This window comes from Pseudophryne corroboree, chromosome 10 (genome assembly GCF_028390025.1).
Source record: "Pseudophryne corroboree isolate aPseCor3 chromosome 10, aPseCor3.hap2, whole genome shotgun sequence".
NCBI classification, from domain to species: domain Eukaryota; kingdom Metazoa; phylum Chordata; class Amphibia; order Anura; family Myobatrachidae; genus Pseudophryne; species Pseudophryne corroboree.
In genome coordinates this window covers 58261421-58333509 of record NC_086453.1, presented here as the reverse complement: position 1 = coordinate 58333509, position 72089 = coordinate 58261421, and the positions used below count along the sequence as shown (strand labels likewise).

The following is a 72089-nucleotide window of genomic DNA, read 5'->3' as shown; positions in this document are numbered from 1 at the left end:
ATTCCAGCCCTGCCTAGTGGGGAGGATTAGGTTTAGGCAGTGGAAAAGGGAGGGTTAGGGTTAGGCACCCACAAGGGAGGGTTAGGGTAGGGAAAAGGTGAGGATTAGGGGGCTTAATGGGGGACTGTCGGGATTCTGAAGGATGGGATGCTGCTGTCGGTATACTGACAGCCGGCATCCCATCCATCAGCAAATCATATTGAACACACTGTACCTTACTTATATTTTGGTCGTTTTTCCAGCAACTTATTTGGTGCTAGCTTCATTGTTGTTTTAACATTTTTAACTTTAAGGGGCCTAATTGCAGAACTAAGCACTGACGTATGTATAATGGCAGAACTAAGCACTGACGTATGTATAATGGGTGCAGTGAGTGTGGTGTACATGGTCCCCCAAGGTCCAGGGAGGCCCACACCGCACACCCTGCACCCATTATTTTTAATACTTACCCCACCCCTCCAAAGTACTGCAGCACAGCTACAGCGCTGCAGAGATCACTGGTAGAATGGCGCACCAGCCATTTTCCCAGTGTTTTGCGCATGCACAGTAAGAAAATCACTGGTAAAATGGACAACGTGCAGGGCCGGATTAATAATGGGGCGGATGGTGCTGCAGCTCCAGGTCCCCCATTGAAAATAGGCCCACAGGACCCTAAGGCTGCCGGACGAAATTCCAAAAAACCCCATGGCTGTCTGTAACAACTCTGCCCAGTAGTGCCTCACCCCCGAATCCACATGAGAGTCCGCCCTCAGACCCGCCTGAAGCTCCGCCCCCTCAGCTGTCCAAAGTTACTGATTGGCTGAGTGACTGTGTGTGATGTGTGCCAAATTGTAGCACAGTAGACACTGCATGGGAGTTCCTGCCCTGAGCAGGCATCTCCTCAGCATTACAGCACAGCAGCTTCCAGTCACCTGCCGACCAGGCATTGGCCACGTCCCCCGATGATAATGGGCTTGCTGGTCTGGATGAAATTGCAGGCTGAAATTCAACATGAACACAGCAACAAATGGCAAGTGTAGTGTCAGTGTGTCACACGCTAGTATATATACAGGTACTGTGCAGGGTAGTCACTTTAATAAGTGCGACCCCCCCCCCCCCTTCTCCCCAGAGCCTACATGGTCCTTATAGCTCTATCTTCGCTATGTAGCAGCCCCTCCTGTAACCTCCTCCCTGCCAGCTGCCTTTTCTAAAGTATGTATAGGTATATATACTGTATATATGTATGTGTAGTCTATGTATATGTACAGTATGCTATAAGTGGTAGAGCACCCAGGCAATATTGAAGAGCTGTGGAATTGATCTGCATGCACACTATGTAGGTATGTATGCTCTATGTCAGGGGTGGGCGACCTGTCAAAGGCAAAGAGCCAGAAAAGATCTGTAGGCAAGGGAAAGAGTAACTAATATGTGTGCCTCGAAGGTGCGCAAGCAAAAATGTGGGCGTGGCCTAGTTATCACAAAGCCACACCCCATTTCTGTGCGCACACCTTTCGGTATGACGTTTGTAGGAGTATGACCTTGTTGTACAGTGCCACATACATACTGTATAATGCCCCGGTACAGTGTCACATACATACTGTATAATGCCCCGGTACAGTGTCACATACATACTGTATAATGCCCCAGTACAGTGTCACATACATACTGTATAATGCCCCGGTACAGTGCCACATACATACTGTATAATGCCCCGGTACAGTGCCACATACATACTGTATAATGCCCCGGTACAGTGCCACATACATACTGTATAATGCCCCGGTACAGTGCCACATACATATAAAATGCAAAATATGGGTGCCACCACAGTGCCAGATACACATGTCCCCACAGTGCCAGATACACATGTCCCCACAGTGCCAGATACACATGTCCCCACAGTGCCAGATACACATGTCCCCACAGTGCCAGATACACATGTCCCCACAGTGCCAGATACACATGTCCCCACAGTGCCAGATACATATGTCCCCACAGTGCCAGATACACATGTCCCCACAGTGCCAGATACACATGTCCCCACAGTGCCAGATACACAAATGCCCCCACAGTGCCAGATACATATATGCCCCACAATGCCAGATACATATATGCCCCACAGTGCCAGATACACAAATGCCCCCACAGTGCCAGATACATATATGCCCCACAATGCCAGATACACAAATGCCCCCACAGTGCCAGATACACAAATGCCCCCACAGTGCCAGATACATAAATGCCCCACAGTGGCAAATACATATATGCCCCCAGTGCCGAATACAGATATGCGTCACAGTGCCAGGTACACATGTCCCCACAGTGCCAGATACACATGTCCCCACAGTGCCAGATACACATGTCCCCACAGTGCCAGATACACATGTCCCCACAGTGCCAGATACACATGTCCCCACAGTGCCAGATACACATGTCCCCACAGTGCCAGATACACAAATGCCCCCACAGTGCCAGATACATATATGCCCCACAGTGCCAGATACATATATGCCCCACAGTGCCAGAGACATAAATGCCCCACAGTGGCAAATACATATATGCCCCCAGTGCCGAATACAGATATGCGTCACAGTGCCAGGTACACATGCCCCCCAGTGCCAGATGATGTCCCCACAGTGCCAGATATGCCCCCAGTGACATATACACATGTCCCCACAGTGCCAGATACATATATGTTCCACAGTGCCAGGTACACTTGCCCCACAGTGCCAGATATGCCCCCAGTGCCAGATACACATGTCCCCACAGTGCCAGATACATATATGCTCCACAGTGCCAGATACACATGTCCCCACAGTGCCAGACAGGGGCGGATTGGGAACAAAAAGCGGCCCTGGAAAAATTTGTACTAGTGGCCCCACATGGGCAGCGCCAGAGGTGTAAGGTCTAGCCATGGGCCATGGCAGCAGCACCCTCCCCCAAGACTTTCCAGATAGTGGGCATGTCCAGCATCAAGGGGGAAGTTAAAAAGAAATACAATTAAATATTATGAGCACATTATATGATACACCTTCAGAATTTAGGAAACTATATCATTCTTTAGAAAGATATATTTTCTTGCTTATTACACCAACCGTGTCCCAATCACTATTCACTCAATCTTATATGTCAGCCATGCAGGCAGACAGAGCATACACTAGATCATCTGCAATCACAGGCTAAGTGGCAAAGTCATTTTCATATATGCAAATTATTTAGCATCTTATTCATTATGTCTATAAAAAGGACCACATGTCCTCAAACAAAACAGGCCCCGCGGGTGCGTCGGCCCACCGGGAATCTTCCCTGTAAACCCTATGGCCAATCCACCTCTGGTGCCAGATATGCCCCCAGTGCCAGATACATGTCCCCACAGTGCCAGATATGCCCCCAGTGCCAGATACATGTCCCCACAGTGTCAGATATGCCCCCAGTGCCAGATACATGTCCCCACAGTGTCAGATATGCCCCCAGTGCCAGATACATGTCCCCACAGTGTCAGATATGCCCCCAGTGCCAGATACATGTCCCCACAGTGTCAGATATGCCCTCAGTGCCAGATGCACATGTCCCCACAGTGCGGCCCCCCCTTCCCCCTGCTCACCGCACTGCTGCTGCTGCTGGGAGGGGAGAAGAGCACAGCGTGCGCCTCTCCTACCCCTCAGTCTCCGGCGCCGGTGACTATCTTTAATTTCGCGCCGGCCCATGAGCCAAACAGGAGCCTTAGCTGCCGGTCCGCAAGCTCTGATTGGCTCACGGGCCAGCGCTGAATTGAAGATAGTCACCGCCGCCGAAGACGTATGTGTGTGTGGTGTGCCGGGCTGTGTCGGGCAGCTGTGGCCGGGAGCGGATCGAGCCGCATGTGGAGGATGAAAGAGCGGCATGCGGAGAACGAAAGAGCCGCATGTGGCTCGAGAGCCACGGGCTGGCCACCGCTGCTCTATGTGTATGTATGCATACTGTACTTTGTATATGTATTTTGTGTATCGGTATTTATGCTATGTAAATGTATACATATGCATTCTATGTATACTGTAAGTATGTATATGTACAGTGCATACATATGCTGGGTGTGATACGTGTTATCGGCGTTCGGGATGCCGGCGGTCTTGAGACCGACACCGGTACCCCGATGGAGAAAATCCGGACAGGTGTTCGGTAAGTATACTTACCTTACCGCAGCCTAAACCTAACTACCCTCCCCACAGCCGTCATCCCAGGGCCGGCTCCAGGCCTACTAGCACCCTGAGCTAGAGAATGTAAAAGTGCCTCCCCCCCCATGCGTGCGCCGAAGGTGTGCGCGTCCCTGGAAAAGTGGGCGTGACCTCCTGGAAAAGTAGGCGTGGCCTTGTAACTTCATATCATCAAACTATAAATAAATATATTTTCACACCCCCTGTACGCACACAATTAGCAGCCTTAAACATAACAGCCACAGTAGTGTTCCTTACACACAATGTCTCCAGTATAGTGTCAGATACACATAATGTGCAGTGCCAGCTACACATGACATGCCACACAGCCGTGCCAGCTACACATGACATGCTCCACAGCCGTGCCAGCTACACATGACATGCCCCGCAGCAGTGCCAGCTACACATGACATGCCCCACAGCAGTGCCAGCTACACATGAAAAGCCCCCCAGCAGTGCCAGATACATAAATGGCCACACAGTGCCAGATATGTCCCCACAGTTCCAGATACATAAATGCCCCCACAGTGCCAGATACATAAATGCCCCCACAGTGCAGATATGCTTCCACAGTGCCAGATACATAAATGCCCCCACAGTGCAGATATGCCCCCACAGTGCCAGATACATACATGCCCCCACAGTGCCAGATACATAAATGCCCCCACAGTGCAGATATGCCCCCACAGTGCCAGATACATAAATGCCCCCACAGTGCAGATATGCCCCCACAGTGCAGATATGCCCCCACAGTGCCAGATACATAAATGCCCCCACAGTGCCAGATACATAAATGCCCCCACAGTGCAGATATGCCCCCACAGTGCCAGATACATACATGCCCCCACAGTGCCAGATACATAAATGCCCCCACAGTACAGATATGCCCCCACAGTGCCAGATACATAAATGCCCCCACAGTGCAGATATGCCCCCACAGTGCAGATATGCCCCCACAGTGCCAGATACATAAATGCCCCCACAGTGCCAGATACATAAATGCCCCCACAGTGCAGATATGCCCCCACAGTGCCAGATACATACATGCCCCCACAGTGCCAGATACATAAATGCCCCCACAGTGCCCGATACATAAATGCCCCCACAGTGCAGATATGCCCCCACAGTGCAGATATGCCCCCACAGTGCCAGATACATAAATGCCCCCACAGTGCAGATATGCCCCCACAGTGCCAGATACATAAATGCCCCCACACAGTGCCCGATGCAGAAATGCCCCCACAATACCTGCGATGCTGGGAGGGGGGAGTCTGCTGAGGGCGCGGGCAGACTCTTCCTAAACTGTTGTGTGCGCGCTGCGCGGCGCCGGTGTCTGACGTCAGACGCCGGCGCCGCACAGCGCGCATAGTGCACACACAACGGGATTGGGCAGGTCGGGTATCGCTGCAGGCTGGCTCGGCTCCAGGCATGAATATGGCGGCGCCAGCGCGCGGCACCCATTAAGGGTGGCGCCCCGCGTGGCCACTCTATTCGAACATGCCTGGAGCCGGCCCTGCGTCATCCGCTCTTTATCTCGACAGCACTTAGGTCGACACTCATTAGATCGACCACTATTGGTCAACATGCATTATGTCAACATGCTCAATAGGCCGACATGGTCACTAGGTTGAAATGGCTAAGGTCAACACATGAAAAGGTTGGCATGCGTTTTTAATTTTTTTTCCATTTTTTAACTTTTTACACACATAACGTCCCCCTGTACCAGTGACGCTTTCACATGTAATGCCCCCTGTACCAGTGACGCTTTCACATGTAATGCCCCCTGTAGCAGTGACGCATACACATGTAATGCCCCCTGTACCAGTGATGCTTACATACGTAACGCCACCCTGTACCAGTGACGCATACACACGTAACACCCTTGTACCAGTGACGCTTAAACGCGTAACGCCCCCTGTACCAGTGACGCTTACACACATAACGCCCCCATGTACCAGTGATGCTTACACACGTAACGCCCCCCCTGTACCAGTGATGCTTACACACGTAACGCCCACTTTACCAATAACGTACCGCTTACACACGTAACGCCACCCTGTACCAGTGACGCATACACACGTAACGCCCTTGTACCAGTGACGCTTACACACGTAACGCCCCCTGTACCAGTGACGCTTACACATGTAATGCCCCCTGTAGCAGTGACGCATACACACGTAACGCCCTTGTGCCAGTGACGCTTACACACATAACGCCCCCTGTACCAGTGACGCTCATACGCGTAACGCTCCCTGTACCAGTGACGCTTACACACATAACGCCCCCTGTACCAGTGACGCTTACACGCGTAACGCCCCCTGTACCAGTGACGCTTACACATGTAACGCCACCCTGTACCAGTGACGCATACACACGTAACGCCCCCCTGTACCAGTGACGCTTACACGCGTAACGCCCCCTGTACCAGTGACGCTTACACATGTAACGCCACCCTGTACCAGTGACGCATACACACGTAACGCCCCCTGTACCAGTGACGCTTACACACATAACGCCCCCCTGTACCAGTAATGCTTACACACGTAACGCCGACTTTACCAATGACGTACCGCCTACACACGTAACGCCACCCTGTACCAGTGACGCATACACACGTAACGCCCTTGTGCCAGTGACGCTTACACATGTAATGCCCCCTGTAGCAGTGACGCATACACACGTAACGCCCTTGTGCCAGTGACGCTTACACACGTAACGCCCCCTGTACCAGTGACGCTTACACATGTAACGCCCTTGTACCAGTGACGCTTACACACGTAACGCCCCCTGTACCAGTGCCGCTTACACATGTAATGCCCCCTGTACCAGTGCCGCTTACACATGTAATGCCCCCCTGTACCAGTGTACCCCTTTTAGGTCAGCACACTGTACTGACACAGGGGAGGGGGAGAGGACTCGGAGGCTTCATGCTGCTGGCGCTTGCCCTGCTGCCTGTCATAGAGTGTGACAGGCGCAGCAGCAGGGGGACATCAGCTCAGTAAAGGGATGCAGTGCAGGGAGAGCGCCATTCCTGGCACCTCCCCAGTGGCGCACCCAGGGGGGGTTTCCGAGTACCCAGAAACCCCCCTCCACTAAAAAAAAAAAAAAAAAAAAATTTTTTTTTTTTTTTTTAGCTGCATGAGTATTATTAATGACTGTCTAGCGTCCTCTGCAGCCTGCTGTCTTCCTGGTGGCACTTGCAAGTGCAATAAAAGTTTACTTTATTTTAATTATAGTACATATATATCCATGTGCCTACATATATACACATGTACAGTATATACATACATACATACATACAAACACACACACACACACACACACACATATGATATATATATATATATACATGTGTATATATATATATATATGTGTACTGTATGTGTGTGTGTGTATATATATATATATATATATATGTATGCATGTTTAATATGCTATGTATATGTGTATATGGGTTCACTACGATCTCCCGGCGGCCGGCCTCCCGGCGACCAGCATACCGGCGCCGGGAGGCCGGCCGCCGGCTTACCAACAATGTGGCGAGCGCAAATGAGCCCCTTGCGGGCTCGCTGCGCTCGCCACGCTACGCGCGCCACACTATTCTATTCTCCCTCCAGGGGGGTCGTGGACCCCCACGAGGTAGAATAAGTGTCGGTATGCCGGCGGTCAGGCTCCCGGCGCCGGTATGCTGGTCGCCGGGAGCCCGACCACCGGCATACTGAAGACCACCCATGTATATGTATGTGTGTGTGTATGTATGTATATATATATATATATATATATATATATATGTGTGTGTAGATATATATATATATATATATATATATATATATATACACACACACACACACACACACACAGACACACTAGTTTTACGGACCCAGCATATCCTGGGTCACCTCAGTCCCCACCCCCGTGATTGGCTCCGCCCAGTTCTGGAAACCCCCCCATGCAAATCCTGCGTTTGCCACTGCACCTCCCTGCACTGCATCCCTTTGCTGAGTGGTTTGCGCCGGCTCTGTGAACATGCATACTGTGTATATGCACATATACTATAGCTATGTATACTGTATATGTACACTATGGAAGCGATTCAATTGTTCTGTGCACCTGATCTCCCATCTAAAGTGACGGGTGATTCCGGGACACAGTTCAATAGGGTCTTTTTATCGTGCTAATCACGCCCAAACAGGCCAGGTTTAGCTGCATAAAATGGCTAAACGCAACCAAAAATGCTAGGCGCGACATGAAAAGTGTTGTTTGCACGCTTAAAAGGGTAATTTTTCACACATTTCAGCTCGCCAGCGCAGGGGGCTGTAAGCTGAAATGTATCTCCCGCGTCTCAGCCCAAACGGAGCAACAATTGAATTCCCCCCTTAATTTTGGTATGTTTACTATGTTTATGTACTCCATGTATATGTATACTATGTATGTACACTATCTCTAGCTTAGGGGTCAGTCCTATTGCGGGCTAAGGGCCCGAATGCTGCTGCAGTGGCGTTGAGACGCCATTAGCGGCATGGCCCACTCCCACCATGAATTTGAGCAATTTTGTATGCAGATCCATAGGGCTGCTAACAAAATTGTACAAGTCTGAACTGCCATAAAGTACTAACTTGCGGGGGTGAGAACTTCACCTGTAATTGTTTTCTTCCTTTGAAGTGTAAACTATGGGTGGATTGTAATGCCATCCGAGTTTGCCGGACGTGTGGGTTTCCGTCTGAACTCTGAAGTCTTTTTAAAGGGACAGTGCCTTTAATGACTGCTCCTTTAAAAAACACCAGAGATCAGCTGGCAACTGTTACCCATACAAATTGTCCTGATACCGTCACCCCTACACCCTCTCCCTGCATGCCGATACCCTCACCCCTACACCTTGTCCCTGCATCCCAGTACCATCACTCTACATCCAGGTACCCTCAGCCCTACACTCTGTTCCTGCATCCGGGAACCATTAGCCTTTCACCTTGTCTATGCATCCAGGTGCCATCATCCCTACACTCTATCCTTTCATACAGGGACCCTCACCCCTTCACAGTATCCCTTCATCCAGAGACCTGCTCACACCCATAGCAACACAATCTCCTAGACTGCCTTTGCCTCAGACCTCCATTCCTATCCTCAGACTCCTGTCTCCTCTCACCCTGCACTACCCTGTGTCACACTCCCTGGCTGTGATGTCCTCTGTATTTCATGGTGGTCGTTGGAGCTCTCTGTATAATATGACATTTATTGGTCACTTGGATGCTTAGTGTATTAGATGTAAGTCACTGCGATGCTCTCTGTATTATAATTTGGACACTGTAACTGTATCTTTTTTATGTGGCAATCATTGCAATGCTCTCCATATTTGTTACGAACTGAGTACCTGGAACTCAGGGGAGTGGGTGGCAACTGGGGAGTTCCAGTCCTCACGAGTGAAGCTGGGCTAGTTATGAATGACCGCAGCAACGCCTACCCTAACCCCTGACTCCGTTACTCCCCCCAGTGATCGGTTGGCGCCTGCAGAGCTAGTCTTCTCCTATAGCAGCCACGTTTGAATGGGCGAATTAGGTCCGCCCAGACTTCGATGCCCCCAGGTCTTACGAGGTAACAAGGCACCAACTGAGACTGCGAGTGAATAAGGGGGAAGCGTGACTATCAATTGGAGAGAATACAGAAAGGACAACAAACAGATTATGTGCGGCGCGGCCGCTGAAATCCCAACATAGGAACCAAGGCACAGAGTGTTGAAAGCTAAGACACTGAATATACAGGTGATTGTGAATGCAACAATGCCTAAGATGTAATAAGCAACTTAATAAACTGTGAAAGCAACAATGCTAAAAGATGTTATAAGTGACTTAATAAACTGTGAAAGCAACAATGCTCTGAGATGTTAGAATAGAGAAATGTAAGCAAGGCAATGTCTGTGTGGAAACTTCACACACTGCTTAGCAAAACCTGAATACAAAGCTGGCTGGATCTGGTCAAGTAATCAATCGAGCAAGGTCTCCGGGTCACAGGTATAACACAGGTAGACAGGATCTCTCACGAGCTGACAGGTTCAAACTGAAGCAGGAACTATCACCAACATTCTGGGAGTGACCAGGAGGGGAACATAAATGATGCTGCCCCAAGCACCGCTCAGAACCTAAATTAAACAACTAAGGTGGTCATTCCGAGTTGTTCGCTCGCAAGCTGCTTTTAGCAGCTTTGCACACGCTAAGCCGCCGCCTACTGGGAGTGAATCTTAGCATAGTAAAATTGCGAACGAAAGATTAGCAGAATTGCGAATAGACACTTCTTAGCAGTTTTTGAGTAGCTCCAGACTTACTCGGCATCTGCGATCAGTTCAGTGCTTGTCGTTCCTGGTTTGAAGTCACAAACACACCCAGCGTTCGCCCAGACACTCCCCCGTTTCTTCAGACACTCCCGCGTTTTTCCCAGAAACGCCAGCGTTTTTTCACACACACCCATAAAACGGCCAGTTTCCGCCCAGAAACACCCACTTCCTGTCAATCACATTACGATCACCAGAACGAAGAAAAAACCTCGTAATGCCGTGAGTAAAATACCTAACTGCATAGCAAATTTACTTGGCGCAGTCGCAGTGCGAACATTGCGCATGCGCAATTAGCGGAAATCGCTGCGATGCAAAGAAAATTACCGAGCGAACAACTCGGAATGAGGGCCTAAGTGCAACTGCCCTGCTGCACGTACCAAGAACATAAGCAACGGGGAACGCCTACTGCTTCTGTGTGGTTAAGTGCCACACAAAGTCACTTAACCAGGATTATTGGTTTATTCATATAACAGAGATAACAGCTTGTAGTATATAGAAGATGTTCTGCAGCAGCAGGAACTCACAGTATACATGCGATGCAGTACAGCGGTAACACAGCGACTGAATACACACAGGGTGCGGCTGCGGGGTAGACAAGGTCGCACACTCAGGACAGCAGAAGCTGCACGTCCGTGCAGTTTGTCTCTGCCGCAAAGAACATGCGGAGGAAGCGCACAGTCCCGCCGTATACTGTACACTAAGCACCTCCTCCTGCACTGAGCAGACACTAGGGAGTGAACGCTAGAGCAGGGAAGCTGCCTCTAGCGCTGGGAACGGAGACAGACGTGGAGTGCTCTACTGTTTTAATAACAGTTTTGTCATTAGGGGAGCAAATGGATTTTTCCGACTGTGGGTCTTATTCAGGTTTGTTAGCAAACCAAGAAAGCGCACTAATGGGAAAAAGCATGTTGCGCTGCTGGTGGGGCAGATGTAACACGTGCAGAGAGAGTTAGATTTGGGTGGGGTGTGTTCATACTGAAATCTAAATTGCAGGGTAAAAATAAAGCAGCCAGTATTTACCCTGCACAGAAACAATATAACCCACCCAAATCTAACTCTCTCTGCACATGTTACATCTGCCCCACCTGCAGCGCACATGGTTTTGCCCCTTTAGTGTGCTTTTTTTGTTTGCTAATAAACCTAAATAACCACCATGAACCCAAATTTTGCAACTCCTGAATTCTATGCTAAATATTGGATGAGAGAATTATCCTCCTTAACCCAATTTAGCTACTCCCAGGTGATGACCAATGGTCAATATAAAGATTCACTGATGTGGATTTCACTGTATGAGAATAGGGTGGTGTCCTGTAATCAACATTATAAAAATAAATGATGTTATTGATCCTCTTTCTCTTTTATTGATTTGGGATTTTTAAGGGTTATTTATGATAGCGGAAGCCCAAAGCACAAATGCTTTTTCCTGATGTCACAAGCCACTGGGCTAGATGCACTAGGGTACTTAGTTGTGCACTCACATGAAATAAATAAAGAGATTTTCTAAGAGATTTTTATTTAGATTAGACCCAAGGGGCAGAGCAGGCACATTTAGGGGGCTAGTATTGCACAGGCCATAGAACTTTTCTTCCCCTGAGAAAGGACTTTACTTTTACATGAGCAAAGCAGCATCCGATGATCTCAATGGGCGGCCTCTGATTCAAATCAATGAATGGAGCTGTGGCACAGGCGCCTAGGTAATTTGGGATATGACAACGTCCAGAAACTACTCGATGGGATGGAAACTGGAATCACTGTAATACTGAGATACCTGTGTGTGAGAGTTGTATAAAAGGAAAGCAGACTCGCACCCCATTTCCTAAGTTGGTTAGTAGAGCGGAAATACCACTAGCTCTAGTGCATACTGACGTATGTGGTTCATTGAAGATGGAATAAATTAGTGGCTATAGGTACTTTATAACAATTATTGATGATGCAACAAGGATGAGACGTGTATTTTATGGAGGCTAAAAGTGAAGTTGTCAATAAAATTGTGGCATACAAGAACCTGGCGGAGACTCAGACGGGTCTGAAATTAAAAGTCTGATGCAAAACCAGTGAGCACTCCTATTGACAAAAGCATGAAGATGGTAAAGGCCATGTCACCAACCAGCCAGGAGGAGATAGAGGAAATGAGAGAGCTTCCTTATCAAAATGCTGTTGGTAGCTTACTGTATGCAAGTATTGGGACTCGCCCCGACATCTCACATGCAATGAGCCGGGCAAGCCAGTTTGCAATTAACCTTGGGAGGCAACACTGGAGAGCAGTCAAAAGAATCTTGAGATACCTGAAAGGTACAAGTTCATTAAAGTTGATGTTTACAAAGTCAAACGATACAACTTTAAAAGTTTTCTGTGATGCTGATTGGGGATCAGATGAGGATTACCGTCGTTCCTACACGGGCTACTTGTTCGTTTTAGCAGGCGCAGCTGTCAGCTGGGCGAGCAGAAAACAACCCACTGTTGCCCTATCCACCACTGAGGCGGAGTACATGGCACTTACAGAAACTGCAAAAGAAGCTTTATGGATGAAGGAGACTTTATGTGAGCTTAACCTTCTTTACCACACTGAGACTATCAACATTATTGTGATAACAAGGGAGCAATTGATTTGTCTTCCAGCACCAAGCATTATGGATGGTCCAAACACATTGCCATTAGACATCACTTTATCCATGAATTAGTGGAGAATAAGTCTGTCAATGTGGATTACATAGCAAGGGAGAGCAATACTGCTGATATGTTGACAAAGGAACTGTCATCACACTTGCTGAATATGTTCATGACAAAATGTGGACTGGAATATTTTTGAGAAATGTTAATTTGTTTTAGTGTTTGCTTACCATGCTTTATTAATGTGTTTTCGGTTACAGGAAAATTTTATTGAAAAATGTCTTGATAAAGTGTTATGCTCATGTATGTAACCGGAGACAGCCTTGAGCGAGGGGTGGTGTTAGACAGTAGAGCACTCCGCGTCTGTCTCCGTTCTCAGCGCTAGAGGCAGCTTCCCTGCTCTAGCGTTCACTCACTAGTGTCAGCTCAGTGCGGGAGGAGGTGCTTAGTGTACAGTGTTCGGCGGGACTGCGCGCTTCTTCCACATGTTCTTCCTGGGAGAAACAAACTGCATGGACGTGCAGCTTCTGCTCTCCTGAGTTTGAAACTTTGTCTACCCCGCAGCCAGCAGAAACAGATCCTGCACATGTGCAGATCACCCTAACACCGGAGATCTACGTAATCCATCAGGTTTGTGTACAGTACATGTCACAGCCAGCACTGTGTTCCCAGAATGCCGAGCACAGGCCTCGGAATTTCATGGTCAGCGCGCCTCAGCCACAGAGGGCTCCTGCTCCCCAGACACACGCGTGCACCCTCCAGCACCGGATAGTTTACACACTCCAGCAGCTGCATAAACTGCTGTCCCTCAGGCCGCCTCATTGTACTGGAGTGATGCCTAAAACACCCATCCGCAGATAGGCAGGACCTGGAAGAATTAAAAACAAAAGTCTGTTTTAAGTACCACATGAGACTGGCGGCCTCATTATTCGCCGGTCTGCTGTTCCACACTCGCCTGCGTGCCAAGTTCAATGGCCTGAAATAATGACTGGAGAAGTAGGAGGCAAACTGATAGGGAAGCTGACTGGTTCCTTTCTACTGGGACAATGAAGGGACGGGACACCATGCTAGGACTCCTGTCGCTTGCTGCTTCTCTGTCTCAAACTTCTAAACTTTCTCCTCCTACTCAATCTGTTTCTTTGCTGAACCGCATCCATCTCTTCTGCTGACAAAACAAAAAAAATAATAATCCCGCAATGCTGTTATATTACACCAGGGTCTGTCATGACACAGACATAAAAGTTGGGTACACATTATAAAGTCATTAAACACGTGAAACACTACTGTAGCCACAATACTAAACACGTTTGCTTACATTTCATAAGCAAGCAACACTAAGATTGCAACTTTCTCACCTGTTGTTATAAACGTAGCCCAGTGATGTATTCAGTTATAAACTAGCAGCTGTGACATCATCACAACCAGTGCTCATTCTTGAAACGGTATTATAAGGAAAAAAAGTCTATGGGGGTAATTCCAAGTTGATCGCAGCAGGAAATTTTTTTTTTTTTTTTTTTTTTGTTTAATCTGTTTTTATTAATGCTGTAGATGTAACAGTAGTACAACATTTTCAAACAATAGAATCCAAAGTATACAAAGGAAAACATATCTGGTCGTACCGTCTTAGTAACTTTGTTTTAAACATAATAGCACAGATGGAAAAGTTGACTGTTCTTCCATCAAAATATATATAAAGGATACAGACATTATAAAGCGTTAATTATAAGAAATGTAGGAAAGGAAAAAGAGAGTAGAAACAGAAAGAAAGTGAGAAATATGAAAAGGAAGAGAATATAAAAGTAGTCAGTTGAGATGAAGTTTTTTTTTTTTTTTTTTTTTTGTCTAAAGATTTATACGGGGATGATTAGGTTACCATATAGGACCTGTATATCGGAGACTCCATGAAGTCAAACCACGGAAACCAGGTAGCGGTAAAGTCAGTGGTTCTTCCCATCGAGAAGGATATAAGGTCTTCCATGTCTAAAAAGTATGTAATCTTGTTAAACCATTGTTTGATCGAGGGTGGGGAGGCGGATCTCCACAGAGCCGGTATCACGGCCCTTGCAGCATTGCTAAGGTGTCTCAGAAGTGAGTATTTATAAGAATGTGTACTTGCTGAGGTAAGATTAAAGAGCCAAAACTCAGGCCCCTCGGGTATCTCATCTCCCACTATCAGCTCGGAGCATCTAAAAACGTCCTTCCAGAAAGGAATTATAATAGGGCAGTCCCACCAGATGTGTAAAAAACTCCCCGGTGCTCCCTTACACCTCCAGCAGAGATTCGACAAGGTAGGAAACATTTTATTAAGGACACGGGGAGTCCTGTACCATCTATATATAAGCTTATATACCGTTTCCCTCGTTGACAAACATAGAGAGCTTGCCTGAGCATTACGAAATATAGTGTCCCAATCGGCCTGAGAGTTTATCCCTCGCATTTCCCTTTCCCAAGAAGTCATGAAGGCAGGGGGTTGGGAAAACAAGTCCTCCACAATAATCGCATAAATTTGGGAGATGGTATGTGTAGGGGAACGGGTGGAAACGCATAGTTTTTCGAAGTTAGTGAGACCTCTGGTTATGTCAGAGAGATTTTTGGAGGTCGCTAGAAAATGATGAACCTGGAGGAACTTCCAAAAATCGACGCTTGATATTTTCCAGAGGGACTGAACATCTGAGAATGAGCGCACTCTACCCGAACTCACCAGCTGACCAACCCTGAAAAGCCCCGCCTCCGCCCAAGAAGCAAATGCCAGGCTGTGGAGTCCAGGACCAAATTCGGGGTTATGAAGAAAAGAAGTCAAGGGGGACCACTTAGTGGAGATGTGTGTCTTTAACCTGAGCTTGTGCCATACTTTAAGCGTGGGGGTGACCGTAGGGTGAGCGATTTTCGGGAGGGAGGGCAGCCACGGGACTATTTCTATGTAATGTGGGAGACATCCTTCTTCCAAAAGCACCCATTGTTTACAGTCTTTAGCCCTTGTCCATTCCAAAACTCTATTTAATTGTACCGCATGGTAGTAGCTGGGAATATGAGGGAGTTGTTGTCCCCCTTGATGTCCCCTCCGGAATAGAATGTCATGTTTAAATCTGGGAGCTCTACCTCCCCAGACAAACGTGCGAATGAGGTTTTGAACGTCCCTGAACCACAGAGGGGGGATGAATATAGGGAGGGTTTGAAGAAAGAATAGAATCCTGGGGAGAGCGTTCATTTTAACCACGTTAATCCTACCAAACCAAGATAAACGCAATTTCTTCCATTTCTGGAAGTCTAAACGGAGTGTTTTCAACAAAGGGCCGAAATTTAAGGGAAATATTTTAGATAAATCGTTAGATAGCATTACCCCCAAGTACTTAACTCTGTGTTCGTGCCAGGTAAAGGGGAAAGAGCCCTTCAGGCCGGTCAGGACGCCCGGGGAAGTAGTTAGGTTCATTGCTATGGATTTAGAATAATTTATCTTAAAATTAGAAAGGGCTCCGAACCTATCAAATTCTAGCATCAAATTTGGGAGAGAAGTCACCGGGTTTGAAATTAGGGCCAGCAAATCATCAGCATACAAAGCTAATTTGTATTCGCGTCCTCTTACTAATAACCCAGAGATGTTTCGGTTAGCCCTAATGCTTCTCGCTAAAGCTTCCATGCTTAAGACAAAAAGTAAAGGGGATAACGGGCATCCCTGTCGCGTGCCATTGGAAATGGTAAAGGGGTCTGATAAGGAGCCATTAATCTTAATTTTGGCAAATGGCGTAGAGTAGAGGGATAGGATTCTATGGAGACAAGCGTTGCCAAGTCCCAGGTGCCTCAGGATGCCGGACATAAAGTCCCAATCCACCCTATCAAACGCTTTTTCAGCATCAGTTGACAATATAATTGAGGGGGATGTAGCCTGGTTGGCATAATAAATCATATTAAGCACCTTAGAGGTATTATCCCTGGCTTCCCGACCTAAGACAAACCCCGCCTGGTCTCCATGAATTAAATCTGGTAGCAGCAATTTAAGGCGATTTGCAATCAGCTTTGCGAAGAGTTTTATATCTAAATTTAGTAGTGAGATCGGCCGGTAACTGGAGCAGAGGCTGGGGTCCTTCCCCTCCTTGGGTAAAACAGTGATATGTGCCTCTAGGGATTGTGAAGCAAACTGTGATTTTTCCGACACGGTGTTAAAAGCTCTTGTGAGAATAGGGGTTAATTTCTCCTTAAAGGCCTTATAGTAAGCAATGGTGTACCCGTCGGGGCCCGGACTTTTGCCATTGGGGGAGGATTCGATGACTTTTAAAACCTCCTCAGGAGAGAAGGGTGCGTCTAAACCCTCTGCATCTTCTCTTGACAAAGTAGGGTAATCTATGCTATTTAAATAATCTGCTATGGCTGTTTGGTGTGAAATCTTGTCTGTCCTCCCAGATGGCCCAGAAAGATTGTACAGGGCGGAGTAATAAGCCTGGAAGGCTTTAGCTATGTGGGGAGTCTCGTGGAGGGGTTTCCCCCGACCATCCTTAATGCAATGAATAAAAGTAGTAGCACGTTGTTCACGAAGAGCCCTGGCTAGCAATTTCCCCGGTTTATTGCCCCATTGATAATATCTGCTTCGGCATTTCCGGTAGGAGAACTTGACTCTATCGGAAAGCAGTCTGTTCAAATCTGCCCTAGCTGTCTCGAGATCTGCATAGTGTTGAGGAGTGTGGGACTTCTTATGTAAGAGTTCTAGGGATTTTATTTTAGATAGTAGATCCTCTCTAAGCTGTTCTCTCTGCTTCTTGCGTCGAGAGCCTATCTGAATGCAAACCCCACGCAGGACACACTTATGTGCCTCCCACACCGAAAGTTTAGATATATCGTCTAGGTCATTATCGCCAATATAGGAATCTATAGCCGCTCCTATTTGAGAGCGACATATCTCATCTTGTAAAAGTGTGTCGTTGAAACGCCATGACCATTGACGCCGTGGACTTGAAGGAAGGCGTATCGTGAGATTAACAGGGGCATGATCGGACCATACTATCTGTCCTATAGAGGTGTCAGAAATTAGGTGTAGGTGTCTGTGGCTTAGAAACAGGTAGTCAATCCTAGAATATGTCTGATGGGGATGGGAAAAAAAAGAGTAGTCTACCTCTGAAGGGTGTGTCAGCCTCCATGTGTCGATCAGCTGGTGGTCAAGCAAAGCACGTCTCATCCTCCTATACTCCTTCTCCGGTTTATGAGATACCTTTTTAGATGAGTCATGGAGAGGGTCAAGAGTCCAGTTCAGGTCGCCTCCCATCACCACCACTCCCTCCAAAAGAGGCTCGGCGAGTTCCAGAACCGAGGTCAGGAAGGAAGGCTGCTTAATATTGGGAACATATACAGTCAAAAAGGAAAAGCGTTGATTATGGATATCGCACTTTACCAGCAACCCCCTGCCCTCCACTAGTCTATGAGAAGTGACATTTTGAACAGGCAAGTGACGAGCAAACAGAATAGCTACACCTAATGTCTTACCAGAGGGATTATTAGTCATGAAGACCTGGGGATAATAATGACATTTAAGTGATGGTACATGGCCAATCTTAAAATGAGTTTCCTGGATAAAGGCAACGTCCACTTTCTCATCTCTGAGCCATTTGAGAAGTTTGGACCTCTTCTCAGGGATATTTAAGCCCTTAACATTGAGGGAAGTAACATGTAAATCACCGTGACTCATTATAGCCTAAACCTGACCCGATGTATATCAATCATCTCAACCATAGTAGAAGGAGAAGAAGAAAAAAGGACAGCAAGGAAAAAAAAGAAGAAAGTCCGAATATAGCCAAGAAGAATAAAAAAGAATGTAGCATGGAAAACCACAGCACAAAGTGCTATAATATCAAACATAGCTAACCGTAGTGGTAGAATAAAGGTTGCTGCAATAGGGACAGGAGCGGGGTCCTGCCAGCTCCCAGCCCGAAGAGGTAGGGGGTGCAGCATGTAGGGGGTCCTACAGGGGGCCACCGAAGGCGACCGCCCACGGGTCTAGGAATCTATACAGTACTCAAAAAATTATTAAGGAATGAAGAAAGTATTAGCATCGTTAGCAAAAATGCAGTCTAGACATAATCAAAACGCAAGCTAACTAAAACATAACAATCATTTAGAAGAACCATTACAGAACCGATTATATATATCAATAGCGCATTGCGGCACATAGGAGCAAAAGAAACCAATTATGCGGCTGCAATGACAAAAACTTTTATGCCTCAAAAGAATAAGACAACGCCATCATGGAGGCTCGGAAGATCGTGCGCTCCCAGTCCCAGTCTCTCGCGGCCGCGGGGATCGCACTTGTTGCCATCTATCATCTGGAGGAGTCACCTCTGGTATTTCAGGTTGGTGGTGAAAAGAGTCCCAATCAGGTAACAATATTGGCTGCAAACCCACGGTCAAGAGGAAAGCTGGTAACTCTGAAGGTCTGGAGAGGATAATCGATCTGCCATTGTGGGTGACCTGGAGAGAAAAAGGGAAGCCCCATCTATATTTCACCTCTTGTTTCCGGAGGGAATCGGTAAGAGGCTTTAAGGCGCGACGTTGTTGCAATGTCGACCATGCGAGATCCGGAAATAGTTGAATCTTTTCCCCCTGGAAATCGATATCATTCAATTGACGGGCCTTCCTCATTATCTCCTCCTTTTGGGCATAATAGTGGAGCCTGCAAATCACATCCCGTGGCTTGTCTGATGGTATACCGCGAGGACGGAGGGCTCGATGTGCCCTGTCAAACATGATTGTCTCATTCGAATCCAGATCTATAAGCTCTCCAAATATTGAGGTTAGGGCAGATGTCAGATCTGCCTGTTGGACACTTTCAGGGAGGCCTCTGACCCTAATATTGTTCCGCCTCCCGCGGTTATCCATATCTTCGATACGTGACCTAAGAAAGGCAATATCATTCCTCTGATGGGTAAGCACCTCTTGAAATTTAGTTAGAGTGTCCAAGCCAGATGTCTCGTGGCGTTCCAATATATCTACCCGGGCCGCGACTTGAGATATGTCCTGTTGGAGAGTTGCCACCTCTTGTTTAATAGTAGAGCGTAAGCGTGTCTCTAGCGCGGAGAAGTCTTGTTTGGTAGGAAGCGACTTGACGTGAGACAGAATTTCACTAATTTCTGCAGATGAGGAGGAAGTCCATGGGGAATGTGCGTCTTTGGAGACCGACATGTCGCCCTTTGGTATATGAAGAATCGAGGAATCCACTGTCGCTGGGGTGGAAGTATGGCCCGCGGTTGATGGAGTGAGAAACTGACGCAGGTCCGATGAATGACGCGTCACGTATTTTGGAGTTTCGTCTGGCTTGGTTTTTGCCTTTTGTTTCTTCGTGCCTCCCACCATGAGATCGGTCTGTAATAAGGTTGGAGTAGTATTATACTTTCACATGTCCCCGGCAATATAACAAAGCGCGGGCCTTCGCCATGCAGTAGCCCCCCACGTGGCTTCAAGGCGGCATCAGTCGAGCAGACACATCTTCCAAGGAGTGTCTAGGGGTCTTCCCAAATTTGCAGGGGAATCTGCGGTCGGGTTTAGAAATTTACTGTAAATGATAGGTATGGTATATGTGTCGGTAGGGGTTAGGAATGTCAGTGACATGTGTAGATTATGGACAGCGACAGGAGCTGATCGTCACTGTGCGATATCAGGGTTTAGTCCTGCCGGTTCGTAGGTATGAGGTATGAGGCACGAGGCACCTGTGAGCTGTCGGGCACCGCGCTGTCTCAGGTGTGTACTTCGCTCCCGGGGGCCGACCAGATGTGGAAGCAGCAGGGTCTAACGACTGTGTGGCATCTCCAAGGGAGGCAGGGACCCAATATTCGCAGGGGATCAGTGCACTATAGTGTGTAATATTGAATATCAGGCCTGTATTACCTTTTTTCCGGTGAGGAGGAATGAGTAAAGGAGCCCCTTTCTCTGTGTGCTTGTGTGCACTGTGTTTTACAATCCAAAATGGCCGCCGCTGCTGGGACAGGCTGGAGGGAGCAGGTCTGTGTATGGCGTCTGTGGGCTTCTGGCAGATTTCCCCTTTATTGTGGTGGACCTGAAGGGTCTGTGACAGGTCCCCAGGTGGTCAGGGGGCTCCAGGAGTGTCTGTGGAGCGCCGTCTGGGTCCCGCTGCGGCCGTGCGCCCGTCCGGAGCTTCCCGCCGGGCCGCCGCCAAACTCCAGGCCCCGGCTTCAGTTGCTGATGTAGGCCGCGGCACTGGAGCGGCCCGCGGTATCCCGCAGCGTCCCGAGGTCTCACGGCTAGCACTCCCCGGCCTAAGTACCCCGCTTAGGGGTGATCTAGACCGGGTCTGTCTGCGGCAAAATAGTTTTTTAAGCTGTATTCCCTGGAGCCCTGGAGTAGCACGTCTGCTCAGGGATACAGCCATGCCACGCCCCCAGCAGGAAATTTTTTAGCAATTGAGCAAAACCATGTGCACTGCAGGGGGGGCAGATATAACATGTGCAGAGAGAGTTAGATTTGGGTGGGTTATTTTGTTTCTGTGCAGGGTATAAATACTGGCTGCTTTATTGTTACAATGCAAATTAGATTGCAGATTGAACACACCCCACCCAAATCTAACTCTGCACATGTTATATCTGCCTCCCCTGCAGTGCACATGGGGGGTCATTCCGAGTTGTTCGCTCGATAAATTTTTTCGCATCGCAGCGATTTTCCGCTTAGTGCGCATGCGCAATGTCCGCACTGCGACTGCGCCAAGTAAATTTGCTATGCAGTTAGGAATTTTACTCACGGTTTTTTCTTCGTTCTGGTGATCGTAATGTGATTGACAGGAAGTGGGTGTTTCTGGGCGGAAACAGGCCGTTTTATGGGTGTGTGCGAAAAAACGCTACCGTTTCTGGGAAAAACGCGGGAGTGGCTGGAGAAACGGAGGAGTGTCTGGGCGAACGCTGGGTGTGTTTGTGACGTCAAACCAGGAACGACAAGCACTGAACTGATCGCAGATGCCGAGTAAGTCTGGAGCTACTCAGAAACTGCTAAGAGGTGTGTGGTCGCAATTTTGAGAATCTTTCGTTCGCAATTTTAAGAAGCTAAGATTCACTCCCAGTAGGCGGCGGCTTAGCGTGTGTTAAGCTGCTAAAAGCAGCTTGCGAGCGAACAACTCGGAATGAGGGCCATGGTTTTGCCCACTGCTAAAAAGTTTCCTGCTGCGATCAACTTGGAATTACCCCCTATCTTCGTAATATAAATAGTAAGGATGTTGCAAGGCAGCTTTAGGGGGTCATTCAGGTTGGATTGCAGATTCTGCTAAAAAGCAGAAGCTGCAATCCTTTCTAACGCATGTTGGGTGCCGCCCTCCGCAGGGGAAGGCCAGCGTCGGACTGGGGCATGAAGGGCCACCAGGGGAATTCAGTGGTAGGGGCCCATGTTTAGGGGTGTAGCTAGTCTGCAGAGGGGGTGTGGCCTGCCACTACATTGGTTTGCCTAACCATTAGAGAGTGCATGAGTTGGGCCCCTTGGTATATACTGTATATGTATATATATATATATATATATATATATATATATATATATATATATATATAAAATACTGCTGGTGCATGCATGATAATGTACCAGGTTAAAAACTGCAATGCACTGTAGAAACAAAACACATACTACTCTGCAGTATCAGGTAACATATGTATAATGTATAATTCAAGTACACAATCTGGTATCTGATTCCTAGAGGAGGGGCCCCCAGGCAATGGGGCCCACCAGGGGGTTCCCCTGTGCCCCTATGGGCCAGTCCAACCCTGGGCAAGGCCGCCCAGCGGCTGCAACCGCAATTTAATTGCGGTCGCAGTAACTGTTTGTGGCCCCCTGGCTGCGCACCGCCACTATGTTTTCCTTTGGAGCGACTGCGTGCATACCACGCAGCCAGCCCGAAAACCCACCCCCATTTGAAGAGTCCAACCCCTGCAGCGCTGTGTTGCCGCGTTGCTAACGCCTCTGCCTGTCATTTAGGCAGAGGCTATGGCAGCCAATGCAATCCAATTGCACTGGCCAGGCAAACACGCTCAGGATGGGACCTGCACATGCGCATTGGCGCTTTCTAGGGCAAATTGCGGTCACATCGCTATAGTACTGCGACCTGAACAAGGCCCCTAGAGTGAAAGTTATATAAACATGGATCTCTATATCTCTTTTGTGAGTGCTTGTACTGTGATTTTTGCATATTGCATTGTGCTGCGCAGTATGGGGGTCATTCCGAGTTGATCGCTCGCTAGCAACTTTTTGATGTGCTGCAATCATATAGTCGCCGCCTATGCGGGAGTGTATTTTCGCTTTGCAAGTGTGCGAACGCTTTTGCAGCCGATGGCATAAGAAAGTTTGTTGCAGTTTCTGAGCAGCTCTGGACTTACTCAGCCGCTGCGATCACTTCAGTCTTTTTGGTCCCGGAATTGACGTCAGACACTCGCCCTGCAAACGCTTGGACACGCCTGCGTTTTTCCAACCACTCCCAGAAAACGGTCAGTTGACACCCAAAGACGCCCTCTTTCTGTCTTGCGATCGGCTGTGCGAATGGATTCTTCGTTAAATCCATCACCCAGCACCGATCCTCTTTGTACCCGTACGACGCGCCTGTGCATTGCGGTGCATACGAATGCGTAGTTTTGCTGAGATTTAACCTGATCGCAGCGCTGCAAAAAGTTGCTAGTGAACTCGGAATGACCCCCTATGACGGTGCTATTATAAATACCAAGGATCCTGTATAAAAGCAGTTAGCCCATATATGGTTATTGAACTCATTATAACATAACCCTGCGCAGCAGAAAGAGAACCACAAGTACCACTGAGCAGCCATAAAATTGTGATTGGCCTTTAGATTATTTTATTCTCTTTTATAAATGAACCATAATCCCTTTGGCACTTGTTTCTGATGCTTAATTTATCACTGTTTATGAAGAAATCCTTACACCATCCATAGACGGTCTTAGCGAAGTCACCAACTTGACATTAACAGTGCCGGCATCAGAACCCAAACTAGGATTTTCATCACCCGGGGCAAGGCAGTAATTTGGCGCCCCCCACCCACCAAAACAAAAACACAAAGAAAAAACCCCGTCAGACTAAAATAATCAGATTATCAAAATTTCAAAAAAAAAAAAAAAAAAAAAAGGGGATACTATTGGACAATATGTCCCAAATGCCCTAAGCATCACATGCCCCCCAGCAGCGTGTGCCACTACATTCCCCCTGTGTGTCCCCATACATTGCATTTTATCACTGCACTATGGGGGTCATTCCGAGTTGATCGCTTGCTAGCAACTTTTTGCAGCGCTGCGAACAGGTTAATTCTTGGCAAAACTGCGTATGCACCGCAATGCGCAGATGTGGCGTACGGGTACAAAGAGGATCGGTGCTGGGCGATGGATTTAATGAAGAATCCATTCGCACAGCCGATCGCAAGGTGATTGACAGGAAGAAGGCGTTTGTGGGTGTCAACTGACCGTTTTCTGGGAGTGTTTGGAAAAACGCAGGCGTGTCCAAGCGTTTGCAGGGCAGGTGTCTAACGTCAGTTCCGGGACCAAAAAGACTGAAGTGATCGCAAGCGGCTGAGTAAGTCCAGAGCTACTCAGAAACTGCAACAAACTTTTTTGTGCCGTCGGCTGCAAAAGCGTTCGCACACTTGCAAAGCTAAAATACACTCCCCCATAGGCGGGGACTATCTGATCGCAGCGCTGCAAAAAGTTGCTAGCGAGCGATCAACTCAGAATGACCCCCTATATCATAACACTTCATCACTGTACTACATTCCCCTATCCACTGCACTTCATCACTATACTATACCCCCTACACACTGAACTACATCACTACACTACATGCCCCTATGCACTGCACTGCATACCCTATATGCTTCACTATATCACTACACTACATCCCATCATATGATACACCACATCAGTGCACTACATGCCCCTATATACTGCAATACGCTACTACACTACATACCCTATATGGTACACTACATCACTACACTACATCCCCTTATAAGCTACACCAAATGCCCCCATCTGGGAGGCAAAGCGAAGATAAAATACTGCTAACTGGGATCACAGTGCCGATAATAAAGTCTGTCTTTAAACTCACCACATAGCTGCTGTAGTAATACTCGGTGAGAGTTGGAGGTTGTCCAGGCTCTTAGTTTCCACTGTCGGTTACTGCACCTGTTAACAAGCAGAAGCCTGGGGCAGCGTGTCCTCTTAATAGTCTGTCGCCGGCAGCTTGTTATTGGTTGGTGCTGGGCAGATAGCCGGGATCATAGCCTGCTGAAAAACACAGCACCAACAGCTCGCTACTATAGCTTGCACAGTGCCCCGAACGCTAGCTGCAGCACTGCATGGCAAAGAGGAGAGTTTAAGACAGTAGCCGCCATAGGAGAGATCCCAGGTACTGGAGCTCACCTGCACAACATCGGAGCCAGCTGCGTGCAGACAGGTGGGTCAGAGACACTGCCCTGGGAGCCGTCTGCTGTCTCACTGGAGCAGCACAACACTGCCGTGGGGGGGGGGGAGACTGGTCCTCTGTATCTCCTCGGCGCCCCCTCAAATCCTGCACCCGGGGCACATGCCCCCTTAGCACCCCCATAGTTGCAGCCCTGCCGGCATTCATAAGATCGTCGTCAGAAGGTCAACATTCCGAATGTTAAAATCGTTAAAATGACGATACGTGGGAAATGTTGACTTTGACAGAATGTTGATTTATGAAATGTCGACATTGTGAAAAGATTGGCGCTTACAGTAGGGTTAGGGATACAGTTAGGCTTAGGGAAAGAGGGGGAGGTTTATCAAACCTTGGAGAGAGATAAAATGGAGAGATACTGTAAGGGAAGCCAATCCCAGGCCATTTTTTCAATCCCAGGTATTGGGATTGAAAAATGGCCAATCCCGGGATTGGTTTTGAACTATGTGGCCACCCCCCCTCGCCCCGCCCCTCCCTGCCCGCCCCGCACACATAACTAACCGTATACCGTGGGCGGGCGGATGGGAAACTCCACATTCTCTCCCCCAGCAGCGGCTGACGGCACAGTGTGACCTCACGCTGTGCCAGGGGAGCCGGAAGTAGGAAGCCAGGCAGCGTCTGAGCATCTTGTGGATGCTCAACGCTGTTCCCTCGATCCCCGGGATTGGAGCTTCCAATCCCGGGATTGAATCCCGGCTGTTTTTGGCCCTAAATCCTGGGATCGGCCTCCCTAGATACTGTAAAGTACCAGCCAATCAGCTCCTAATTGCTATGTTACAGGCTGTGTTTGAAAAAATTACACTTAGGAGCGGATTGGTTGGTGCTTTAACAGTTTGGGTGGATATCTTATTAACTCCAGAAAAACACTGGGTGTGAAAAACATATTTTTTTGCGATTTTTTCCTGATGTTTCAACAATTTTTTTTACAGGCTATCCAGATTGATTGCCTATTAAAAAAATGCCCCTTCTCCCTAAAACACACAGGTTCGGTGAAACCTGTGTGTTTTCGGTAGAAACAGCCACGTTTTCGCATGAAAACAAGGCTGTTTCTGGGGATTTGGTTTCGCTTGCCTGAGGCAGGCGAAACAAAATCCCCGATGACCGGGACAACCTGCAGTGTCCCATGCCCACTGCAACTGCCCGGAAGCTGCCATTCGGCGCGGTGACCCCCCGACGGGGTAAGCCAGGGCAGTGTCGTGACCGCATCTCCCCCTCTCCCCGACCCCCGGTCACATGATGGGGTAGCGTCCATGTGACTGGGGGGAGCCGGAGGAGCAGTGCTACACCGGGAGCTGTCAGCAGCCGGCACCCGGCGCAGCATAAGGTTACCCCTGATAAGCCTCCGCTCGTGCTGGCTTATCGGAGGTAATAGGATAGCCCCCGGTGGGGCAATTAGCCCCGGTAAATTACCGGGGCTAATTGGATATTCCCCTAAATATCACTGCGAGATGCAGTAATACTTTAAAAATGATATACTGCCAGCAACTAGTATTGCTGTTAAAATGGATCCTGTCCTTGGGGGTAATTCCAAGTTGATCGTAGCAGGATTTTTGATAGCAATTGGGCAAAACCATGTGCACTGCAGGGGAGGCAGATATAACATGTGCAGAAAGAGTTAGATTTGGGTGGGTTATTTTATTTCTGTGCAGGGTAAATACTGGTTGCTTTATTTTTACACTGCAATTTAGATTGCAGATTGAACTCACCACACCCAAATCTAACTCTCTCTGCACATGTTATATCTGCCTCCCCTGCAGTGCACATGGTTTTGCCCAATTGCTAACAAAAATCCTGCTGCGATCAACTTGGAATTACCCCTCTTGTTTTAAATACAGTGAAACATGAGCCATTCAAGAGATCAGAAATACATTTATTATTGGATATGAGACATGTAACACTTCTCATATAATAAATAAATACACTTTCTTTTGCCTTTCATCCTTCCGAGAAGAAAAAGAGGGACATCGCTGGACCCCGACAGGTGATGTTTTTGTTACAGTGGGTCTTACATCTCTTACATGTATGTTAAGTCATTTATGAGAAAATATTTGGGTAACATTTGAGTTGACTTGAATGAGATTTATTTTTGCTGCTGTGTTTCACCAGAAAGAACTTTGCCCTACAAAAAGTTTTTCAGGGTCCATGTACTGCGCTCAATGCTCCTAGATAGTGCCACAGGGAACACGAGTTGTTAGATCCCCAGCATCTTGTTGGTGTTTGAGTCTGCACAGGTGCCTTCTGTGCTTTGCCAGTACTGTATACAAGATAGAGTGGTCTTCAGACACTTGTCACCTCAACAAAGGGAGTCATGTTGAAGACCGTTCCTTGGTGAAGAACTTTATGGCAACAGTGGTCAAAAAAAGCAACTTTGGGAATTTACTATGAAGTTGTTCTGTTAGGAGGTAGAAAGCACTAACTGGGGTAATATAAATAAGGTGCTGGTAGCTGGCTCTTTGGCAATCTTCCTGGCATTCAGAAGAGTCTTGATCTTGGCTATAGCTACGCTTAGCTCAGACTATCCCGAATGCCAGTGGTTGCCACCAAACATATCATCTCCCGACCATGGCTTGCTATGTGTGATTGAAATGTTACCCATTAAAGTCCAGTACTCAGCTTTATGTTCCACGGGGGATAGAAAACGGTTTCATCTTATTCAAAGATGTGGGCAACGGTTCTGTAGAGATAAAGACAAGATAATGAGACCTGTAGCATAATCAGTCCTCTCTTGCCCAAACCGACTAAGTAATGATTCCTAATAGTCTGCATCCCCACACTTAGGGGTCTCTTCATGATGCAGTGAAGAGAGTGGAGAAACAGTCCAGTGAAGAAGTTGTCCATGGCAACCAATCAGCATCTCCCTTACATTATATAGAATGTACTTGATAAAGGCTTCCTTCTAAGCTGATTGGTTGCTATGGGCATCTTCTCCACTGGTCCTTTTCTTCACTCCTTTCACTGCTTCATGAATACACCCCTTAACCTCTTTATCTAGAGACAAATGGAAATATGTATCAAACCTATAAAAGAGGGTGAGTGAAGGTGTTCCTCATACTAACCAATCAGATTCTATGTATCATTTTATAGACTGCACTATATATATTATAGCTACAATCTAATTAGTTGCTTTTGGTTTGCTACATCTCGCCTGAAGTTACACGTACCTCCAAGGACGGACTGGGCGCCGAAATCTGCCCTGGCATGTGCCAGGGATGCGCGGGCACTAAAAAAGGGGGCGTGCTGCGAGTCAGGAGGGTGTGGCCTTCCCGTCTCTCTGTGTGACAGGGACCAGCCCACCAGCCAATCGGCCAGATGGGCATTCCGGCCCTGGGGGCCTCTCAGTATCTGGAAATGGAAAGTGGAAGGAGTAGATGGTAGGTTTTGTTTGAAAAACAATATAATTGTCCATGGAATAATACTTTAATAGTAGTCTTTGATCTTTAAAATAAGTTTATCTCACTGTTCCCCTATAAAACCCCTGATTTGGAAATGGAAGCATTAAAAACTGTACTTCATTCATACATTCTTAAGGAGCCAGTCAAGTGTAACTATTTCTTACTGGCTGCAGAGCTCAGGGTCGTCATTGGTTTATATATTGGTTTAAGGCCCCCATTAATCTAAAGGATGTTTCCTCAATTTGCAAATCCAGATTCCCGTACCCGGCCGTCGGCAGATCAGGAAATTGCAGGAATCCACTGCTGATGTATGGAGGCCATTAGATGTACTTTCTGTTAGAAATGTAAAATAAGTTACATACCCCAGTGACTTCCACACATGAGCCGCACTTTGGCCAGGATGCCGGCCGAACCAGCACGTGTTTTTTTAAAGGGGCAATCATTTATAAGGCTAAACCATGCATTGTAAATGATTGCCCCTTTAAAAAAAAACGTCCAAGTTCAGCCGGCATCCCACACGGGCACCGAACTCGGACTCCATTACATCCCGGCCTTTGTGTTCCTCGTTTTATCTACCAGGCATAATTAAGTATATAACCCAAGAAGTAATAAGCCAGGAGAGAGACTTACTGGTACAGCGCTCCTGAGAGTTCATCTACGTAGCTTCCTGGAAGACACCAGAATGAGACACGTTACAGATAGGCACTGGCAGCAGGTTATGCCATGCAGGATACACGAGAACTAGACTGTGTGCAAAACCAGATTAGGGTTGGAGCCTGAGGTATGCCTACTCTGTCACCAACAACATACAATTACATTACATTTCCACTCCACAAAAAAACATTAGATGTTTGCAGCAGCTCCGAGCTGGCGTAGACCAGTCTCATCCTCTTCTATTAATGGGAGGAGACATCTTGTACCAGAGAAGTGTGTGTCTTCTGAGAGCGGAAAGCAGGTGTGCATCCTGTAAAGTGCTTAGTGGGTCATTGTCATCAGTGCGCTTCATACAGGTCCTCTGGAAGGAGATATATTGGGGCCTAAACCCATGTTCAGCCAATTCACCAGGACTTGTTAACACCACATTAGTGTTCCACCCAAACTCCACCACAAACAGTTATGTTAGTCCAATAGGGCATGGCCTGCTGGGAAAAGGGGAGATACATGGGCAATGTGGGTGTGGTCTGGGGGGATAAAGTCGGATACACACTAAACGATTTGTTTACCCAGCCGATGTAATGATACATTGGCCGTCCCATACACACTGAACAATATATGACCATACCTCCCAACATGACCCTCTCCAGGAGGGACACAATGCTCTGCTCCTGGACATTCCTCTTAATGTATGATTGCCGGCACCTGTGTTGAACAGGATAATGGATAAGAAAGGTGTTTCAGCACAGGTGATGACAATCATAAATTAAGAGGGAAGTCCAGGAGCAGAGCATTCTGTCCCTCCTGGAGAGGGTTATGTTGGGAGGTATGTATGACGCGACCGTGCGATATATCGTTCATCACTGCATTCCGCTGCATCTCGTCATTTACCGGGTTGTCCCGCCGGGCGTGCAGCACGCCCGACTGTATGACCCAGCAAACGACTCGCGGGAGCGCGCAACAGTGAGTACACACTAGACCAGGTATTCCCAACCTCAGTCCTCAAAGCACATTAACAGCGCAGGTGTTACTGATATCCAGGCTTCAACACAGATGGTTAAATCAAAATAACTGAGGAACTAATTAAGTCACATGTGCTGAAGCCTGGATATCACTAAAACCTGCAATGTTAGTGTGCCTTGAGGACTGAGGTTGGGAATGCTTGCAGTACTTAGATCTGCAATGGGCATACAACTATGAACCAGGCCCATAGTCAACACTGACTAAAAATGTAATGTTATAGTATTATTAATAATGTAATTATTTTAAGTTTTAAAGAGCACACTCCAAAGTACAACAAGTGGCATGGTAAATATCACTCCAGTCTGTTACAGTGTACTTTGCTGTTATGGGAGAATAGTATACAGTGGACATTTCCAATAGCGCCATCTATTGGACCTTATCGTCATCTCATGACACTGGCTCATGAGATTAAATCCTATTTATGAAACTGGCATAAGAATTATTCAGGAACAGGAAGGTGAAAGAGGCAATTGCTTTAATGTATTTCATTTTCATATTTCTTCTTGAACTTGACTACAGCAATTAGCGATGCCTAATTAACAGAACCTCTGTTGAACAGGAAAATGGTAATTTATACCAATTTTTAGACAGCATTTCCTAAGTAGTAATTTTCCTGTCAGGAATATTGATATTAGCAGTTCACAAAGTGTGTGAGGCCAAAGATGAAATATTATTGCAATCTGACATATCTAACTCGTTAACAGGAAACTACAATAGTTAAATGAGATTTTTGCTCATGGATGGAGGTTCAGTGTCGGACAGGGGAATACAGTTGTAGGGGCCCATTTTTAAGGATGTGGACAGGTTTCGGTGGGGGCGTGGCCAGTCATCACAGAGAGAGTATATGGTAAATAAATAATAAACCATAGTCCTGTGAAGTATAATGTAACATGTATAATGCATAATTCAAGTGCAATAGGATAGAGTCTGGAACCTGATCCCTAGAGGAGGAGGAGGGGCCAGAGGCCACAGGCAGCATGGCCCACCTGGAATTCCCCCTGTTCTCCTGTGGGCCAGTCCGGCCCTGTGGATGTTTGATCTGTTAAGACAGTTTATATTGTGGTGTTACACGTGTGCAGTTTAATGATATTATTACCTTTTTGCTGAAAAATGAAAATATTGCATCAAAATGTCACCTTCTAGTGAATGTCTTTAGTTTGGCACTTGCAGGGGTGCTGGCGGTCGATGTTCCAGGACCAAATCAAATTATTTATGTCAGAGTGATAGGCAAAGCCAGTGCTGGTGATTGCCAATCATAACATATGTGGATAAACAGAAGTGTAAAGGGCCCCATACACTACAACGATATGTCTGAGGTTGAAGTCGGAGGCGATTTCCCTTGAACTCTCCCGGGAGCTTCCCAAGAGTGGTTCCATATGATTTGGTACATTTTACATGCGATATATCGTATGCGATCCCAGCCATGCCTGCGGGAACCGACATATCATGAGTGCAGCACTAACGATCTAGGGGAGCCGATCCAACCCTCACGGGAATGCGCATCGGATCGGAAACACATCCAAAATGCCCAATTTCACCCGATATATTGGCCCGAATGCCCAAAATTGGATGAAATTGGGCATTATTGTTCTAGTGTATGGGGCCCTTAACTCTCTCTACCACCACATAACTGACCCTTAGGAACACTGGTAGGCATAATATACTTCATGGCCCTCATTCCGAGTTGTTCGCTCGGTATTTTTCATTGCATCGCAGTGAAAATCCGCTTAGTACGCATGCGCAAAGTTCGCACTGCGACTGCGCCAAGTAACTTTACTATGAAGAAAGTATTTTTACTCACGGCTTTTTCTTCGCTCCGGCGATCGTAATGTGATTGACAGGAAATGGGTGTTACTGGGCGGAAACACGGCGTTTCAGGGGCGTGTGGCTGAAAACGCTACCGTTTCCGGAAAAAACGCAGGAGTGGCTGGAGAAACGGGGGAGTGTCTGGGCGAACGCTGGGTGTGTTTGTGACGTCAACCAGGAACGACAAGCACTGAACTGATCGCACAGGCAGAGTAAGTCTGAAGCTACTCTGAAACTGCTAAGTAGTTAGTAATCGCAATATTGCGCATACATCGGTCGCAATTTTAAGAAGCTAAGATTCACTCCCAGTAGGCGGCGGCTTAGCGTGTGTAACTCTGCTAAATTCGCCTTGCGACCGATCAACTCGGAATGAGGGCCCATGTATTAATTTTTGCTGACTCTCTCAATAAGAAACTTTTGGCCTGGGGGTGACGTGGAATGATGATGCTCTAGGGCGCCATGATTCAAGAAAGTTGCTATACGGGTATGCGCACAGTTTACCACCTGGATGAAATAAGACTTGTCTATTTTCCAGATTCTTTAATGTAAGTAGCTATGAAAACTCTGTGCAAGACCATTACTTAATATCCCTTTCTATACCCTCTATTGTCATAGACAACTGCAAGGGGGATTCCAGTTGCTCGGAAACCCCCCCTTCTCCAAAGCCTGCCAGTGACCCATACATGCCGTAAAAAGGGAAGAATGAAGCTACTGCACATGCCCAGGGGGCAGCAGATTTTCCTACCAAGTTTGCTGTGTGTGTCTGTGGATCTAAGTGCTCAGTCATAGCGACGGAGAGAGAAACTGGTAAGTGGCTTACCATACCACCCAACTTTTGAGATCGTAGATCCGGGACGCCAAGCTCGACCCAAAAAATGGCGTGTGGCCTTGGATGGGAAAGGCATCTGATGAGTGGGCTTGGCCTTGTGACATGGAGCCATTTTTTGACAATGGGGGGCGTGGCCAGAGCTCCCCTAGCAGTTGGGCAGCCCCCTGCTCACCTTCCAACGCTGAATAGATGCCATGCGCACGGCATCTATTCAGAGATCACTCGCTTTGCAGGGCAGAGCAGCGAGTGATCAAAGGATCTCCTAACTCCCCCCCCCCCCCCGCGGGACACTGCTGTCCGCGGGTGGTACAGTGTCCAAATAGTGGGACCGTCCCGCTGGATTCGGGACAGTTGGAAGGTATGGGCTTACCGTGATCATTGGGCCTGCATATGTCTTAAGCGCTGTATTACATATACTGCACTGTGTGTTTGGGGCAGACTCTAGTTGGTTACATGCTAATAATGGATTCTTCATGGGCTGGCGACAATCACTCTAAAGTCAAACATTTGGAACCCCCCTCCAGAAATCCTGCATTTGCCCCTGACTGCTACATAAACAGAATGCATGCAAGCTGCTGGTGTACAGACCATGATGATAAAATATACATGTAAAGCATGTCAGGGTTAGAACATGTATGATTTTGCACAGTACATGGATGCAGGGAATAACATTTACTAAGCAGAAGTTTTAGCAAGCTGACAGATCTTGGTGCGTCCCCTCCCCCGAAATCTACAGCGTGTTTTATGAGCAAATGATAGTATTAATAATCCATTCCAGTGTACGACCTCTCAGGTTTTAATTGTACATATATGTGTTATAACAGCCAAAGGCCACTGGGGGGCATGCTTGCATCAGATGATAATGATGACACAACATAAATCTGACTCGGTTTAGATTAATCTCTTATCTCTTCATTGCCTGGGATTACTTTGTAGGCTGAGTAACAGTTTGTAGATGAAGATATTGTTACATTGTGTCGCCACTTCTGGTTAATGTTAAGCATTCCATTGCTAAAGGTATCCGATCTCTAGGTCGACAGTAACTAGGTCGACAGTGTCTAGGTTGACCACTATTGGTCGACAGTAACTAGGTCGACAGAGTTTGTAGAGCGACAGGGTCTCTAGGTTGACATGTTCTAGGTCGACAAGTCAAAAGGTCGACATGAGTTTTTCAAAATATTTTTTCTTTTTTGGACTGTTTCATAGTTAATGATCCACGCGGACTACGATTGGATATAGTAACTTTGCCCGAAGCGGAGCCATGCAAGGGGACACGGTGCACTAATTGGGGTTCCCGGTCGCTGTGCGGAGAAAACAACATCCAAAAAAAAAACATTAAAAAACTCACGTTGACCTTTTGACCTGTCGACCTAGACCATGTCAACCTAGAAACCCTGTCGACCTAGTTACTGTCGACCAATAGTGGTTGACCTAGACACTGTCAACCTAGTTACTGTCAACCCTCCGTACCACACCCAGTGCTAAACATTAGTAATACATAAGTTATGCTTCTCCTGGGAAAAGGGGTCTTGTTGCCACACAATGACACCTGTAGAGTAGGATTAGAACCTGTGGAGAGCCACCAAGCCCGCTGTGTGACGAGAGCGGAGCAAGCCCGCAAGGGGTGTTGTTGCGCTCACGCCCCCACCCCCCACCCCCCCTGTCAGCATTCTGCTGCCGGGATCCCCGGGTCGGTCTCCCAGCCCCAACTCCTTCTCAGTGACTTACCAGGCTTGCAGGCTGTCTCACATATAACTGGGCAAACGTAGCAAAACTGGCAGTACTGCAAAGAGAGAGAGAAATGGTTAAATGACTATTGGGATCTTCTTTCAGTCATGTGACAATATTTCTGTGTATACGTATGGTTGGTGAATTCCTTGCAGCAACGCTTCCTCTAAACCCGTTGACTCACCTCGCAATTCTTACAGTGTTCACTCTTATCTTTTTCTTCACAGGGGCATTTGTCGCACTCGCCACAGTGCTGGGGGAGGAGAAAGACTTGTAATCACAATACATGATGACACTTAGCCATTACCGTTCTAACAATGGTGTGTGACAATGTCTGACACTTACGGAGCAAAGGGTTACAAATAAGTGCCAAAAAGGTGTCTATATATAAGGCCTGATTCTGAGTTAAACGCAATGAAGATGACAGACGCAGGTAAGCATTTTTGTTTTATATTATGCAAGCGTCAAAGTCGCGCTTCGCATGCATCCAGATTCCTTATGCATCAGGGCCTGCTTCAGAGTTGTGGCAGCTGTGACTGAGTTTTTTATGCAGCGCTACTGTGTCTACATGGTAGTGCCGTGGCCGATGGTTGTCCTATTGAAATGACCAGCAGCTGCGACACCATCAAATATGGCACCAGCCCTTTGGCGGTACAGAGTCTCTGTCTGGACATGGCCGCCGGTGTCGATGCACCTGCATCTTTAGACGCAGCTGCTGACTAAGAAATGTCGCCTGCTTGCATCCGATGCCGTCACAGTGGTATCAGAAAGGTCTGAAAAATGTGTTGGGCCTTCCTGGGCAGTGACTGGGAGGGGCCTGTGCAGATGGGCGTGTCACTGAAGGGGCCATTGGAGGACATGCTCTGCCCTAGCATAGCACTGATGCAACTTTTGATGGTGCGACTGATGGTTGCACCAAGCGTGATTTTAGTATCTAAAGACACTCAGAGCATCTCAGTCATGCTTACCGAGTTTTAAGATCTCCTCTCTGGGATAAGAACAGAGAGGAGCTGCAGCTGGCAAGGTCAGGGTGGGGTTGGGTTCTCACTTCATAAAGCCCCACCCCCATAGTGGCAAAAATGCAGTGATTAGTGAGTCTGTGTAATGAGGGTGGGGCTAAATATCACTTTTGGCATAATTTAGCCTTGCTAACTAATCACGGCATTAGGGGGGCTACTGTTAGGAAGGTGGGCGGTATGCGGGAGATACACACAATCTTCTGGAGATGCGGGGGACTACCTGAAAAATTGTGTGGCTTCCGGGAGAGTAGGCAGGTATGAGCTCAGTCCTTGTCCATTCAGTACACTGTTGCAAACATTGTAACAGGTGACCTCATCCCCTAAACCGGATTGACTGGTGATAATATCACAATGAATGTGACATATCACATATCACGTTGGCTGTGCAGCAGATATATCGGTTGCATCTGGCTATGTGTGCGGGTGGTCCACTTTCTGCAGGGGCCTCCGACACGGGTGTAGTATGTCTGACCGGTGCTCAGAAGACCGCCAGTCAGCATACCGACGCCGGGATCCCGGCAGCATACCGACGCCGGGATCCCGGCAAGGAGGGGCGAGTGCAGCAAGCCCCTTGCGGGCTCGGTGGCGACCTGCGGTCGCCGCGGGTTCTATTCCCACTCTATGGGTGTTGTGGACACCCACGAGTGGAAATAGTCCCTGTTGGTCAGCATGCCGACCATCGGGATAGTGAGGGGGCGGGATGTCGGTGGAGGTCATGTGACCGTCGGTCTCCCGACCGCCGGTCACATGAATACCACCCCTCCGACACAGCTGGGCAGCTAAATTCAAATGCCCGCCCAGCTGCAACATCGGGACGGCATATTGAGTAGCCGACCTGATAAATGTGTATAATTACTTGAATCGCCCGCTGTCGGCACGACCTTGGGTCCGCTGACGTATCTTCCCAGTGTGTTCCCAGCTTTAGACTATCTCATCTCTATAATAACTTTCTCGTCAAATTTTAGCCATACTTTCCTCTGCTACAAAACTGCAGCACGGCAGTTATTGTATGGACTGAAGCAGTGAGAAAACCTCTTTGTTCTCCTATTTTTTGGTCTAATCAGTAAATTAGATTAGCTGGCAGGAGGGTCTTGTGTGTGTTTTATTGCAATAATCCTATGATTGTATAAATGTATTGCATTAATCACATGAATATATTGATATATGTGTAGTGTGTTTTCAGATGGAGATATTTATGTTTGCTAATATTTGTCTGAATAAATACTTTTTATTGTAACCACAGCATTTTTCTTATATAATAACGTTATTTCTATTGTTCTTATATAATAATTGATTATTTCTATAGATTGATAAATACAGCACTGTTTGTTTTCACCTATTTGTTATTAATTATATTGTTTGGCTACCATTTAACAGCAGCTTGCTTGCATACTGTATATTAGATATGTTACCTTGCAGAATGAGCAATAGTGGCACAGTGAGCCGTCTTTGTACTCTTCATCATCATCGTCATCATCGTCGTCATCATCATCATCATCTTTAAGGGTAAAAGTACAAAAAGAATTCTCAAGTGTATGGTGTTAAGTTTCTTGAAATTCTAAATAATACTGACCTGCTACGCTTACTTAGAAAATCAATCAGTAGTTACTTACTGTACATTGCCATATTTGGTGAAAGTCCTTCCCACGTCCAAACTGATTGATTTAAACCAAACAACTGCACTTGTTAGCTTATTAGTAAAATTAATGACTGTTCCAAATTGGACACATAACAGTCTATGGAGCAGGAACATTGAGAATAAGCAAATAGCTGACAATAAAACAAAGCTCGGTAAAGATAACATGATGGGGACTGCAGTCTACCTGGACGGTGCCAGACATGCATTAAAGTGGAAATTGTTTTAAAATGTCGGCAACTACACTACAGTACACATGTATACGACATTCACCGCTCTTTAATCTGCACCACACTCCTTCCAAACCGTCCCTCTGTTTCGGCTCTCATATAGATCCACATAGATAAACTCCTCCTCTGGTACTAGAGGTGACAACGTTCTGGTTTCACCGGGACAGTCTTGTTTATGAGGACCTGCCTGGGTTCAGGACTGTTCAGGAGTCAGGGGAACTGGAGATGGTATTTACAAAGCTTTTAGCAGCAAGTTCCCTGCTCCAACCTCTGCATAAAATGCGCATCTCAAGGACGTGACTAGGGTCATGCGAGGCATGCCATTGGACAGGGTGCAGGGCCCTCGGGCCAGCACAGCCAGCGTCCAGCGCACCTGCATGTAGCTTGCAGGGTTCCTACAGCCAGTATCCGGATTAAAGGTAGATAGTAAATAGAGTCAAAAGGTCGACACCAGATGGTCGATAGTCAATTGGTAGACTGGGTCAAAAAGTGTACAGGGTCAAAAATGTCGACATGCAAATGGTTGACACCGAAAAGGTTTGCACATGGATTTTCATGATTTTTAGGGTTAGGGTGAAGGTTAGAGTTAGGTACTTGAGGGATGGTTAGGGTTAGGCACTTGACTGATGGTTAGTCTGTGGATGCGTTCAGCATTCCATTTGTCAGGAAGCCGGCGGTCATGTGACCGATGCCAGAATCCCAACACCACTCAGGAGACCAGTGCCAGATCACCAACAGCCAACATCCCGAAGGTGAGTATCGGGCTTCAGGGTTAGGATCTGGGGGTTAGGGTTAGGCATCAGGGAGGAGTAGTTGGCCATAGCTGCCACCCGCCCAAGGGTTAGAGTTAGGGTAGGGGACAGGGGTGGGTAGAAATGCTTACTCCCTCTGATGTCAGGGTCTTCAGTGTTGGGATGCCGCTTTTAGTCATGTGACCGCCGGCATCCCGGCCACAAGGATTTCGGATGTATTCTATGGATGCGGATAGTTAGGGATACGCACTAGGGGGAGGGTTAGTCAACCATTCAACTGTCGACCTTCTGACCCTGTCACCCTTTTGACCCTGTAGACCTATTGACTGCCGACTATCTGGTGTCGACATATTGACTAACTATATAATGTTGTCCCCCCCCCCCCCCCCCCCTGCAGCCAGTAGCGCTACTGCAGAGCCACTCAGACTGTCCAATGGACGCTCCAAACAGACACCCTGCAGCCTGTGGAACTGCCTGGAGCTTTATCTCCCAGAACTGGATGCCCCATCCCCTAGATGTGACATGATGACATCACGGGTTTAGGGGTGGGGACAGCACAGGTGCTCCGCCCAGTTCCGGAGGCCGGAGCTGACTCATCTTGCTGATGTACACAAAGAACACGGACTGAGGTGGTTCAGCCAATCAGGAGTGAGAAGGAGATGGGATCACCTCAGTAGTGCAGTGATCATTGAGCTACTACATGTGAGTAAGCACCAATACAGCTAGGTAGGGGGCTCTGCATTGTATTGTGCTCACAAGAATATGGGATCTTCATTTTATTGTAGCCACAATGACATGGGCGCCACATTATGCAGTTGTCAAAAGAATGTACATTCTTTATTGTACTTTTCCATAAGAATAATATTCCTGTGTATACATTGAACTTTTCTTACTGTATATCCCTCCCTTGTAAAGACTGTTATCAGCGCCAAGACCATCGGATGCATTATCCTGCACTGGAAGCAACAATAGGCCATTCAGCCTTTGTTTATTCATTGAGTATATAATAACTGACATCTATGTATTATGAATAGTGGTCTTATTGGAACAAGGAATAATGAGCTGATATAAGCAAACACTGCCCTGGCTATTTACTGTAGACATCTGTCCTACTATTCATACAATTCATGTCTAGATGGCTGCAACGTATCAGGGGCAAAAAGATATGTAGTGGTCATTAATTAATGGGAAATTGTCATTTATTTACTAACATGCATATTACTTATAGTTCTTCTGTTCTGACTAAATTATTATAATAATAATAATTATTATTATTATTATTATTATTATTATTATTATTATTATCTTATTATTACTATTATTATCGTTAACAATTATTCATTTTGCACAGGTAAAAACAAACACAGTAATAAAACGAGACTGTTTGCTAACAACAAAATAAATAGCAAAGAGGGTGCCTTGAGGACCGTGTTTAAGAACCTCTGGGCTGTATGATCCATTCATACTGAAATGTTTGCCTGGGATCACGCCAGGAGAACACATGTCAATTTTGTGTGAACTGTGTAAAAGGTATCTCATGGAAATATCTTAAGTGGGTAGAGCAGGAATGTAATAAGCTTCCGTAAAAGGTGAGTTTTCAGGGAGGCTAGAGGAAAGTCTTGTTGTACAAGGGACAATATTCCACAGAGACTTATGGCCCTCATTCCGAGTCGATCGCTAGCTGCTTTCGGTCGCAGCGCGGCAATTAGGTGAAAAAGCGGCATTTCTGCGCATGCGTAAAGGCCGCAGTACGACTACGCACGCGAGAAGTACTTTCACACAAAACTATGCAGTTTTACACAAGGTCGAGCAACGCTTTTCTGTCGCTCTGTTGATCGGTGAGTGATTGACAGGAAAGGGGTGTTTCTGGGTGGTAACATACCGTTTTCCGGGAGTGTGTTCAAAATTGCAGGCGTGTCAGGTAAAAACACAGGTATTCCTGTGAAATCAGGGGAGTGGCTGGCCGAACTCTGCGTGTTTGTGACGTCAAAGCAGGAATTTGCTTAAAGTCACAGGCGGGCGTGGTCTGTCCAGCTCTGAGTCATTGGGCTAGATGCATCATCGCTTGTAAAGTGATAAAATGGAGAGTGAAAAAGTGCCAGCCAATCAGCTCATAACTGCCATGTCACAGGTGGGCGTGGCCTGTCCAGCTCTGAGTCATTATCTCATTCATTGACTATTGCAATTCCCTCCTTGCTGGTGTGCCTCTAACCAGACGTTCAGCAATACAATCTGTTGTGAACGTAGCATTACAATACCTTCACCTACAGCTGCTGCTCTCCTCAATCCATACATCGATTGCCTGTTTTAACTAAATATATTGTAACATATTTCTAAAGGTAGGTACACAATAGGCGATACGCTTCATGCACTGGCGTTTCTATAATGGGTGCAGTGTGTGCGGTGCACACTGGCCCCTGAGTCCAGAGGGGGAAACCCACCGCACACACTGCAACCATTTGTAAAATACTTACCCCTCCGAAGTCCAGCGCCGGCATCCGCAGCGCCGCTAGAACACAGTGAAAATGGCCCAGTGGCCATTTTCACGGCGTTCTGCGCATGCGCAGTAGAGAGATCTCAGGGAAAATGGCCGAAAGTGATCGCAAGGTAGGAGTAGGTTTGAGCTGCTCAGAAACTGCATGAAAATTTTTACGAGCAGTTCTGCTAACCTTTCGGTCGCACTTCTGCTAAGCTAAGATACACTCCCAGAGGGCGGCGGCCTAGCGTGTGCACTGCTGCTAAAAGCAGCTAGCGAGCGATCAACTCGGAATGAGGGCCTATATCCGGGAATGAGAGAAGGTAACGAGTGTGGATGAGAGCGGAGGGGACTACTTGGGAGATACTTTAACAGAAAAGGCAAGAGTAGATTTGTTTATGGTGTTGTAATTTAAGGTGGGTACACACTAGGCGATACACTCTATGAGCGATGTCGCATAGTGTTTCCCTTCCCTTCCCGAGCTGCCGATAAACACTGTGCATCATGCTGCGGCCGGCCCGAACATGCAGCTTCTGATGATATTGTCATATTGAACTGCATGTACAGCCGACAGCGGGACGCCCCCGGGAGCGTGCATCGGGCAACGCTCACAGCATACACACTGGGTGATTAGGCAAACAATATTGCCCAGGAGGGTAAACATGAGTGATATTACAATATCACCTAGTGTGTATTAGAGATGAGCGCCTGAAATTTTTCGGGTTTTGTGTTTTGGTTTTGGGTTCGGTTCCGCGGACGTGTTTTGGGTTCGACCGCGTTTTGGCAAAACCTCACCGAATTTTTTTTGTCGGATTCGGGTGTGTTTTGGATTCGGGTATTTTTTTCAAAAAACACTAAAAAACAGCTTAAATCATAGAATTTGGGGGTCATTTTGATCCCAAAGTATTATTAACCTCAAAAACCATAATTTACACTCATTTTCAGTCTATTCTGAATACCTCACACCTCACAATATTATTTTTAGTCCTAAAATTTGCACCGAGGTCGCTGTGTGAGTAAGATAAGCGACCCTAGTGGCCGACACAAACACCGGGCCCATCTAGGAGTGGCACTGCAGTGTCACGCAGGATGTCCCTTCCAAAAAACCCTCCCCAAACAGCACATGACGCAAAGAAAAAAAGAGGCGCAATGAGGTAGCTGTGTGAGTAAGATTAGCGACCCTAGTGGCCGACCCAAACACCGGGCCCATCTAGGAGTGGCACTGCAGTGTCACGCAGGATGTCCCTTCCAAAAAACCCTCCCCAAACAGCACATGACGCAAAGAAAAAAAGAGGCGCAATGAGGTAGCTGTGTGAGTAAGATTAGCGACCCTAGTGGCCGACCCAAACACCGGGCCCATCTAGGAGTGGCACTGCAGTGTCACGCAGGATGTCCCTTCCAAAAAACCCTCCCCAAACAGCACATGACGCAAAGAAAAAAAGAGGCGCAATGAGGTAGCTGTGTGAGTAAGATTAGCGACCCTAGTGGCCGACCCAAACACCGGGCCCATCTAGGAGTGGCACGGCAGTGTCACGCAGGATGTCCCTTCCAAAAAACCCTCCCCAAACAGCACATGACGCAAAGAAAAAAAGAGGCGCAATGAGGTAGCTGTGTGAGTAAGATTAGCGACCCTAGTGGCCGACCCAAACACCGGGCCCATCTAGGAGTGGCACTGCAGTGTCACGCAGGATGTCCCTTCCAAAAAACCCTCCCCAAACAGCACATGACGCAAAGAAAAAAAGAGGCGCAATGAGGTAGCTGTGTGAGTAAGATTAGCGACCCTAGTGGCCGACCCAAACACCGGGCCCATCTAGGAGTGGCACTGCAGTGTCACGCAGGATGTCCCTTCCAAAAAACCCTCCCCAAACAGCACATGACGCAAAGAAAAAAAGAGGCGCAATGAGGTAGCTGTGTGAGTAAGATTAGCGACCCTAGTGGCCGACCCAAACACCGGGCCCATCTAGGAGTGGCACTGCAGTGTCACGCAGGATGTCCCTTCCAAAAAACCCTCCCCAAACAGCACATGACGCAAAGAAAAAAAGAGGCGCAATGAGGTAGCTGTGTGAGTAAGATTAGCGACCCTAGTGGCCGACCCGAACACCGGGCCCATCTAGGAGTGGCACTGCAGTGTCACGCAGGATGTCCCTTCCAAAAAACCCTCCCCAAACAGCACATGACGCAAAGAAAAAGAAAAGAAAAAAGAGGTGCAAGATGGAATTGTCCTTGGGCCCTCCCACCCACCCTTATGTTGTATAAACAGGACATGCACACTTTAACCAACCCATCATTTCAGTGACAGGGTCTGCCACACGACTGTGACTGAAATGACGGGTTGGTTTGGACCCCCACCAAAAAAGAAGCAATTAATCTCTCCTTGCACAAACTGGCTCTACAGAGGCAAGATGTCCACCTCATCATCATCCTCCGATATATCACCGTGTACATCCCCCTCCTCACAGATTATCAATTCGTCCCCACTGGAATCCACCATCTCAGCTCCCTGTGTACTTTGTGGAGGCAATTGCTGCTGGTCAATGTCTCCGCGGAGGAATTGATTATAATTCATTTTAATGAACATCATCTTCTCCACATTTTCTGGATGTAACCTCGTACGCCGATTGCTGACAAGGTGAGCGGCGGCACTAAACACTCTTTCGGAGTACACACTTGTGGGAGGGCAACTTAGGTAGAATAAAGCCAGTTTGTGCAAGGGCCTCCAAATTGCCTCTTTTTCCTGCCAGTATAAGTACGGACTGTGTGACGTGCCTACTTGGATGCGGTCACTCATATAATCCTCCACCATTCTTTCAATGGTGAGAGAATCATATGCAGTGACAGTAGACGACATGTCCGTAATCGTTGTCAGGTCCTTCAGTCCGGACCAGATGTCAGCATCAGCAGTCGCTCCAGACTGCCCTGCATCACCGCCAGCGGGTGGGCTCGGAATTCTGAGCCTTTTCCTCGCACCCCCAGTTGCGGGAGAATGTGAAGGAGGAGATGTTGTTGACAGGTCGCGTTCCGCTTGACTTGACAATTTTCTCACCAGCAGGTCTTTCAACCCCAGCAGACTTGTGTCTGCCGGAAAGAGAGATCCAAGGTAGGCTTTAAATCTAGGATCGAGCACGGTGGCCAAAATGTAGTGCTCTGATTTCAACAGATTGACCACCCGTGAATCCTTGTTAAGCGAATTAAGGGCTCCATCCACAAGTCCCACATGCCTAGCGGAATCGCTCCGTGTTAGCTCCTTCTTCAATGCCTCCAGCTTCTTCTGCAAAAGCCTGATGAGGGGAATGACCTGACTCAGGCTGGCAGTGTCTGAACTGACTTCACGTGTGGCAAGTTCAAAGGGCATCAGAACCTTGCACAACGTTGAAATCATTCTCCACTGCGCTTGAGACAGGTGCATTCCACCTCCTATATCGTGCTCAATTGTATAGGCTTGAATGGCCTTTTGCTGCTCCTCCAACCTCTGAAGCATATAGAGGGTTGAATTCCACCTCGTTACCACTTCTTGCTTCAGATGATGGCAGGGCAGGTTCAGTAGTTTTTGGTGGTGCTCCAGTCTTCTGTACGTGGTGCCTGTACGCCGAAAGTGTCCCGCAATTCTTCTGGCCACCGACAGCATCTCTTGCACGCCCCTGTCGTTTTTTAAATAATTCTGCACCACCAAATTCAAGGTATGTGCAAAACATGGGACGTGCTGGAATTTGCCCATATTTAATGCACACACAATATTGCTGGCGTTGTCCGATGCCACAAATCCACAGGAGAGTCCAATTGGGGTAAGCCATTCCGCGATGATCTTCCTCAGTTGCCGTAAGAGGTTTTCAGCTGTGTGCGTATTCTGGAAACCGGTGATACAAAGCGTAGCCTGCCTAGGAAAGAGTTGGCGTTTGCGAGATGCTGCTACTGGTGCCGCCGCTGCTGTTCTTGCGGCGGGAGTCCATACATCTACCCAGTGGGCTGTCACAGTCATATAGTCCTGACCCTGCCCTGCTCCACTTGTCCACATGTCCGTGGTTAAGTGGACATTGGGTACAGCTGCATTTTTTAGGACACTGGTGACTCTTTTTCTGAGGTCTGTGTAAATTTTCGGTATCGCCTGCCTAGAGAAATGGAACCTAGATGGTATTTGGTACCGGGGACACAGTACCTCCAACAAGTCTCTAGTTGGCTCTGCAGTAATGATGGATACCGGAACCACGGTTCTCACCACCCAGGATGCCAAGGCCTCAGTTATCCGCTTTGCAGTAGGATGACTGCTGTGATATTTAATCTTCCTCGCAAAGGACTGTTGGACAGTCAATTGCTTGGTGGAAGTAGTAAAAGTGGTCTTACGACTTCCCCTCTGGGATGACCATCGACTCCCAGCAGCAACAACAGCAGCGCCAGCAGCAGTAGGCGTTACACGCAAGGATGCATCGGAGGAATCCCAGGCAGGAGAGGAATCGTCAGAATTGCCAGTGACATGGCCTGCAGGACTATTGGCATTCCTGGGGAAGGAGGAAATTGACACTGAGGGAGTTGGTGGGGTGGTTTGCGTGAGCTTGGTTACAAGAGGAAGGGATTTACTGGTCAGTGGACTGCTTCCGCTGTCACCCAAAGTTTTTGAACTTGTCACTGACTTATTATGAATGCGCTGCAGGTGACGTATAAGGGAGGATGTTCCGAGGTGGTTAACGTCCTTACCCCTACTTATTACAGCTTGACAAAGGGAACACACGGCTTGACACCTGTTGTCCGCATTTCTGTTGAAATACCTCCACACCGAAGAGCTGATTTTTTTGGTATTTTCACCTGGCATGTCAACGGCCATATTCCTCCCACGGACAACAGGTGTCTCCCCGGGTGCCTGACTTAAACAAACCACCTCACCATCAGAATCCTCCTGGTCAATTTCCTCCCCAGCGCCAGCAACACCCATATCCTCCTCATCCTGGTGTACTTCAACACTGACATCTTCAATCTGACTATCAGGAACTGGACTGCGGGTGCTCCTTCCAGCACTTGCAGGGGGCGTGCAAATGGTGGAAGGCGCATGCTCTTCACGTCCAGTGTTGGGAAGGTCAGGCATCGCAACCGACACAATTGGACTCTCCTTGTGGATTTGTGATTTCGAAGAATGCACAGTTCTTTGCTGTGCTGCTTTTGCCAGCTTGAGTCTTTTCATTTTTCTAGCGAGAGGCTGAGTGCTTCCATCCTCATGTGAAGCTGAACCACTAGCCATGAACATAGGCCAGGGCCTCAGCCGTTCCTTGCCACTCCGTGTGGTAAATGGCATATTGGCAAGTTTACGCTTCTCCTCCGACAATTTTATTTTAGGTTTTGGAGTCCTTTTTTTCCTGATATTTGGTGTTTTGGATTTGACATGCTCTGTACTATGACATTGGGCATCGGCCTTGGCAGACGACGTTGCTGGCATTTCATCGTCTCGGCCATGACTAGTGGCAGCAGCTTCAGCACGAGGTGGAAGTGGATCTTGATCTTTCCCTAATTTTGGAACCTCAACATTTTTGTTCTCCATATTTTAATAGGCACAACTAAAAGGCACCTCAGGTAAACAATGGAGATGGATACTAGTATACAATTATGGACTGCCTGCCGACTGCAGACACAGAGGTAGCCACAGCCGTGAACTACCGTACTGTACTGTGTCTGCAGCTAATATAGACTGGTTGATAAAGAGAAGATGTCTATGTAACTATGTATGTATAAAGAAGAATGAAAAAAATCCACGGTTAGGTGGTATACAATTATGGACGGACTGCCTGCCGAGTGCAGACACAGAGGTAGCCACAGCCGTGAACTACCATACTGTACTGTGTCTGCAGCTAATATAGACTGGTTGATAAAGAGAAGATGTCTATGTAACTATGTATGTATAAAGAAGAATGAAAAAAATCCACGGTTAGGTGGTATACAATTATGGACGGACTGCCTGCCGAGTGCAGACACAGAGGTAGCCACAGCCGTGAACTACCGTACTGTACTGTGTCTGCAGCTAATATAGACTGGTTGATAAAGAGAAGATGTCTATGTAACTATGTATGTATAAAGAAGAATGAAAAAAATCCACGGTTAGGTGGTATACAATTATGGACGGACTGCCTGCCGAGTGCAGACACAGAGGTAGCCACAGCCGTGAACTACCGTACTGTACTGTGTCTGCAGCTAATATAGACTGGTTGATAAAGAGAAGATGTCTATGTAACTATGTATGTATAAAGAAGACTGAAAAAAATCCACGGTTAGGTGGTATACAATTATGGACGGACTGCCTGCCGAGTGCAGACACAGAGGTAGCCACAGCCGTGAACTACCGTACTGTACTGTGTCTGCAGCTAATATAGACTGGTTGATAAAGAGAAGATGTCTATGTAACTATGTATGTATAAAGAAGAATGAAAAAAATCCACGGTTAGGTGGTATACAATTATGGACGGACTGCCTGCCGAGTGCAGACACAGAGGTAGCCACAGCCGTGAACTACCGTACTGTACTGTGTCTGCAGCTAATATAGACTGGTTGATAAAGAGAAGATGTCTATGTAACTATGTATGTATAAAGAAGAATGAAAAAAATCCACGGTTAGGTGGTATACAATTATGGACGGACTGCCTGCCGAGTGCAGACACAGAGGTAGCCACAGCCGTGAACTACCGTACTGTACTGTGTCTGCAGCTAATATAGACTGGTTGATAAAGAGAAGATGTCTATGTAACTATGTATGTATAAAGAAGAATGAAAAAAAACCACGGTTAGGTGGTATACAATTATGGACGGACTGCCTGCCGAGTGCAGACACAGAGGTAGCCACAGCCGTGAACTACCGTACTGTACTGTGTCTGCAGCTAATATAGACTGGTTGATAAAGAGAAGATGTCTATGTAACTATGTATGTATAAAGAAGAATGAAAAAAATCCACGGTTAGGTGGTATTACAATTATGGACGGACTGCCTGCCGAGTGCAGAGACACAGAGGTAGCCACAGCCGTGAACTACCGTACTGTGTCTGCTGCGACTGGATGATAAATGATATAAAAAATATATATATATCACTACTGCAGCCGGACAGGTATATATTATATATTATATAATGACGGACCTGCTGGACACTGTCTGTCAGCAGAATGAGTTTTATTTTTATAGAATAAAAAAAAAAAAAACACACAAGTGAAGTCACACGACGAGTGTTTAACTTTTTCAGGCAATCACAATATAAGTATACTACTAACTATACTGGTGGTCAGTGTGGTCAGGTCACTGGTCAGTCACACTGGCAGTGGCACTCCTGCAGCAAAAGTGTGCACTGTTTAATTTTAATATAATATGTACTCCTGGCTCCTGCTATAACCTATAACTGGCACTGCAGTAGTGCTCCCCAGTCTCCCCCACAATTATAAGCTGTGTGAGCTGAGCAGTCAGACAGATATATAATATATATAGATGATGCAGCACACTGGCCTGAGCCTGAGCAGTGCACTGCACAGTGCACACAGATATGGTATGTGACTGACTGAGTCACTGTGTGTATCGCTTTTTTCAGGCAGAGAACGGATATATTAAATAAACTGCACTGTGTGTCTGGTGGTCACTCACTATATAATATATTATGTACTCCTGGCTCCTGCTATAACCTATAACTGGCACTGCAGTAGTGCTCCCCAGTCTCCCCCACAATTATAAGCTGTGTGAGCTGAGCAGTCAGACAGATATATATAATATTATATATAGATAATAGATGATGCAGCACACTGGCCTGAGCCTGAGCAGTGCACACAGATATGGTATGTGACTGAGTCACTGTGTGCTGTGTATCGCTTTTTTCAGGCAGAGAACGGATTATAAAGTAAACTGCACTGTCCTCACTAGTAAACTCTCTCCACTCAGTCTCTACACTTCTACAGTAACAGTACTCCTCCTAGTCAGCTCCAGTAAATCTCTCTCAGTCTCTTATAATCTAAATGGAGAGGACGCCAGCCACGTCCTCTCCCTATCAATCTCAATGCACGTGTGAAAATGGCGGCGACGCGCGGCTCCTTATATAGAATCCGAGTCTCGCGAGAATCCGACAGCGTCATGATGACGTTCGGGCGCGCTCGGGTTAACCGAGCAAGGCGGGAAGATCCGAGTCTGCTCGGACCCGTGAAAAAAACCATGAAGTTCTGGCGGGTTCGGATTCAGAGAAACCGAACCCGCTCATCTCTAGTGTGTATGCACCTTCATCAGAAGCCGCATGTTCGCGCTGGCCGCGGCATGACGTCACTGTGCGATATGGCACAGTGTGTATGTGCTATGTAGGCGGCCCGGGAGGAAATACTATGCGATATAGCTCATGAAGCCAGGGGCATTTTAAGAGAGGAGGAGGCCCGTGTTCAGCCTCCTACGTCGGGCCCCCTCCTCTCTGTCCGGACGCCGTAGAGTCTGAGCACTAGAGGGCTCAGACTCTACTGCGCATGCGCAGATCTCCGGGAAAATGGCGCGGCGGCCATTTTCCCTGAGATCTCTCTACTGCGCATGCGCAGAACGCCGTGAAAATGGCCACTGGGCCATTTTCACTGTGTTCTAGCGGCGCTGCGGATGCCGGCGCTGGACTTCGGAGGGGTAAGTATTTTACAAATGGTTGCAGTGTGTGCGGTGGGTTTCCCCCTCTGGACTCAGGGGCCAGTGTGCACCGCACACACTGCACCCATTATAGAAACGCCAGTGCATGAAGCGTATCGCCTATTGTGTACCTACCTTTAGAAATATGTTACAATATATTTAGTTAAAACAGGCAATCGATGTATGGATTGAGGAGAGCAGCAGCTGTAGGTGAAGGTATTGTAATTAGAGATGAGCGCCTGAAATTTTTCGGGTTTTGTGTTTTGGTTTTGGGTTCGGTTCCGCGGCCGTGTTTTGGGTTCGACCGCGTTTTGGCAAAACCTCACCGAATTTTTTTTGTCGGATTCGGGTGTGTTTTGGATTCGGGTGTTTTTTTCAAAAAACACTAAAAAACAGCTTAAATCATAGAATTTGGGGGTCATTTTGATCCCAAAGTATTATTAACCTCAAAAAACATAATTTACACTCATTTTCAGTCTATTCTGAATACCTCACACCTCACAATATTATTTTTAGTCCTAAAATTTGCACCGAGGTCGCTGTGTGAGTAAGATAAGCGACCCTAGTGGCCGACACAAACACCGGGCCCATCTAGGAGTGGCACTGCAGTGTCACGCAGGATGTCCCTTCCAAAAAACCCTCCCCAAACAGCACATGACGCAAAGAAAAAAAGAGGCGCAATGAGGTAGCTGTGTGAGTAAGATTAGCGACCCTAGTGGCCGACACAAACACCGGGCCCATCTAGGAGTGGCACTGCAGTGTCACGCAGGATGTCCCTTCCAAAAAACCCTCCCCAAACAGCACATGACGCAAAGAAAAAAAGAGGCTTTTTACTGATATTTGGTGTTTTGGATTTGACATGCTCTGTACTATGACATTGGGCATCGGCCTTGGCAGACGACGTTGCTGGCATTTCATCGTCTCGGCCATGACTAGTGGCAGCAGCTTCAGCACGAGGTGGAAGTGGATCTTGATCTTTCCCTAATTTTGGAACCTCAACATTTTTGTTCTCCATATTTTAATAGGCACAACTAAAAGGCACCTCAGGTAAACAATGGAGATGGATGGATTGGATACTAGTATACAATTATGGACGGGCTGCCGAGTGCCGACACAGAGGTAGCCACAGCCGTGAACTACCGCACTGTACTGTGTCTGCTGCTAATATATAGACTGGTTGATAAAGAGATAGTATACTCGTAACTAGTATGTATGTATAAAGAAAGAAAAAAAAACCACGGTTAGGTGGTATATACAATTATGGACGGGCTGCCGAGTGCCGACACAGAGGTAGCCACAGCCGTGAACTACCGCACTGTACTGTGTCTGCTGCTAATATAGACTGGTTGATAAAGAGATAGTATACTACTAATATTATATACTGGTGGTCAGGTCACTGGTCACTAGTCACACTGGCAGTGGCACTCCTGCAGCAAAAGTGTGCACTGTTTAATTTTAATATAATATTATGTACTCCTGGCTCCTGCTATAACCTATAACTGGCACTGCAGTAGTGCTCCCCAGTCTCCCCCACAATTATAAGCTGTGTGAGCTGAGCAGTCAGACAGATATATAATATATATATAGATGATGCAGCACACTGGCCTGAGCCTGAGCAGTGCACACAGATATGGTATGTGACTGACTGAGTCACTGTGTGTATCGCTTTTTTCAGGCAGAGAACGGATATATTAAATAAACTGCACTGTGTGTCTGGTGGTCACTCACTATATAATATATTATGTACTCCTGGCTCCTGCTATAACCTATAACTGGCACTGCAGTAGTGCTCCCCAGTCTCCCCCACAATTATAAGCTGTGTGAGCTGAGCAGTCAGACAGATATATATAATATTATATATAGATAATAGATGATGCAGCACACTGGCCTGAGCCTGAGCAGTGCACACAGATATGGTATGTGACTGAGTCACTGTGTGCTGTGTATCGCTTTTTTCAGGCAGAGAACGGATTATAAATAAAAGTGGTGGTCACTGGTCACTATCAGCAAAACTCTGCACTGTACACTACTGAGTACTCCTAATGCTCCCCAAAATTAGTAAATCAAGTGTCTCTCTAATCTATTCTAATTCTAAACGGAGAGGACGCCAGCCACGTCCTCTCCCTATCAATCTCAATGCACGTGTGAAAATGGCGGCGACGCGGGCTCCTTATATAGAATCCGAGTCTCGCGATAGAATCCGAGCCTCGCGAGAATCCGACAGCGTCATGATGACGTTCGGGCGCGCTCGGGTTAACCGAGCAAGGCGGGAAGATCCGAGTCGCTCGGACCCGTGAAAAAAAACATGAAGTTCTGGCGGGTTCGGATTCAGAGAAACCGAACCCGCTCATCTCTAATTGTAATGCTACGTTCACAACAGATTGTATTGCTGAACGTCTGGTTAGAGGCACACCAGCAAGGAGGGAATTGCAATAGTCAATGAATGAGATAATGACTCAGAGCTGGACAGGCCACGCCCACCTGTGACATGGCAGTTATGAGCTGATTGGCTGGCACTTTTTCACTCTCCATTTTATCACTTTACAAGCGATGATGCAGTGGCGGAACTGTGGGAGGCAGTGGAGTCGGCTGCCGCCGGGCTCCTGACCTCCAGGGGGCACATCTCCTCCATTATCTTCTGCAGCCTAAATCGTTCGCTGCGGAGGAGCTGTGCCAGTGACACGGAAGCTGCCTCCTCGTTGTATATACAGAGCTGACTCTGGCTGCAGCTAGGGGGAGCTCCAGACAGAGCGCATCTCCTCCCTCAGTGAAGCTCTCTGTTCATCTCTGTTCCTCCGTTGGGCTAGCAGCAGGTAGGCACTGGCAGCACTTGCCTCAAGCTGCACTAGGGGGTGTTAGTAGTGGGAGGGGGGATGCTGGGGGGTATTTAATAAATGTTGGCAGCTCTGTTTTGTGTGTGCATGTTTTTAAGTGATGTGTGTGTGTGTGTGTGTGTGTGTGTGTGTGTGTGTGTGTGTGTGTGTGTGTGTAAGTGAGGTGTGTGTGTTTAAGTGTAGGAGGCTTTTGTAAGTGAGAGGCATGTGTGTAAGTGAGGTGTGTGTGTGTGTGTTTAAGTGAAGGAAGCTTGTGAGAGGCGTGTGTGTGTGAGAGGCATGTGTGTGTGAGAGAGGTGTGTGTGTTTAAATGAAAGATTTGTGTGTGTGTGTGTGTGTGTGTGTGTGTAAGGCATTTGTGTGTTTTTAAGTGAAGGAGGCATGTATGTGTCTGTGAGAAAGAGGCATGTGTGAGAGGTGCGCGTTTGTGTTTAAGTGAAATAGGTGTTTGTGTGTTTTTAAATGAAAGAGGCGTGTGTTTTTAAGTGAAAGAAGTGTGTGTTTTTAATTGAAATAGGCGTTTATGTGTTTTTAAGTGAAAGAGGCGCTTGTGTGAGAGAGAGGCATGTGTGTGTGTGGTTTTAAGTGACAGGCGTTTGTGTGTTATATAAAACACACAAACGCCTTTCACTTAAAACCACACACACGCCTCTCTCTCACACAAGCGTCTCTTTCACTTAAAAACACATAAACGCCTATTTCAATTAAAAACACACACTTCTTTCACTTAAAAAAACACACGCCTCTTTCATTTAAAAACACACAAACGCATATATATATATATATATATATATATATATATATATATACACAAGAAATCCAGCACTCTGAGATATAGAATGACTTCTACCTGGGTGCCTTTACTGTAATTGCATAGATCCAGTACAGGCAGCTGCATGAGCTGGCTGAAAGCACGGCACTCCAGGATTTAATTCATAGCTTTTTTTATAGAAAATGAATAAATGGTACAAGCATAATATATTTGTTATGTAGCTCACAGTCTTTGTGGAATCCTCATTAATGCCAACGTTTCCGGCCCTCTGCGGACCCCGTCATCAGGGCTGAGTAGAGAGAGCTAGTCCATTGTTGAGGATTCCACAAAGACTGTGAGCTACATAACAAATATATTATGCTTGTACCATTTATTCATTTTCTATAAAAAAAGCTTTGAATTAAATCCTGGAGTGCCGTGCTGGTACACCACTGCGCCAAAGCATCTCCATTGGGACCCACTGGTGGGTGAGGGAGTACTGCGGTTGTGCTATAAAAGGTATGCTGATGTCTATTTTATAGTGATGACTGACTTGGAGTGCCGTCCACTTTGCTTGTGTATCTATATTACTATTGGGAAAACACCTGAGCACGCTGCTACTGTTTACCCTGAATGCCAGATAGCTACGTATGGTGTGTGTGTGTATATATGTAGGGGGGCACCAACATTTATCATGCCTACGGGCGACTGGGGTGAACTTACGCCACTGCGATGATGCATCTAGCCCAATGACTCAGAGCTGGACAGACCACGCCCGCCTGTGACTTTATGCAAATTCCGCTACAAAGCTCTTCCCTGTAGCCGTGCGTATGAATGAGCTGCCCGCTGTCAGCATCTGTAGATGCTGTAGAACCGCCTGGTGAGTCTTTAGATGCCACCACTGGCAGTTGTGAATGTGTGGCTGCGGCACAGCCCAAAATTAAAAGAAGGGACCCATACTAAACAGACAATGCTGCCAACACCGTCGGCTGGGAGTCAGCATGAAGCCACTGAGAAATGCAAAAAAGGGGGAAAACACCCAAGGGTGATTTGTTCCTGGCGCTGAATGGGGAGGTTCAACACAGCAGCTAAACACAAGGGGTTGGTCAGACCCCAAATATGATACAAGCAAAAGGGAAAATGTAGCGCTTGAAGGTCATCAAATGAGAAAGGTAGGTCACATCAATAACACAATTTATAGTATTAGTAGGAGCAATACTTAAAATAATCTAAAATACACATTTTCTAAAAACCAATAAAATAGATTGGTAGATGAAGAGAAAGAGCTCCTCCCACTTGCATAAGAGTGAAGATAAGGCAAATTTCAATGGACCTGTTTCATTAAACAGTCCCCTAAGTCCCGCGTGGGCTCATATAGGTCACAGCCGTGAATAATAGTTACCACCAGTGTCTTTCCAGGCGTTTAAGCGGATCTGCGTCCGCAGATGGCAGTCCCTTGGTTGGTGGTGCAAAAGATTTTCCACGGTTTGTAAGGATCCCTCCTTAGATGGGGTCCAATGTGTTGTAACAACGGGGGACATGGTCCAGGTCTCAATCTTCCAATGATGTCGATTGGTGGGAGTGAACACACAGCAGCAGAGATCTGTTTCCAATCCCGGCTAATTACAGGCGCTGTGAAGAACTAATTAGAAACTGACTTCCAGCCATACGACTGAATGCAGAAAGCTCTGAAGCAGCACCCGACCTCTCCATAGCATTATTATTATTTTTAAACCCCAGTTTCATTTGGAACAGGACCTGTACTATGAGAACCAATGAATCCCTGTACACTGTGGGTTTGTAACGTGATGTAGCAGTAAGGGTCTCAGTAGCTGCGTTTATGGCTACGCAGGAACAGGCTGTATTGGCACTGAAGCCGCCGGGTCAGTAATCAGTGTTATATGCCACCTCATCGCATGACACTATGTGAACCTTTAGAGTGTTCTGGAGAGCCTCCAGCAGTCAGTGGATCATCTACAAGTGGTACAATGGTAAAAGTCAGCTGAAGAGGAACTGCTGGGGAGGTGTGGGGTGATGAATGCTGCTGAGGGGCGGGTGTTACTGACAGGGTCGGGGCAGGGTAAAATGAGCCTCTCTTCAGGGTTATCTATTATTAGAAACATGTTATCTGGCGCAAAGCGATCTAACATCCAGAGCTTGCCCATCACACTGTCCCTAACCCTACTCTGATGCAGGTGGCTTCGTCAGGATGCAAAATATTTCATTTGCATATATGTAACTCCCTGGTGTCTTTACGCTTTTAGATCATTTATATCATTCCCTAATGTAAATCAATGGGCCCTGATTTTACGCTTCCAGGGCCTGATTCTAAGTTGCACGCAATCCCCAATATGCGCGCAGACGAGCGCCTTTTTGCAATTGCGTTTGCACAAAAATTTGTAAAACCGTGTATAGTACATGGGTTATACCGTGTGTACACACAATGGTGCTGCTGCCATAGAGATGGACGGTATCAGAAGGGTGGAAAAGTGATGAGCGTACCTGGGCGGTGACCGGGAGGCGGCTAGAAATGCAAAAATGGTCCCTTCAGCTAGAGGGTTGCATAGTGTGTCAATGCAAGCGGCTGCATACACAGATGCACAGACGCAGTTATAGGAGGCCATACTCGGAGACACTGCGCCTGCAAAAGGGCTGGTGTAATTTACGATAGTGAGTGTTGTATTAGGACGCAGCAATCCGTATTACAGTGTGCATGGACACTAAACATGGGCTTCTCAGTCCTTGCACATTTGGTCACAGGCATACCTCCCAACTGTCCAAATTTTCACAGGACAGTCCAGTTTTTTGGGGCCTGTCCCGCTCTCCCACCCGCGGGCAGCAGTGTCCCACAGTGGGGGGGGCAGTTGGGAGGCTCCTGTCACTGCTGCTCTGCTATTCACTGAAGACAGGAGAGGGGGCATGCCAGCAGCTCAGAGAGCACTGGGCATAAACCCTCAGTGACTAAAAGGGGGCGTGGCTCACAATCATGGCGATCATGTGAAGCCACGCCCATTTTCACAGGCCACGCCTCCTTTTCGAAATTGAACACGGCTTCGCCGTGCTGATGTCCCTCTTCCACATGATTCAATGTTGGGAGGTATGGTCACAGGGAAGGGGTTTGTAGCAGGATTACCAACCACCAATAGAGGCTGCTGTGCACGCTTCTGGGCGCCTTTTTCTGTATTTTACAGAATAATATCTAACCAAATATGGGGCGGATGCACTAACCTCAAAAATGTGCTCAAACCTCCTAAAACTGCCGATGTTTGCCACAATACTGTATTGCAGAAAAGTGGTCTGCAGAGGATATCGGAGATTGCAGTCCCCATAGCATACCTTCCAACATGACCCTCTCCAGGAAGGACACAATGCTCTGCTCCTGCACTTTTCTTTTAATTTATGATTGCCGGCACCTGTGTTGAACAGGGTAATGGATAAGAAAGGTGTTTCACCACAGGTGATGCCAATCAAAAATTAAGAAGGAAATCTAGGAGCAGAGCATTCTGTCCCTCCTGGAGAGGGTCATGTTGGGAGGTATGCCCATAGTGTGCCATGGGGCAGTGATGTACCAGAATGCACCAAGATCCAGAAAGCGAAACATTACGGAGTTTGTTCCCAGGACAGTAGAGAGCCTGTCTGGGCCCAGGTATTTTGGGGGGAAAGGGGGGGGGGGGGGCGTGGCAATTATTTGTTGTACCTTTTCCAACTCTGCCAGCACAGAGCAGAGAGCCACGCTTAGGGGTAAATTTGCTAAAGCTTCCAAAACAGAGAATTGGTGATGTTTCCCTTAGCAACCAATAAGAAGCTGTCTATGATTTCTCTATTGCCTTTTAGAAAATGATAGACAGAATCCGATTGGTTGCTATGGACAACATCACCAATTCTCTGTTTTAGAAGCTTTAGTAAATGTACTCCTCATTGTGGTGTCCGCAAACTGGTGACTGTTATACAATACAGAGAATATTCCAGTCACCACTGTATCGTACAAGAAACATTCTAGTTACCTCTACAGTGCACAGAAATAGTGATGAGCGGGTTCGGTTCCTCGGAAACCGAACCCCCCCGAACTTCACCCATTTTACACGGGTCCGAGGCATACTCGGATTCTCCCGTATGGCTCGGTTAACCCGAGCGCGCCCGAACGTCATCATCCCGCTGTCGGATTCTCGCGAGATTCGGATTTTATATAAGCAGCCGCGCGTTGCCGCCATTTTCACTCGTGCATTAGAAATGTTAGGGAGAGGACGTGGCTGGCGTCGTCTCCGTTTATTAATTTTGATGCAAATATTTGTGCTTATTGCTTAATTGTGGGTACTGGGGAGCAGCTGTATTATATAGGAGGAGTACAGTGCAGAGTTTTGCTGATCAGTGACCACCAGTTTTATCCGTTCTCTGTCTGAAAAACGCTCCATATCTGTGCTCAGTGTGCTGCATATATCTGTGCTCACACTGCTTTATTGTGGGGACTGGGGACCAGCAGTATTATATAGGAGGAGTACAGTGCAGAGTTTTGCTGACCAGTGACCACCAGTATTATACGTTGTCTGCCTGAAAAACGCTCCATATCTGTGCTCAGTGTGCTGCATATATCTGTGCTCACACTGCTTTATTGTGGGGACTGGGGACCAGCAGTATTATATAGGAGGAGTACAGTGCAGAGTTTTGCTGACCAGTGACCACCAGTATTATACGTTGTCTGCCTGAAAAACGCTCCATATCTGTGCTCAGTGTGCTGCATATATCTGTGCTCACACTGCTTTATTGTGGGGACTGGGGACCAGCAGTATTATATAGGAGGAGTACAGTGCAGAGTTTTGCTGACAGTGACCACCAGTATATATAGCAGTACGGAATGGAAGGCCGCTGCTCTACCTACCTCTGTGTCGTCAAGTATACTATCCATCTAGATTCTATACCTGTGGTGCATTTTAGTTTTGCAGTTTGCTGACAGTGACCACCAGTATATATAGCAGTACGGTACGGAAGGCCACTGCTCTACCTACCTCTGTGTCGTCAAGTATACTATCCATCTAGATTCTATACCTGTGGTGCATTTTAGTTTTGCAGTTTGCTGACAGCGACCACCAGTATATATAGCAGTACGGTACGGAAGGCCACTGCTCTACCTACCTCTGTGTCGTCAAGTATACTATCCATCTAGATTCTATACCTGTGGTGCATTTTAGTTTTGCAGTTTGCTGACAGTGACCACCAGTATATATAGCAGTACGGTACGGAAGGCCACTGCTCTACCTACCTCTGTGTCGTCAAGTATACTATCCATCTAGATTCTATACCTGTGGTGTATTTTAGTTTTGCAGTTTGCTGACAGTGACCACCAGTATATATAGCAGTACGGTACGGAAGGCCACTGCTCTACCTACCTCTGTGTCGTCAAGTATACTATCCATCAAGATTCTATACCTGTGGTGCATTTTAGTTTTGCAGTTTGCTGACAGTGACCACCAGTATATATAGCAGTACGGTACGGAAGGCCACTGCTCTACCTACCTCTGTGTCTTCAAGTATACTATCCATCCATACCTGTGGTGCATTTCAGTTGTGCGCAGTATATATAGTAGTAGGCCATTGCTATTGATACTGGCATATAATTCCACACATTAAAAAATGGAGAACAAAAATGTTGGGGGTTAAAATAGGGAAAGATCAAGATCCACTTCCACATCGTGCTGAAGCAGCTGCCACTAGTCATGGCCGAGACGATGAAATGCCATCAACGTCGTCTGCAAAGGCCGATGCCCAATGTCATAGTAGACAGCATGTAAAATCCCAAAAACAAAAGTTCAGTAAAATGACCCAAAAATCAAAATTGAAAGCGTCTGATGAGAAGCGTAAACTTGCCAATATGCCATTTACGGCACGGAGTGGCAAGGAACGGCTGAGGCCCTGGCCTATGTTCATGGCTAGTGGTTCAGATTCACATGAGGATGGAAGCACTCATCCTCTCGCTAGAAAACTGCAGTGCCACTCCTAGATGGGCCAGGTGTTTGTGTCGGCCACTTGTGTCGCTTAGCTTAGTCACACAGCGACCTTGGTGCGCCTCTTTTTTTCTTTGCATCATGTGCTGTTTGGGGACTATTTTTTGAAGTGCCATCCTGTCTGACACTGCAGTGCCACTCCTAGATGGGCCAGGTGTTTGTGTCGGCCACTTGGGTCGCTTAGCTTAGTCACACAGCTACCTCATTGCGCCTCTTTTTTTCTTTGCATCATGTGCTGTTTGGGGACTATTTTTTTGAAGTGCCATCCTGTCTGACACTGCAGTGCCACTCCTAGATGGGCCAGGTGTTTGTGTCGGCCACTTGGGTCGCTTAGCTTAGTCACACAGCTACCTCATTGCGCCTCTTTTTTTCTTTGCATCATGTGCTGTTTGGAGACTATTTTTTAAAGTGCCATCCTGTCTGACACTGCAGTGCCACTCCTAGATGGGCCAGGTGTTTGCGTCGGCCACTTGGGTCGCTTAGCTTAGTCACACAGCTACCTCATTGCGCCTCTTTTTTTCTTTGCATCATGTGCTGTTTGGGGACTATTTTTTTGTAGTGCCATCCTTTCTGACACTGCAGTGCCACTCCTAGATGGGCCAGGTGTTTGTGTCGGCCACTTGTGTCGCTTAGCTTAGTCACACAGCGACCTTGGTGCGCCTCTTTTTTTCTTTGCATCATGTGCTGTTTGGGGACTATTTTTTGAAGTGCCAACCTGTCTGACACTGCAGTGCCACTCCAAGATAGGCCAGGTGTTTGTGTCGGCCACTTGGGTCGCTTAGCTTAGTCACACAGCTACCTCATTGCGCCTCTTTTTTTCTTTGCGTCATGTGCTGTTTGGGGACTATTTTTTTGAAGTGCCATCCTGTCTGACACTGCAATGCCACTCCTAGATGGGCCAGGTGTTTGTGTCGGCCACTTGTGTCGCTTAGCTTAGTCACACAGCAACCTTGGTGCGCCTCTTTTTTTCTTTGCATCATGTGCTGTTTGGAGACTATTTTTTTGAAGTGCCATCCTGCCTGACACTGCAGTGCCACTCCTAGATGGGCCAGGTGTTTGTGTCGGCCACTTGTGTCGCTTAGCTTAGCCATCCAGTGACCTCGGTGCAAATTTTAGGACTAAAAATAATATTGTGAGGTGTGAGGTGTTCAGAATAGACTGAAAATGAGTGTAAATTATGGTTATTGAGGTTAATAATACTATGGGATCAAAATGACCCCCACATTCTATGATTTAAGCTGTTTTTGAGGGTTTTTTGTAAAAAAACACCCGAATCCAAAACACACCCGAATCCGACAAAAAATTTTCAAGGAGGTTTTGCCAAATCGCGTCCGAATCCAAAACACGGCCGCGGAACCGAATCCAAAACCAAAACACAAAACCCGAAAAATTTCCGGTGCACATCACTACACAGAAACCATTCTAATGTATTATATGCAATGCCCAGTAGACATTATACTGTATTTTACTGACCATTTATTATACACTGTCATTAGTGTATCATTGGACTTCTCTGCAAAATGCAGATGCCCAGCTCCAATGGCTATAACAGTCAGAAATGAAATCTCTGATGACTACTTTAATGCCACATGTCCCGTGAGGCACTACTACACTTCTTGTATCTTCCCCGCAGAGTGACCAGTGCAGCTGCCCCTGCCAATCACAGCAGCTGCATATAGTAAACAGACCAGGCCTAGCAATGGTGGTCCATCACCAAGTCCTGCAGACAAGAACGGCTGCATTCTGAGCAAGTACACAATGTGTATTTAGATTAATTGGCTGATATGAATATGCAAATTCCTGACCATTGGGATCTTGTCCCAGTATGTGGCTGCTTTCATAGCGGCCTGACCATCATCAATGGTCCTGTGCCATGTTGGCGCTATTAGTCTAGATAAGTGGAGCTGTCACAAATTCCCAGGCATCTGAACACACGGCTGCTTTAGAATGGAGACACTAACCTCCAGCACGGGATGTAGTCAAAGGGTTGTCAATGACAATGTCAAAATGACTAATGTCGACACCACAATGGCATCTGTCAGGGGCATCAGAAGGGGCAAGGGGGCAGCTCGCTAACACCAAACATGAGAGAGGCCCCGATACTGGGGCAGAGGAGGAGTGGCGGGTGGCTAGGTGCAATACTGCTGTCGCATTCAAACGCAAAGGTGGCACGGATGCTTACGTCAACACCCTGTGGAAGGGTGATGCTGTTGGTACTCAGCAGGGCTGCTGTACGGCTTTCTTGTGGGCGGGCACAGAGGGGATCACAGCAGGAAGCAGGCCGACACATTTTTAGGTTCAAGTGGGCGAGGGGGGGGGGGGGGGGGTCGTTGGGACAGTAGAGAATGAAGAGGCCTCTCTATAATAAAGAGTTGGACCCCGCTGCTAACCACGCTGGTAAGCCTCTGATTATATCTGGCTGACCTGTGCTCCTCCTCCCCTTTGTGCTCAGTTTTGCTCCCTTTACTTCACACTGTAGGTGTGCCTGTCTCCCCCAGTATATATCTACATATCAACAGTGTGTATGTCTCCTTATCCTTATGAGCAAAATGGTGTCAGTGAACAAGCAAACTGTACAGTAGATCAAGATGTATGCTAAAGGATGAACAGGTTTGGGTGGAAGCCATGTCCAGTCCACAGCAGTTTATCTCAAAAACTGTTTTCCTACAGTTACCCAAAAGGACATAATTGAAGTGTGGTCAAAGAGAAAGCCAAGTGCAACATCTCAGACCTTTTGGAAGTACGGCCTGCGTGCACATACCAAAAGACAGGAGATGCAAGCTGGATTCAAAATCACTGACATGCATCTTGCTTGGCCACTGCCATGAAAGCAAAGGTTACAGATTATGGAATCCAAGTACCAAAAAGCTTGTCAAGTCTAGAGATGTCATATTCAAAGAAACAGTGCAAGTCACAGAAATATTGGAATTTAAAATGCCGAACAACTATGTGTATCTGATCATGCCAGCAACTGGAGATATATCTGAACCAGAAGTTACCAACATGGAAGTTCAACCACAGAAAAGGTTGTCTGCAAGATCAAATATCGGGAAACTACCTAAGAGATATATTGAAGAATTTGCAAATATTGCATTTACATCATACTTGCCTACCTGACCCTCTCCATGAGGGAGAAAATGCTCTGTTCCTGGACTTTCCTGGTAATGTATGATTGCCATCACCTGTGGTGAGCTAGGTAATTGATAAGAAAGGTGTTTCACCACAGGTGATGGCAATCATACATTACCAGGAAAGTCCAGGAACAGAGCATTTTCTCCCTCATGGAGAGGGTCAGGTAGGCAAGTGTGATTTACATACCTCCCAACATGACCCTCTCCAGGAGGGACAAAATGCTCTGCTCCTGGACTTTTCTCTTAATGTATGATTGCTGACACCTGTTTTGAACAGGTTAATGGATAAGAAAGGTGTTTCAGCACAGGTGAGGGCAACCATACATTAAGAGGTAAGTCCAGGAGCAGAGTATTGTGTCCCTCCTGGAGAGGGTCATGTTGGGAGGTATGCATTTAGTTAGCCTTAAGAGATCCAGCAGCAGTCAAAATCTGACTGGTATGAGTGGAAGTCCACGGCAGGCAAAGGGACTTTGCAAGATTTAAAGGTAACAAGTGAGGAAGACATCCAGAAACAGAAATTACAGCAGTCCTCTTTCTGATATATCAAGAAGAATGGATCAGAGTCACTTGATATGTTGATGTTTTCTTATATGTTTAATCTTGTTTCCTTTTCAGGTTGCTACGAAAAAGTGACTGAGCTACTGCACAGACTACATGTTGATGTTCCTGCAGGGAATCTTCATCCTCTGTACCAAGATGGCCACTGAGGCTACTACTAAACAGGTGCAGCGCCATCTTGGGACTGTGAGAGAGTGCCACAGTGGGAGACAGTAGTCTTCACTTACATGTTTACATGCAATATAACCGCTGTTCCAGCATACTGCACCGCTACCCGGTACCCACATACACTCCCCGGCCGGTAAACTGTATGAAACCCTGGTCCACTTAAGCTGGCTCCATCTACCAGTGTGTATAGTAAGTACGGCTGTACCTGCTTCATCTTCAATAAAACCACTCCACTGGTTAAGTTACTGGGCTGTTCATTCATAGTTGTAAGCATACTTGCCTACCTGACCCTCTCCATGAGGGAGAAAATACTCTGTTCCTGGACTTTCCTGGTAATGTATGATTGCCACCACCTGTGGTGAGCTAGTTAATGGATAAGAAAGGTGTTTCACCACAGGTGATGGCAATCATACATTACCAGGAAAGTCCAGGAACAGAGCATTTTCTCCCTCATGGAGAGGGTCAGGTAGGCAAGTATGGTTGTAAGGCATCCGCTGGTGATCAAAAACTCTGCTATAACCTCAAGCCTGTATACACACATTTCCAACACATTTCAGTCTCTTCAATCTAGAGCAGAGGTTCTCAAACTCGGTCCTCAGGACCCCACACAGTGCATGTTTTGCAGGTAACCCAGCAGGTGCACAGGTGTATTAATTACTCACTGACACATTTTAAAAGGTCCACAGGTGGAGCTAATTATTTCACTGGTGATTCTGTGAGGAGACCTGCAAAACATGCACTGTGTGGGGTCCTGAGGACCGAGTTTGAGAACCTGTGATCTAGAGCACAGGTTCTCAAACTCGGTCCTCAGGACCCCACACAGTGCATGTTTTGCAGGTCTCCTCACAGAATCGCAAGTGAAATAATTAACTCCACCTGTGGACCTTTTACAATGTGTCAGTGAGTAATTAATAAACCTGTGCACCTACTGGGTTACCTGCAAAACATGCACTGTGTGGGGTCCTGAGGACCGAGTTTGAGAACCTCTGATCTAGAGGGACTGACGTGTTATATACGGGTGTCTATTCATGAAGCAGTGAAAAGTGTGGAGAAGTGAGCCAGTGGAGAAGTTGCCCATGGCAACCAATCAGCTTTGAAGTAACATTTATAATTTGCATACTATACAATTGTACGGAGCAGCTGATTGGCTGCCATGGGCAACTTCTCGACAGGCTCACTTCTCCACTCTTATCACTGCTTCATGAATAGACCGCTAAAAGTGGCTAAATTTCATTATGTGATGTCTGGTCCTGTTCTATTATCTATACTATGGGATATAAATATAGCGAGTACATTCCTAACGTACCCCTTCATCCTTAACATTGCATATAGGTCCTCATTCAGGTCGCATAGCAATAGCGATACAATCACGATGCAATCGCATTACGCCGATTTTTCCATTCTGAGGTGTTCGCAGGACTACAACAAGGCTTTGCGAGGGCGAAATGGTTGAAATGGGGGCGGATCGACACCATTTTCGGTGTGACTATGTGAGATCACACGCAGTCGCTCCCAAAAAAATAAATGGTGCCGATCATATGGCGGGGCGGACCTTCTCACGATGGATGGCCTTGCTGTGCGCTGGGCTGCCCCCAGCTGAGATTTTTCATTCACAGGGGTAAATTTACTAAGATGGGAGTTTTATATAAGATGGGATGTTACCCACAGCAACCAATCAGATTCCAGGTATTATCTTCTAGTAGGTGCTAGATAAATGAGAAGTAGAATCTGATTGGTTGCTATGGGCAACATCCCATCTTAAATAGACCTCCCATCTTAGTAAATTTACCCCACAGTGTCTGCCAGTGGTGCAAGTATGCGGGTACGTTCGGGTACGGAGTACGCTTAAGAATATGGCAGCGGGTACTCAGTACCACCTGCCACACACTTTGCACCCGCGACCACCATTACCACAATTATAATGCGCCACAAAGTAACAAGACCATGGTGCTTGGCAGCATGACAGCACCTCCCAGTTTGTCAGGGTTACTAGGAGCGCAACGGTGATGTCATGACGCCACATCACACTTCCTCCTCTGGCGGCTGTGGCTGGCGTGAAGAGAGGAGCCTGATTGCACTTTCCCGCAGCGTCTCTTGCTGGGAGCATTCATTTCTAATATAATGTGGACACTACTATATATGTCTATTATTATGGGGTATTATTACTACAGATTTCTATTGTAATGTGGACACTACTATATATTTCTATTATACCAGGGACACTACTACACTATACATTCCTGTTATAATGGAGGCATTATTATATATTGTTATTACATTGGGGGCATTACTATATATATTTATTATACTGGGGGCATTATTATATATATATATATTTCTATTATACTGGAGGCAGTACTATATATTTCTAGCCTTGCCTCCAGAGTGCAAAGAAAAGGGGCTTTGTAGTGTCGCCACGCCACTAGTGTCATGTAGCCACTCCCACTTGTGCCATGTGGCCACGCCCCCTCACACCACATGACCACGCCCATATTTCAGTACCACTAAGAAAATATTTCTTCTTGCACCACTGGTGTCTGCCTTGATTGCAGAAACTGTGACTGATGCTGAATAGGGCCCATAGGACCTTATTCAGCTTCAGTTGCAGATTCTGCTACTGCTGACGATCGCATGCTGGGGGATGCGCAGCAATCAATTGCGATCGCATTGCAGAACCAGAAATTATGGTTGACTCCCCGCATACTCAGCCAGGCTTTGCAGCGGCCGCATGTGATGTCACGCGGCCACCCCTAAAACAGTCTGGACACGTCTGCTTTGTCCAGACCACTCATCCCTAATGCCGCATCGACGCCCGCTGCTGTCAATCAATTTGCGATTGCATCTTTCAGGAATGTGATTGCAATGCAGAAGCCCGCGCATGCACGTTGCGGACTTCGCACATGCGCAAATGGGCGAAAAGCGTCCATCTGCGATATTTGTGGTATTGCGAAAGAACCATGAGGGCCCTAGTCAGCTCAATGCATGCCTTAAACTGCCTATATGCACCAAAAGCTGGTGAAGTAAGTGGGGTCCTACATTCCACGCTGTATGGTGAGGCATGTTTGTGAAGGTACTGTGTAAATCTGGGTTGTGTTTTGTGGAACAAAAGCTTATTGTAATTAGAACTTCAACCTGCGAACCTGCTATTCCGTGCAACCTAGCACAAGCATCTTCTGAGCGCCTCTAGCCAATAGAATTACAGCTGCCATATTTCCGTCTGATGAGGGGATGCTTTTCTCCAACAAAAACCTACATATTGGAGAAGGTGCACAAAATGGGTGTGGCCTGTTTCCTGTGCCTTGTTCTGTCACATACATCTATTATTTCATATCATCTTTTAGTTCTGTATTTTCTTATTATTATTTTTACCTCATTAAAGAGAAACATTTAAGCAAAACTTTCTTTTGTGTATTTAAATATTATTGACATCTAAAATAACATAGCTTATAGATTCAGAAAAGGGACATCTGTGAAGTGACATACTCACAGGCCAGTCTACAGTCAGCAATAGCGACACGCGGGACCGTGCATCGCTATCGCTATGGGCTAAACACACGGAGCAATGTCTGCTTAACTTCTAAGCATTCTAGTCAGATTGCTTAGAATTTAAGCACACATCTCTACGTGTGTACCCCCCTTAAGTTTATTTAAAACAGTACACGTTGTATGACAAAAGTGCCAGATTGAGGGGGGTATGTATCAAAGCATGGCAAGAGACAAAATGGAGAGAGATAAACTACCAACCAATCAGCTCCTACCATAGCTGGGACGATGTCAAGGAGGGTTTTGTGGCATTCTAATAAAAATACTGGGGGAAATTTATCAGACCTAAGAGAGATGAAGGACCAACCAATCGGCCCCTGTCCGAGTTGTTCTTGATAAATGACAGGAGCTGATTGGTTGGTAGTTTATTTCTCTCCAAGCTTTGATAGATCTAAAAGGGGATCAATCATGTCCCAAACTGTACCCCCAACTCCTTCACTAATGAATATAAAGTAATCCTTTCTATCTGTATTTTCATCAGTAGCGGATCTTGCTACGGGCACGCAGGATTTTTGCCCGGGGCGCCGCCTTCTGAAGGGCGCCACCGCCATCCGGAGGGCGCTGCCGCCATGGCAAGATCCGCTACTGGTGCCCCCTGGTGCTCGGTAGGTGCAGTGCTGTGCGGTACGCACAAGTCATCGAGACTGCACTGCTTTGTGGGAGCGGAGCGGCACATAGACACTAGGGGTCATAATTGACCTCGTTTCTATGCAGTGCTATGGGAGAGATGTCATGGCGTCTCTCCCATAGATCAGAGGAGCGGCGCTGGCGGCCAGACACGGAGGGCAGCAGCGGTCGGGAAGCAGGAGCGGGGATTGTAGGTATTCATTTTTATTTTTATATTTTTTAAGCGGCGCAACTAGGGGACACAACTCTACAGGGGGCACAGAACTGGGGGCACGGCGCAACTAGGGGGCACAACTCAGCTGGGGGCATAACTGACCACGCCCCTTCTCCGTGAAGCCACACCCCTATTTTCTCACCCGGGGCGCCACAAAGTCTAGATCCAGCCCTGATTTTCATCTACCTACTTAACTATTTTCTTACAAGACCTGCAAGGGAGAAGTGTTAGCAGTAACATGCAGCTAATCGGACACATGGCGCATTTGAAAAGCATGTATCGCCAAAGCGATTTGCAGACATAAAATATCCTAAATGCCAGCATAATTATATAACTTAACATATGCTGCTTTATCGTCTTATTATAGAAATATAAAGGTCTTAAGCCTTAATGTTATGAGCTAAAATGGCCGCCGCACCATTTTACTCAGAGGGCCCAAGTTTCATTTTGGACCTGCTATGATACTCTGTATGAATTAGCATCAGAATATACTTGCGGGCTCTCCAGAAATTTCTTAAAGATACTCAGATTTTGGGGAGCAGTTGACTCCCCCCTTCATGTCCACAATTATTTCATCGTGTTTCTATTTTCTGCTGCAGCATTTTGTGTTGCCTTCATGATGCAATTCACATTTATCAAGCACAGTCCATCACTGACCCAGGGAGGGGACCCACAAATGACAGCCATGATGCAGCAGTTAGCACTTTGGTTTTTGAGAATTAGGGGGAGAAGTTGCCCATGACAACCAATTAGCACTGACGTAACATTTATAATTTGCATAGTATAGAAGTATACCGAGCAGCTGATTGGTTGCCATTGGCAATTTCTCCACTTTTATCACTGCTTAGTACATGTTCACCAGCATAATCAACAAAAATACTCATATAGCTGCAGTATACAAACAGCAGTCACAATAAAAGTAACGGCAAAAGCACTAAACCTGTGAATTTCTGGGCTCACTGCAGACACCACAATCAATAAGGCTGGACAAAAATGTTGTTTAGTTAAAGCATTTATTAAAACGGAAAGTGAGATATCTTCCAGCAGCTGCACAGAGCTGAGACCACGTTACCATTTTATAATAAGCACACAGAAATACAAGCTGCACAAGGGTTAACCCATTCTCCGTCAGGGGTGGCGAGAAGGGGGGGTGTGGGCGGGGTGTTAACATTTCATTGAGCTGCAAATTGTAAGTGCAACATTTAAATGTCTGATCTGATGCAATACTCCGATTGATCTATTACTTTCCTGCCATCCATTTTACTATGTGTGTTTCTAAGTATGGAGTTATGTTGTTATGTTGCTATAGTTTAGTAGTTTTAGCTATGTTCCTCGGACAGGGAAGTGGTGGAGCAAATAATATTGGGAGGAACTTGACATGCAATGAGGAGACAGACAGAGTAGCTCTTAATGAAGTATGAATAGTGTAGATCTGTAGACTGGATGCCATCAGCACATTAACCCCTTCATTACTGAAGCTATAAGACTAAACGGTTAGTTTTCTGCAATATTGAAATGGACGGGATCTGAGATTCTCTCTGGGACCTGGACAGTGAGTTTGACGTCTTTGTTCCTATTGAGCAACCTTGAAATTACCCAATTGGAAATACTGATCTAGTGATGGGATCTCCAACTGAAGGATTGTTTTGAGAATCCACTGTTCGGTGCAACCCAGCAAAGTTTCTATTTCAAGTCTGGTTTTAACAAGATTATTGCAGAACAGGGCATGGAGGGTGTGTGTGTTTTGTACATATGTCATTGAATAAATTAATTGCCCATTCCGCCACAGATCAGGTACTCCAGACCTTGCTCTTATAAATAGATGAGTCATAAAACGGGATGCTCACCGAACCCATTATAATGTATAATAATTCTACAGGGCCACTTTAAAGGCAACATGTAATAATGTGTATTAATATTAACTGTCAAAAATGTACATAGAAAAATGAAGCATCTGTATTAATGGCATTTGGTTCATCAAAGCAGTGTAATTAAAATACTCTTAGCTGAGAGGGCAATATGGGAATTGATATTCGTATGCACACAAATACAGCATTCGTCTTAGCCCATGGCATGGGTGGGGGCACGCACCAGAACACTGAAATAAATACTGGTCAACGTCAGAGGTCAACGTACATGGTCTATTTACATCACATAATGATTAGTAGCATTTGTACCAGAAAAACTAAGCGATAGAAGTGAAAAGAAATGTATTTTAACTGGTTTTCTGTTTTTTATCTGACATATCGTTTTTACTGTCAAATAAAGATTTAATAAATAATTGAACCCAGAAGTCAGATGTGTAAACCTCCATTTGTAGTGTCCCAACTGTGTGCCAGGAGTAAAACAGTTCCTTCCAGTAGAACTTCAAGTCCAGTCCATATCAATGTCCCATTGACTTTGTGATTAATAAAGCAGAAGGCATAGCACACAGCGATAAAGGCTCAATGCAAATCTGTTTAGGTATCCTGTTCATGCCGGCAGCCATATGTTACATAAAGCTTGTGAGCTAATTGCTGCAACGTTACAATTAACACTTTACTGACACAGATTTCTCTTTTTTTTTTTTTGTTCAATGTAGAAAAATATTGTTGCTACTTTTCCACTAGTGTGAATAATAATAATAATTGATAGATGATCCCTATTAATTTTATAAAATATGAAACACTTTAGTCTTAGTTACCTTCATCATCATCATCATCATCATCATCATCATCATCATCATCTTTGCCACCTTCCTGCTTTTTGGGTTTGTCATCATCGTCGTCATCATCGTCATCATCATCGTCATCGTCGTCGTCGTCATCATCATCATCGTCATCATCTTCATGTTTTTTTACAATTTGATCATCGTCATCATCGTCGTCATCATCTTCATCATCATCATCATCTTTATCATCATCTTCGTCATCATCATCATCGTCGTCGTCATCATCTTTATCATCCTCGTCGTCATCATCATCATCATCGTCGTCATCATCGTCGTCGTCGTCATCATCTTTATCATCCTCGTCGTCGTCATCATCATCGTCGTCATCATCATCGTCGTCATCATCATCGTCGTCGTCATCATCATCTTTGTCGTCATCATCATCGTCGTCATCATCATCATCGTTGTCGTCATCATCATCATCATCATCGTCGTCGTCGTCGTCATTATCTTTGTCATCATCATCGTCATCATCATCATCGTCATTGTCATCATCATCATCATCATCGTCATCTTTATGGTCATCATCATCATTATCTACATCATGGTCTACCTGAGTGTGGTCATCATCATCATCGTCATCGCCATCACCTTGCACTGCTCCTTGGGCCTGCCCTTGAACTCCAGGCAGTACATTTACTTGGAAGGAGCAAATGGCCGTGACCAGCAGGCACAACAGCCACACTTTCTGTGAGGCCATCTTAGTGCAAAAGAGCCAAGTCTATGAATACTTCCACCAGCAGTCTCACGGTGTGCTTTGGTTCAGTAGGCTTCCGGGGGTGGTAATAAGGTAAAAGAATGTTGCAGTAGGTTGAATCAGTTCAATCCTAAGTGTGAAGGACCAGTTTGCATTCCCAATAAACTAATCCAATAAAAGGCAATGTTGGACGGGAGACAACAAGCAAAACGTCAGCAGACAACAGCAAAAGTGAAGAAGAAAAGTGCCTTGGGAAAAAGAGACCCATGCATAGGGCTGGAATGATTGATAGCAGCAGATGCACCAAAGGAACCCTCTGTCTTCCAGCCAATAGCTGCAGAGGAAGGGCTTTTTTTCCAGCACTCCAGTGCCGCTAATATAGAAAGAGATGATGGCTTCATGACCATATTTGTGATCCACTCTGTACAAAAGGTCACTGAAGGGAGCACTGAGACAAGTTACTAGTAAGTCTGATATGCTTCGGTAGGACAGCTATACTTAGGAGTTATCTGCCTTTGCTAGTGCTGTTCATTGTGACAGGAGCATTGTGGTTTTAATGTCCCCTCACCCTGTCTCTAAGTGATTTCTGGCAACATCAGGTATAGCTGTATGGTATAGAATGCACATATCCCTAAATCCGCTTTGCAAGGGCAGGGTCACTACTGAGAGTAATTACATTTTCAGCATCCCTGCGGATAAATGCACCAAGGTTCAATTTGCTTGAACTGCAGTAGGAAAGAAAAAGCTGACTACAACCACTTTGGGCAATGTAGGACACACATGGTTAAATGGTTAACTATATATATATATATATATATATATATATAAAAGATTGTACTGGATATAGATTTCCATTACTCTCACGAGCAGGGCCCTCTCTACCCCCCTACCCCCCCTTCCCCCCATTGTCATCAGCAGCACAGTGCTTCTGGGTTCAGGCGGCACTGCTTTTGTAAGAACTTTTTTGTTTGTATCCACTGCTCTTATTTATGACCCTCATTACGACCTGATCGCTAGCAGGCTACTTTTAGCACTGCTGCGACCAGGTAGTCGCCGCCTACAGGGGAGGGGGAATCGCTGTGCAAAGCTGCGCTCGCTTGTGCAGAGAGCAGTTTCTGCACAGCTCAGGACTTACTCACCCGCTGCGATCATC

The 72089-nt window shown here is 46.7% G+C and overlaps 1 protein-coding gene and 1 long non-coding RNA gene across 3 annotated transcripts; one reads left to right on the top strand and one right to left on the bottom strand.

Moving 5' to 3' along the window:
* Positions 1–27403: 27403 nt before the first annotated feature.
* Positions 27404–71244, bottom strand: LOC134965989 (sarcoplasmic reticulum histidine-rich calcium-binding protein-like). Of its 2 annotated transcripts, none has more exons than XM_063942436.1 (6): positions 70213–71244; positions 37418–37503; positions 35171–35239; positions 34987–35041; positions 29577–29613; positions 27404–28228 (listed from the first exon to the last, which is right to left on the bottom strand). In XM_063942436.1, the coding sequence occupies exons 1-6, from the start codon at positions 70937–70939 to the stop codon at positions 28204–28206; spliced, it is 999 nt and encodes a 332-aa protein (XP_063798506.1). In that variant the 5' UTR covers positions 70940–71244; the 3' UTR covers positions 27404–28203. The 2 variants fall into 2 exon arrangements, with proteins under 2 accessions (XP_063798506.1, XP_063798507.1); XM_063942437.1 differs by having other exon boundaries at positions 37418–37506; positions 70231–71244.
* LOC134965990 (uncharacterized) lies at positions 55468–63375 on the top strand. The gene is made up of 3 exons (XR_010188563.1): positions 55468–55524; positions 61959–62314; positions 63035–63375. It is a non-coding gene; the product is annotated as an uncharacterized LOC134965990 (long non-coding RNA).
* Positions 71245–72089: the final 845 nt, after the last annotated feature.

Coding starts and splice junctions, on each gene's coding strand:
- LOC134965989 (XM_063942436.1), bottom strand. CDS start 70,939: ATGGCCTCACAGAAAGTGTGGCTGTTGTGCCTGCTGGTCACGGCCATT. Junction 37,504..70,212: donor TGATGATGATGATGATGAAG/GTAACTAAGACT, acceptor TTACCCTTAAAG/ATGATGATGATGATGACGAC. Junction 28,229..29,576: donor CTCTCAGGAGCGCTGTACCA/GTAAGTCTCTCT, acceptor TTATCTCTACAG/AACCGTTGCCCACATCTTTG.